Raw genomic sequence first — 72089 nt, forward strand, 5'->3', positions numbered from 1 at the left:
GTTTGTTGTGTTTCGTACATGGAATTGGTATCATATAACATAAACAAGAAAGAAACTACAATAATATGCAAAGTGGAAATGAACGGCTGCTAATAAAATGTTATTTTCAAAATTCATAAAACCAAATACATGGCAGATTTATCAACTCACTAATTACTTCAGCAATATTGTCATAATACTCTAGCCCATGCTTACGTACTTGCTGCTACAATACTTTGTCCTCCAATCAGTCCACTACCTTCATAATACCATTCCCTCCAAGCGGCATAAGCGTCGAACAAGTAGTGAAGAAGATATGAGCAAAATATCAAATCTGCCTGTAGCCGGAAATGCAACTAAATTGCTTGATAATGAAGCCAATAACAAAGAATTCCAAAGGCCAAACCCCAAGGGAATGATGTCTAGAATGTTACAAGAGAGGATAGACGTCCTCAAATGCCAAGAACAAAGCTGCAACTCGCACACCAATTTCTTCTCATATTCAACCTGTCTAATGAAGCCACAAATGCTTCCTTTTATTCTATTCCCACGGGTCCCCTCAACTCTTATGGGAAATGTGGGATAAAAGATGTGTAATATAAAACATATATTAAAATACCCCTTATGTCTCCCTTGGGTACACATCACCATAAAATAAATATTAAAGTAACACTTTAATATTTTACAATTAAATTAGACGTTACTTTAATAAAACTTCAGGCATTAAAATGTATTAGCAATTGGACTCCGAATAATGCGAGTGATAGCTCATCGAAAAGCTCTCACCGAGGAGTATCGAATCCAATCACCAAAATTGATCTGCACTGTGTCCTGCCGACTTACTAAAAATAGTAAGTATGCCTGAAACTAAGTAAATCAACTTCGTTTTGGCCCAAACTGGAAATGACTAGGCCAAAACACTCCAAGATCCCATTAAACCCTTCGTTAGCCCTCGAGACCATGTAGAACAAGGCTAACGCGCACACACTTGGTCAACTGCTAAAATGGGGACATTACAGTCCGCCCCCCTTGAAATTGCTTGTCCTCAAGCAATCTCAGTCTAGCCTGCTGAATAACCTGCTCACTCTCCCATGTAGAATCTTCCTCCGGCAGGTCTTTCCATTTGACCAAATACTCCTTCACTATCCTGTTTCTAAGCTTCCTCTCTCTGGTATCCACAATAGCCTCAAGTACTAACACAAGCTTCCCCTCTTCATCCAAAGGGGGTAAATCTGCAGAAGGCACTACACTCTGACCAATGGCTTTCTTAAGCCTAGACACATGAAACACATTGTGCACTCGATTGCCCTCTGGAAGCTCAAGCTCATAGGCGACTTTTCCCACTTTGCGAATCACCCTGTAGGGACCATAAAATCTAGGTTTCAACTTTTCAGCTCCGCTCTTCTTGAGCGATGACTCTCTATATGGTTGTAGCCTCAAGTAAACCATATCCCCTACCTCGAAGCTACGCTCTATTTGGTACTGATCAGCATACAATTTCTGTTGATTCTGGGCCTGTTGTATATTCTCTTTGAGCACTTTCAGGATGTCCTGACTATCCTGTAATAAGTTTTTGGCTTTGGGCACTCTACTGTCCCCCAAAACTAAATCCATGAAGCTAGGTGCTTCATAACCATAGAGTGCCATGAAAGGAGTCATCTTGATGGACATATGATAAGTGGTGTTATAACAATACTCTCCCATATGCAACCATCTGATCCAAGCCTTTTGTTGTGTAGTTACATAGTTCCTCAAATATCCTTCCGCCCATTTATTCACAATCTCTGTTTGCCCATCTATTTGCGGATGATAACTAGTGCTAGGTGTAAGATCTGTACCACACAACCTAAACAACTCTTGCCAAAAAACACTCATAAACTTACTATCCCGGTTGCTGACAATGAATCTGGGCAGCCCATGTAACCTGAATATCTCTTTAAAGAAAAGATCTGCCACCTGTTCTGCTGTGTAAGTGGATGGAATAGCAAAGAAGTGAGCAAACTTCGTCAAGCGGTCCACCACCACATAGATGCAATCCCTTCCCTGCACTCGTGGTAAACCAGTGATGAAGTCCATCGAAATACTTTCCCATTTCCTATCAAGAATGGGCAAGGGTTGTAATAAACCTGCAGGAAATGTGTGTTCTCCCTTATTCTGTTGACAAACCATACACTCCCTGACATACCTCTGAACATCATCCTTGAGCCCTTTCCATGAAAACCGCTCTCGGATCTGCCTGTAGGTCTTGAAGACCCCCGGATGTCCTGCTGTGGGTGCATCATGAAATGCCTTCAATATCGCCTCTCTCAAATGTGATGACGGAATCAAATAAACCCTATCCTGAACTCTGATCAATCCATCTATCACCTCATAGCGATCATCCTGTATGGTACCTGAAATCAATCCAGAAGCCCAAGCATCTCCGACATACTCTGCTATAATCCGATCTCTCCAATCTCCTGAAATCTCTGCCAGAGCACATAAGTGAGGTCTCCGAGATAAGGCATCAGCCACCACAATTTTCTTACCTTTGACAAACTCTATGTCAAAGTCATAAGCCTGCAATTTAGTCACCCATTTTTGTTGCCGGTCATTAAGATCACGCTGGCTCATGAAGAATTTAATACTGTTGTGATCAGTCTTGATCACAAAACGTCCACCTACCAAATATGATCAAAATTTGGCCAATGCATGCATTATGGCCAACATCTCCCGGTCATAGACAGAATAACTTTTCTCAACTCCTCAGAGCTTCCTACTCTTGAATGCAATGGGATGCTTCTCCTACATCAATACTGCTCCAATCCCATCACCTGATGCATCACAATGAAGCTCAAAAGGCTTTGTGAAATCCGGTAGAGCTAGAACTGGACATGAAGACATTACCTGCTTGAAATGCTCAAAACACCTCTGTGCTGCCCCTGTCCACACGAAGGCTCCTTTCCTGGTAAGATCTGTCAAGGGTGTAGCAATCTGTGAGAATCCCTTAACAAACCTTCTATAAAAACCACATAAACCAAAGAATCCCTTAAGCTGTGTAAGGTTTGTGGGAGTAGGCCACTCTACAATAGCTCTAATCTTTTCGAGATCAACCCGAACGCCATCTGCACTAATGATATGCCCCAGGTAAAGGAGCTCAGTCATGCCAAACTCACATTTAGATTCCTTGGCATACAATGACTCTCTCTCCAGAATAGATAACACCTCCTCCAGATGATGTAAGTGCTCCTCCCAGGTCTTACTGAAGACCAAGATGTCATCAAAGAAGATCAAGACAAATCTCCTCAGCTGCTTCCTGAATACCTGGTTCATACAACTTTGAAATGTAGCAGGTGCATTGGTTAGACCAAATGGCATAACCATGAACTCAAAGTGGCCATAGTGACATCGGAAGGCTATTTTCTCAATGTCCTTTGCTCTCATCCTGATCTGATGGTATCCAGATCGCAAATCAATTTTGGTGAAGAAGCATGCCCCATGCAACTCATCAATCAGCTCATCAATCCTAGGAATGGGATACCTGTTTTTAATTGTTTTCTTATTCAGTGCCCTGTAATCGATGCACATGCGCATTGTCCCATCCTTCTTCTTTACCAATACTACTGCTGAAGCAAAAGGGCTCTTACTGGGCCTGATATGCCCCATCTCCAACAAATCCTTAATCGCCTTCTCTATCTCATCCTTGTGTTTCTTAGGATGACGATAGGGAGTAATCATAACTAGTTTGGCTCCCTCCTCGAGCTCAATAACATGTTCCATCCCTCTGTCAGGAGGAACCCCATGAGGAATATCGCTAAATACTTTAGCGTGTCTATCAAGTATCTTCTGAACATCTAGTGGATGACTCTTTTCTTGTGGCTCTGGTGAAGTTGGCATAATGTGGCACTCTGCTGCCCACTCTATGTCATCATGACAAAAAAGTCTCTGCATTCTCCTCAAGGACACTATTCTGCAACCTCCATCTGAAAGCCCTCTAAGTACCACAGTTCTCCCCTCATGCTGGAATCTCATCTCCAATTTTGCTAGATTGAGTGTGAACTCAACTAGTGAAGCCATCCATGTCATGCCGAGGATGACATCATAATCTCCCATGTCCACAACATAGAACTCATCTTCCAACTCGTAGCCATCTCCAAACCTGATGCGAAGATTAGATATCTTCCGAGTGCATAATAACTTATCACCGTTAGCCACCATGACTCTAAACCCATCATGCTCCTCTATCTGTAACCCTCTCCTGGCTACCAACTGTGCATCTATGAAGTTATGTGTAGCCCCAATGTCAATAAGAGATATAACTTTCTACCCTTGGATAGTACCCCTGACCTTAAATGTGATTGCCTTTTGGGCCCCTGTCAAGCGTGCCAACGATCTATCATCCTTAGGAATGTTGCTCTCCTCTATAGTGTTACCCTCATCTGAATCAAAGTGTTGATCCTCCCCTTCTGACTCTGACTCTTCTGCTGAAAAATACTCCATTTGATTTGCCTTAGCCTTGAGAGAACATTTATGAGATAAGTCCCAAAGCTCTCTACAATGGAAGCACAGCTTCTTCTTTCGAAGTTCATTCAAGGTTTCATTGTCTAGTCCTTTTGATCCTTCTTTGGGTTTGCTATACTCTTTCTGAAATGATTTTTTGTCTTTGTCCTTGCGGTAGGAAGAATCTATTGAATGGTTTTTTCCTTTGTATACCGAAGGGGCTAAATCTCGTGCCTTTTTAGTTGCTTCAGCTAACGTGAGTGGATCATGTCCCTTCACCCAACCTCGTAATGGATCAGCAAGACCATCACAAAATAACACCACCAATCTCCTAGGAGAGATATCAGTAACAAGTACAGACAAGCGCTGAAACTCAGCAATGTAAGCATCCACAGAACCTGACTGTTTTAACTGTGCTAGCTCCTTGAAATGTAACTCGGGATCCTTAGTGTCAAATCTCCCAATCAATGTTTCGGTGAATTCCTCATAGGATGTAATCTGATTATGCCCCAAAGTCACCATGCCATGATGCCACCATTCATGTGCAACGCCATCCAAGTGCATAGCCGCATACTTGATAGCCTCCTCCTCAAGCATAGGATTAAGCTGCAAGTATGTATCTACCTTCTGCACCCAAGCTCGTGCAGTCATCTTCCCTGAAGCATCATAATAAGGTAAAGAAAGTTTTCCAACTTTCTTCCTCAGCACAAAGTTTTGATTCCTCCCTCCTGCTTTAGGCATGTGTCTCATCCTCAAGTTCATATAATCTCTAAGAGAAATATCCGCCTAAAACTCTGGTCCACTAGCCTCCCAGTCCCTCCTGAACTGATCCTATAACTCGGTAATCTGCGGTTCGTTTATTGGATGAACCGGATCTCTGGGTGGAAAAGTGGGTAGAAGAGGTCTCGAGCTCACAGTCCGTGTTGGGCGTGCAACGTGTCTAAAGTTATCAGCCTCATTCCCATTATTGCCATGTCCATTATTACCATTAATGTTATTCTTAGGACCATTGTTGTTGCCTTGGCCTTCATGGTTATTGTTTCCCCCGTTGTTATTGTTTCCCTTGTTGTTATTGTTTCTGTTGTTGGCATCACCTGGATTAATATTGACACCCATCTGTCTAGCCATGAGCTGCAACATCATGTCCATTCGCCTATTCTGCTCCTGCTACATACGCTGCCCCTACTCTAATGTATCCAGTAACTGTCAGAACAGTACCTCCTCCTGATCTGGACCAGCATTTCTGCCTCCGCCTAATCCTGTATTCCTATCATCTCGATCACCCATATTATTGTCCTGATCACAGAATATCTCCTCTGTGTCTATATGGTTGAATTCAATGTCCCCCTACACGGATGTACTAGACTATTTGCTTTGCAAGTCTGAAATCCTATTTTGTCTTGCTCTGGTATCGCAGAAATTATAAGACCCCTGTCGCATGCTCAAACATAAATGCTTAGCCTGTGTTTTTTTTACTTACTTTTTCCCTCTATCCGGCTGTTCCAAATTCCCTATAAGACCTCCACAGGATGGCAGGACTTATAGCTCTGATACCACTGTAATGGACACCCTTGGATGTCCCAAAAAACTAAACCAAATTGCTGAAAGGAATTATGTCAAACAGTTTGCATTCAACTTCTTAAAACCCCTTATAACTCCAGAAATCAAACGATTATTTTTTTGTTGTGTTTCATGCATGGAATTGGTATCATATAACATAAACAAGAAAGAAACTACAATAATATGCAAAGTGGAAATGAACGGCTGCTAATAAAATGTTATTTTCAAAATTCATAAAACCAAATACATGGCAGATTTATCAACTCACTAATTACTTTAGCAATATTGTCATAATACTCTAGCCCATGCTTACGTACTTGCTGCTACAATACTTTGTCCTCCAATCAGTCCACTACCTTCATAATACCATTCCCTCCAAGCGGCATAAGCATCGGACAAGTAGTGAAGAAGATATGAGCAAAATATCAAATCTGCCTGTAGCCGGAAATGCAACTAAACTGCTTGATAATGAAGCCAATAAGAAAGAATTCCAAAGGCCAAACCCCAAGGGAATGACGTCTAGAATGTTACAAAAGAGGATAGACATCCTCAAATGCCAAGAACAAAGCTGCAACTCGCACACCAATTTCTTCTCATATTCAACCTGTCTAATGAAGCCACAAATGCTTCCTTTTATTCTATTCCCACGGGTCCCCTCAACTCTTATGGGCAATGTGGGATAAAAGATGTGTAATATAAAACATATATTAAAATACCCCTTATGTCTCCCTTGGGTACACATCACCATAAAATAAATATTAAAGTAACACTTTAATATTTTACAATTAAATTAGACGTTACTTTAATAAAACTTTAGGCATTAAAATGTATTAGCAATCGGACTCCGAATAATGCGAGTGATAGCTCATCGAAAAGCTCTCACCAAGCAGTATCGAATCCAATCACCAAAATTGATCTGCACTGTGTCCTGCCGACTTACTAAAAATAGTAAGTATGCCTGAAACTAAGTAAATCAACTTCGTTTTGGCCCAAACTGGAAATGACTAGGCGAAAACACTCCAAGATCCCATTAAACCCTTTGTTAGCCCTCGGGACCATGTAGAACAAGGCTAACGCGCACACACTTGGTCAACTGCTAAAATGGGGACATTACAGTTAAATTGAAAACGTACATGTTTTCTAAAATTGACAAGTTAAATGAAATAAAAAGTTCAATATAATAAAAAGTTAAATGAATTCAAGACATTGAGTTAAAAATAAAAGAGTAAAAGTTCAATTTAGAAAATTAGTTATTGGACACCAAATTTCAAATTGAACAAATAATTGTTCAACCAAATTTGAAATAGGTTGAACCAAATTTCAAATTGTTCTGGAGTTACATTTCAAATTTTCATCATAGTGAAGTTTTAATTTGTACACATATTCTAGAATTTTATCGATGTTCTAATTCAAGTCCAACTTAAAACATGTACATGTTCAAAATTTAGTTAAAGAAATCCCAATTTGAACTTGAAAGCTCACATGTCCTAAAATTGAAAGTTCTCATGTTAGGTAATTAGTTAAATTGAAAGCTCACATGTCCTAAAATTGAAAGCACATGTCCTAATTAGTTAAATTGAAAGCGTACATGTGTTCTAAAATTGACAAGTTAAATGAAATAGAAAGTTCAATATAATAGAAAGTTAAATAAATTCAAGACATTGAGTTAAAAATGAAAGAGTAAAAGTTCAATTTAGAAAATTAGTTATTGGACACCAAATTTCAAATTGATCAAATAATTGTTCAACCAAATTTGAAATAGTTTGAACCAAATTTCAAATTGTTCTTGAGTTACATTTCAAATTTTCATCATAGTGAAGTTTTAATTTGTACACATATTCTAGAATTTTATCGATGTTCTAATTCAAGTCATACTTAAAACATGTACATGTTCAAAATTTAGTTAAAGAAATCGCAATTTGAACTTGAAAGCTCACATGTCCTAAAATTGAAAGCTCTCATGTTAGGTAATTAGTTAAATTGAAAGCTCACATGTGCTGAAATTGAAAGAACATGTCCTAATTAGTTAAATTGAAAGCACACATGTGTTCTAAAATTGACAATTTAGATGAAATAGAAAATTCAATATAGTAGAGAGTTAAATGAATTCAAGACATTGAGTTAAATATGAAAGAGTAAAAGTTCAATTTAGAAAATTAGTTATTGAACAAAAAATTTGAAATTGATCAAATAATTGCTCAACCAAATTTGAAATAGTTTGAACCAAATTTCAAATTGTTCTTGAGTTACATTTCAAATTTTAATCATAGTGAAATTTTAATTTGTACACATATTCTAGAATTTTATCGTGCCCTTAAGCCCAATGTTCTAATTCAAGTCCAACTTAAAACATGTACATGTTCAAAATTTAGTTTAAAAAATCACAATTTGAACTTGAAAGCTCACATGTCCTAAAATTGAAAGCTCACATGTCAGGTAATTAGTTAAATTGAAAGCTCAGATGTCCCAAAATTGAAAGCACATGTCCTAATTAGTTAAATTGAAAGCGTACATGTGTTCCAGAATTGAAAAGTTAAATGAAATAGAAAGTTCAATATAATTGAAAGTTAAATGCATTCAAGACATTGAGTTAAAAATGAAAGAGTAAAAGTTCAATTTAGAAAATTAGTTATTGGGCACCAAATTTCAAATTGATCAAATAATTGTTCAACCAAATTTGAAATAGTTTGAACCAAATTTCAAATTGTTTTTGAGTTACATTTCAAATTTTAATCATAGTGAAATTTTAATTTGTGCACATATTCTAGAATTTTATCGAGCCCTGAAGCCCAATGTTCTAATTCAAGTCCAACTTAAAATATGTACATGTTCAAAATTTAGTCAAACAAATCACAATTTGAACTTGAAAGATCAAATGTCCTAGAATTCAAAGCTCACATGTCAGGTAATTAGTTAAATTGAAAGCTCACATGTCCTAATTAGTTAAATTGAAACTGTACATGTGTTCTAAAATTGAAAGTTAAATGAAATAGAAAGTTCAATATAATAGAAAGTTAAATGAATTCAAGACATTGAGTTAAAAATGAAAGAGTAAAAGTTCAATTTAGAAAATTAATTATTGGACACCAAATTTCAAATTGATCAAATAATTGTTCAACCAAATTTGAAATAGTTTGAACCAAATTTCAGATTGCTCTTGAGTTACATTTCAAATTTTAATCATAATGAAATTTTAATTTGTACACATATTCTAGAATTTTATTGGGCCCTTAAGCGCAATGCTCTAATTCAAGTCCAACTTAAAACATGTACATGTTCAAAATTTAGTTAAACAAATCGCAATTTGAACTTGAAAGCTCACATGTCCTAAAGTTGAAAACTCACATGTGAGGTAATTAGTTAAATTGAAAGCTCACATGTGCTGAAATTGAAAGCACATGTCCTAATTAGTTAAATTGAAAGCGTACATGTGTTCTAAAATTGACGAGTTAAATGAAATAGAAAGTTCAATATAATAGAAAGTTAAATGAATTCAAGACATTGAGTTAAAAATTAAAGAGTAAAAGTTCAATTTAGAAAATTAGTTATTGGACACCAAATTTCAAATTGATAAAATAATTGTTCAACAAAATTTAAAATAGTTTGAACGAAATTTCAAATTTTTCTTGAGTTACATTTCAAATTTTAATCATAGTGAAATTTTAATTTGCACACATATTCTAGAATTTTATCAGGCCCTTAAGCCCAATGTTCTAATTCAAGTCCAACTTAAAACATGTATATGTCAAAAATTTAGTTAAACAAATCACAATTTGAACTTGAAAGCTCACATGTCCTAAAATTGAAAGCTCACATGTCAGGTAATTAGATAAATTAAAAGCGTGCATGTGCCCTAAAATTGACAAGTTAAGTGAAATAGAAAGTTCAATATAATTAATTTTACACACTCCTAATTTCATCCCCTTATGACAATTTGAATTCAAGACATCGAGATAAAAATGAAAGAGTAAAAGTTCAATTTAGAAAATTAGTTATTCCGCCAAATTTCAAATTGATCAAATGATTGTTCAACCAAATTTTAAATTTTTCTTGAGTTACATTTCAAATTAGGAGTTGTCTCTATCTCATATCAACTGGATCAACTCGTTCTTGGATAACATTTAATATTTTCTCATGATAATCAATATGGAGCTTCCACTTACGTATTCTAGGTCCTTTGACTGGATGAGGAGTTAGACCAGTGGCAATAACATGGTTACTATATTGATATACCTTATTGTTAGGTTGATAATCAGTGAAATGGATCCCATTTTTTAGTACTTTTATTTGCTTCAAATATGTTCCTTGTACAACAACAGTACCTGCACATGTACATATTTAAAAAATACATCAATCTTGAATTTAAGTCAAAGAATTTGAACTCATTAAAAACATAGATACTTGACATGTGGATATATACATAATTCAACTATATACTAACCTGTGGGAAAAATAATTTCATCACTTATTTCAGTCTTTGTTATCTTCTCTCTTTCCATGGTGCAACATGATAAATAATAGCTAGCAGCTTCTACATTTTTTGATTCTACCATGACTACAAAAACATTTCCTACAGAAACTTATATATGTCAAAATTTTGGATACACATCATGTACATAAGTACATATATATAATAAAAATTAACCAAAATTATGAAAAATGTATACATGTACATGGTCCAGGTATATATATAGTTCATACATACCAACTCTGATCAATCCTCAAATATAGTCATAATCACTAGAAATCAATGGTATATCATCATAGTTTTTATCCTCAAACTCATTCATAATAATAACAACTAGTGGCACCAAAGTCCATTCACCCACATATCCATGTTCTTGATTAATGCAACCATCATCGTCTTCATCAATACAATTAGGAAAAAAAAATGAGTATTCTCTTGTGTACAATGACCACACATTACTATTTGTACTCATAACTGAATGCAAAGATCGTGTCTTCTCTACCCTCTTGCATGCATGCATTGATCTTCTATCAACACTTGAATGTACACAAGGTCCATAATTTAGTTAGAGATCATCTAAGGTAACATATTAAATATAAATTTAAGATTCAATTTAAAAATATGAACAAATTAATTTATATATACCTGACACCTCTCAAAACACGCTAAATGGTATGCCTTGATCCACTTGTGATGATGTGTTATCTATATTTGTTGGCACTGAAAATTGTGTTTTGTGCCACTCAACGACATCATGAGCATTATTAATGTGATATCCTTTATAGTCCATTTGACACTTTCTTAAAGCACATTTGATACAAGCTCCTGCACCATCATGCTCACCCTTTCCATGTCCACTCTCAAAAAAACTCCAAATGTGTGGTATATTAAGGTATCAATGATATCTACATAATGTATAAAATGGTCTAGCTGATTTAAATTGTGCTGTACATCCATCTGACCATACAAAATGTTTTTCTATTTTCCTATTTTTGTTTTTTAAATATTCAAAAAATGTCTTAAAACAATGTTCCACAAAATGTGTGGCATGTTCTTTGTCATCACTAATATAAAAGTGATACTCTTTTTTAATGACTCGTGCTTGATCTATACTTTCCACACCATCGAGATCAATTTGTGCATGTCGATTAGACACTTGAATTGAAGTTGTTTTTGAGATACAAAAGTGTAATTCTCTGCAAAGTCAACAACATATAGAATTGTTCCAAGTGGGAAAGTTTCTCTTAGTGTCTGAAATTGTTCTACTTGCCACTTAGCAAAAAATGCATGGTGTATATATGGTTGACTCAATTTACGAAAATTTGACATAAATTCTCCAGCCGATATCTCATCCTCTACATATTCTAACCTTGTTGATTCTTTTCCAGCTTTTGTTTCTGACTTTATGTACTTATATCTCTTACATTTTACCATCCTTGTCGTATTAGTATCTTCTTCTCTCAAAGGAACTTTAGTCAAGTTACCACATGTTTCACAAGTTCCTCTTATGCAATCTATTTCACCTATTCCATAATCATTTGGTTTGTCACATAAGATTGAAGTTATGAATTGACTTGATCATTTAGGAAAAGTATTTTGAGAAGTTCCACAACTTTCTTCTATCATCTTTTGAAACCCTTCATAGTACAGATCAAATTCAACATGATATCAACAAAACAATGTTTCAAAAGATTTATTTATCTTCACAAAATAGGGCTTCAATATTTCAAACATTGTTTGTCCAATCTTTACGTTAGGAGTTAAATTACAAAATGAGAGATACAATTCATGTTGAGTGACATCCAACCAATATTTTGTGTGTTGAATATATTCCTTAGGCCCAATCCTCTGCTTGATGATATCTCTTCTATTTGGTGAAGGATGACTATTATCAATCCAAAATTAAATAACTAAGTTCTTAGCTATTTCCCCAATCATGTCAGATCAAGGAGCTCTACACATTAGTGCCCAATTGCCTTCTAATGTACTATCATTCAAATTGTTTCTCCTTTTCAGATAGTGTAGTACTGTCTTCCGACTATACCCGAAATGAGATGATAATGAAGAGATCTGTCTATTTTGGGATGTTTTCTTATTTAAAATAGATGTCAGTATCACTCTTCATGCAATGGATTTATCTGCAGATCTAGTTTTTTTCCCAATAGAATGTAACCCTTCCTCAACACTTTCAATAATATCTTTTTCTAGTTTAGAAGTCCTCCTCTTTTTTATACTTGTATCTATACCCAATACTCTCAGTGGCTCTTTTAATTCATCTTTAAGAAGTGAAATTGATAATAGTTGAGTTTTCTCCACTGTTGATAGATTCTCAAATTGTGCAATTATGTCTTTAGACTTTTTATTCAATTTCCTCTTCATAGTATGTGTAGGTTGATTAGCATATTCTCTCAATTTTTTCACATCGATTTCAATTAAATGATCTATGTTTCTATGATTAATTTTTCTCTTCAATCTTTGAGCTAAATTAACATTCTCATTTGTTGTTTGATCTCGGGCTGCACAAGAAAAAATGAAACAAAGTCTTAAGATACAATCTCTTTAGGGGACATATATTTATACATATATACATGTTTAACTTGAGTGAAATATTATGTACTTGATTAAATTATCTAACCTTCAGATGGTCCTTCTTCAATATCCATTGCTTCATCTTCAATTTCCTCATGTCCAACATTTTCATCATCTACTAGAGTTGTACGTGCACGATATAACAAATAAAATCAAGTAAGTTTATAAGGGGAAATATCACTCACTAAATTTTAAAATTAAAGATATAAAGTTTGATAGAGACCTAGAAATCTAGAGAGATCTATATTATATACTTGCAAGAGATGCACATGTACCTGTTTGAATTTGGGATGAAACTTCTACAATGTCAGTATGTTGGTTGACTACGTCCTAAATAAATTCATTTATTTAAATTTAATCATAATCTAATAAACTTTAATGGACTATAAATTATTAACATAATTGAATAAACAAGGTAATTCACATGCTAAATAAATTCATAATTTTTACTTGATATTGGTGAAAAGGAGAACTTAAGTATCGTGGAAATACAATGAGCACTTGATAAGTTAGTCATTGACACGATAATGTATTATTTATTAAGTACATGAAGATAAGAAGACAAGTGAATAATGTATGAGTGAAATGACAAGCGCTGAGTTAAACTCTAAGATTGACCGAGTATCAGTATTGGTTGGTCAATGAAGCAACTGAAGTAAAAGATTAAGAAACTTAATTAGAAATCAAAAAAATAGTTTAAGATGCGTGATAGTTATTGCCGAGCAAGTTGATGAAGTAAATGTTAGTAGCAACCAAATGTAGTAATGCTTGAGAAAGAAAGATGATGTCAAGCGAGATAGAATATTAATTGATGAGCTATACAATGATGACCAAACAAAAGAACATAGTGATTTTCAAGTAACAACAAAAGTTATAATTTGTAAAAGAACCAAATTTGAGGTTGACATAGTTAAAATTTTGGATTATTCAAAGCATGTGGATGATAAGGATTGATGAGTTGGTGTATTTAATGTATGAAGAGAGTTTGTTATGCAATCAAAGGAAATGATTTAATCAGAAGTTTCTAGAAGGAGAAGCAAAACAAAATGATGGAAGGATTTGATGAATCAAACGTAACCCTAAGATCTACTGTAATGTTTAAGTGGCAAAAGATCAAAATTACCTATTTAAGGAGGCATAAGAGATGTTTTATAAGATTGGTTCATTGTTGATTGGCAATCTTAATGAGAAGCTATGAAGAAAAGAGCACCAGAAGAGAAGTGTGAAGAGATTAGTGAAGTGTGATTGCTTCAAGGGATGCCAAGCAGATCAATGATGGAGATGATAATGAAGGCCAATCAATGAACTTGTAGATGAGTGGATAGAGATATGAATTAACCCAAAAGCAACCCCTTCGTCGAAAAGGATCGGATGACCCAAAATTCATATAATTTTTAAAACTATTTTCGAACAAGGAGCATAGTAAATTCTTGGGACACGATATTTCTAGACTATATTATATGTCACGTGTACAACAAACCAAGCTACTGTTTTCCAAGACTACTTTTTTAAATGGCACTTATTGTTGTCTAGGTGTTGTAACGAATTTGGGATCTGAGTTGGAAAATCAACCATAACATAGCGGGAAACACTCAATTTTATCCAAATAAATTCTTGCAATAATAATATCAGAACATGCATACTCAATTATTTCCTACAAGGAATGAAAATGATAATTTAAATGCTCTAAGCTGGGGCTCCTAAACAAGGGCATTTCTTCTTAGAAAGTGATACATTTTCTTACTCCGACACACATCTGTTGTCTCCATATTGATCTGCTCTACATATTTTACAGTTTGTGAATCACATGCATTCAGATCTTCGGCTAGTTTATAAACAAAGTGCAAAATAAATAAATGTGATCAAAACTTATAAACTAAATGCCAACAACTAATCGTCAAACTAAAGGAAAGGAAAGGAAAGGAGGCTTGATAGTCCACAACACTATGCCATAGTTTTTGGGTTTGCATATGGTGACAGTGATATGGGACTACCTCGTACTCTTTTTTGAGAGGCGCTTGGTGCTACAAACGAAGTGTACATACCCTATCCCCCAGTGAGATTTGAACTTGTGAGGAGGTGCCATTAATGCCGAAATAAGAGAAAACTAGAATAATCATCAATACAGCAAAAGTAATCATTGAACTTAAAAACAAAATGAAAACGTCATCATTAGCTCTACAATCAAGGAATGAGCATTAAATACTTCTGATCCACAAATTGGCAGAAAGAAATTTGGCGATTCTTACCAATACATCGACAGTGATCACAGTGAGGATGAATCGAATTATGAAATGACTCTTCAATAACAAAAAGAGGAATCTGATTGAATTGAGAATCCTCACGAAGCATGATCGACCATAGAGGCATTCCCTCTACATCGGTATCTATTTTCTCTGCAAAATCCTCCAAAAACTTTCGAACATTGTTCCTATAAGCAGCATAATAATCAGCTGGGAATGCTGGATCTCCGAAGGAATTAAACCCAAAAACCCTCTCTCCTCGTTTCCTCTTCTTACAATGATCCAAATCCACAATGTGCATTGCTTCAGCTTCAAAACAAAAACTTCAAAACACCAACCAAACAAAATGCAAATTCCAAATCAATATTAACAAATATGAACAGTATGTTTACTGCAAGCTAGCCTTTGATTGACATATCATAAACTCTTCTATGGCTGCCGCAGCCTCTTGTGGAGATGATCATCAACGAATTCAGAGCTCCAACAAGTTCAGAAGATTTCAAGGAGCCCTATATAGAATTCCCCTACACATTCACCCCAATTTCAAAATCATTCGTCTACCCATCTAAAAATTTAAAAATAGATGTCATGATTATATTATGATTTGGGAATACATTTGGACTGGAATCGAAAAGGGGATTGAAAACAGCATGCAATGGAAATTGAAATGTTTTGGTTAACTGTCTCCAGCTAACAATCCGTTCCATAATCACCACGTCTAGCAGGCCGCATATGAAGCGGTTTGGGCAGTAAAAACAGCAGCCCTAGTTCATGCCCAGTGTTATACTGTCATTGGAACCACATTAGCAATCGGTTAATTTGACATGTTTTTACGACAAAATTTATATTTATTTCACAGCACACCCACTATATTCCCTCCATTTCTACTCTGGACAAATTTATTAGTGCTGCTTCAGATATTTTTTAGATTAACTGAATTCGCATTTGTTTATTTGTGCTGTTGCATTGCCTATTGTCGGTTGATATTGGTGAAAAGGAGAAGTTAAGTATCGTGGAAATACAATGAGCACTTGATAAGTTAGTCATTGACAAGATAATGTATTATTTATTAAGTACATGAAGATAAGAAGACAAGTGAATAAATGTATGAGTGAAATAACAAGAGTTGAGTTAAACTCTAAGATTGACTGAGTATCAGTCTTGGTTTCTCAATGAAGCAACTGAAGTAAAAGATTAAGAAACTTAAGTAGAAGTCAAAAAAATAGATTAAGATGAGTGATAGTTATTGCAGAGCAATTTTATGAAGTAAATATTAGTAGTGATCAAATGTAGTAATGCTTGAGAAAGAAAGATGATGTCAAGCGAGATAGAATATGAATTGATGAGCTATATAGTGATGACCAAACAAAAGAACATAGTGATTTCCAAGTAACAACAAAAGTTATAATTTGTAAAAGAACCAAATTCGAGGCTAACATAGTTAAAATTTTGGATTATTCAAAGCGTGTGGATGATAAGGATTGATGAGTTGGCGTATTTAATGTATGAAGAGAGTTTGTTATGCAATCAAAGGAAAGGATTTAATCTGAAGTTTCTAGAAGGAGAAGCAAAATAACATGATGGAAGGATTTGATGAATCTAACCTAACCCTAACATCTAATATAATGTTTAAGTGGCAAAAAATCAAAGTTACCTATTTAAGGAGGCATAAGAGATGTTTTCTAATATTGGTTCATTGTTGATTGGAAATCTTAAGGAGAAGCTATGAAGAAAAGAGTAGCAGAAGAGAAGTGTGAAGAGAGTAGTGAAGTGTGATTGCTTGAAGGGATGCCAAGCAGATCAATGATGGAGATGATAATGAAGGCCAATCAATGAACTTGTAGATGAGTGGATAGAGATATGAATTTTCAAAGTGAGATGTATTTTACAGATCAAACCTATAGTTACATTCTAACCATTGTGACAGTCAAAATCCTTTAATCAACATCGACCTAACAGTCATTTTATAAATCCTTCAATCAAGGTGATATTCTAATGGAATGATCCAAAGTCCTCTAACAAGGCCACTGCTAATAGGGTGATTAAATCTTTTTAAATGGTCACATTTAACAATGTGTTATATAACCTTTAATAGGGTTGGCTCTTAACCAAGCTCACTTGAGAAGAGTAAAAAATTGGTAGCATGTTACTTTGTGGTTTTTCCCAAATTAGGTTTCCACATTAATTCCGAGTGTCAAAGTTTCATTTACTCATGTGAATGTTACTTTATGCATGTTATTTTTACATCTATTTATTTTACTATTAGTCAAAACAAATATATAGAGCAAAGAGACATAGAATGTTAAATTACAGATGATATGCTATATAGACTGAGTTGTTTAATGAGATTGCTTAAGTTCTTTGAAGCTATTAAAATTTGAATTGGGAGATCTGAACCTGAGGATAATTGTTTCACTATGTCTCAGTTATTCTAAATCATTCTAACAATTGGTATCAAAGTTGTGGTGTTAGGAAGGAAAGCTTGAAGGACTTATAGCTAAAGATCAAGATGTACAAGAGAGAGATGCCCAAGCTAAACAAGGAGAACTTCCTTGCATGGAAAAGATTAATGAGATTGCTCTTATCTGGTATTGGAGATTCCACATCATAATACTTGGACAATGAATACATTAAGGTGCCTAGACCTATGATAATTAAACAAATGAAAGAGAAGCAAGAACACAATCAAATTTGATGATTGAACTTGTAGCAACCCTAAATTATATTGAATTTGATGATGTGAAAGATTGCACCACTACAAAGAAAATGTGGCACAAGTTGGCACAAATGCATGGAGGAGACAAAAATTTATTGAGAGCTAAGGCAAAAGTCTTGAGAGTTAAGTTTGATGATATGAGAATGAAAGAAGGTGAGACTATTGGACAATATTATGGCCAAATCAAAGAGGTAGTAAATTCTTTTAAATGATATGGAGGAATTATATGTAAAGAGAATGTGATAAGAAGTGTATTGAGAACTTTACTTCCTATTTATTCTATTAGAGTTTCTACAATACAAGAGTTGAGGTGTACACTTGGTAATAATCTAAATTTAAATAGTCTAGTTAGTAGACTTACTACATTTGAATTATCAAATTTTGATAAATATTCACCTGCTAGTATTGAATCTTCATTTAAACTACAGCTAACCCTTGAAGGATCAAAGAGAAAGATGAAGAGAAAGTATGTAGAAAGTGACAATGAATCTGATAATGGCCTTGATGAACTTGAAGCATTATTAGGCAGAAGAATACCAAGAGGAAAAAGAAAATACAAAGGTGAACTCCCTATAATCTATTTTATATGTAACAAAGTTGGTCATATTGTTACAAGGTTTCCTAATAGAGATGAGACAAAGAAAAGAAAAGACTTCAAGAATTGATGGAAGAAGAGATAATAGAGATAACTGAGGTAATAAACACTACAAAGATAAAGGTAAGAAATCTTACTATATTGCGGAAGAAGATGGTTTATAATAGTAATTATGATAATCATGATGAAGAAGTTGTTTATGTTGTAATGAAAGACCATTTAATATGATGAAGATGAGAAAATGCATTGACTTCATAAGTGAGTAAAAATGATAAATTGATAAATTATAGTGGTTTCCCACACCATATGACTAGTGATACAAGTAAGTTTGAGAAGCTAGAACATTATAGTGGAAGTAGTGTTAAGTTTTGTAATGATGGACCATGTTGTGTGAAAGGTAAATGATTAATTATAAAGAAAGATTTAAGATCATATGTGACAATCTATATTGGGATTATGGTTTAAAATATAACTTGTTGAGTGTGGAATAGTTGAATAGTTCGGGCTACCAAATTAAATTCCAAAATAAGACAGAAAAGATCTATGATGCTACTAGTGAACTAATTGGAAGTGGAAAGAAAAAAAGAGGTAACTTGTTCTATCTAGACCTATCTAAAGATACTTGTATATTTCCACAATTTGAAGATGTTTGGTTATGGAATGTGAACTTTGATAACTTGGTAAGCATTAGTAAGATGAAAAGAGTCAAAGTGTTATCAAGATTAAGAAAACATGATAAACTAATGTGCAAACAATGTTAAATGGGTAAAATGAAAAAGTCTAGTTTCAAGAACAATACCTATTCTTCTAATGATATTTTGGAATTGGTTCATACTAATTTATATGGTCCTATTGAAGTGCAAAGCTATTATGGTAATAAATATTTCATTCTATTTGTTGATACCTTTTCTAGAATGATGATTGTGATGTTTCTTAAAGAAAAATCTGATGCATTTCAAATATTTAAGTGAAAATTTTTCTAGAGTTTAAAAGGAATCATGAAAGAGTCTAAAGTGCTTGAGATCAGGTAGAGAAGGTAAATTCATATCAAATAAGTTCAACATATTCTCCAATGAAAAAGGAATCAAGAGACAAATGAGTGTATCAAGGACTCCACCACAAAATGGTATAGCTAAAAGAAGGAATAGATAAACTATGTATTGTGAAAGAAAATTGATGATGCATAAAACATTGAGTGCTCTTCATACATCTATGTGCTTCAAATATGAATTAAATAATTAAGGAAATACACATTTTTTATTAGGGGAACCACAATGGCTAGAAAAATATCGGATGTCATGGAAGTGTTTAATTTTGGGAATAAATTGTACTTTTTCAACAACATTCTTTTCTAGACAAATAAGAAACATCAATAGGTTATTGAGCATTAAATGCATGAAGGGTGTCCCTAAAAAAGGGAAACTGTAGTTACCCACTGAACATTAATCAGGGGATTGAGCAATAGGACACACAAAATTTGGGATTGTTGAAAACTAAAACTATGAGACATTGTCAAATCTACTGGAGAGACATTTACTAACAATGTAGAGTGTCATATCTTTCGATTGGTGAAGAGGATTTGAAAAGACGAGACATAAAGGTGAGGTAGTGGGGTGAATCCACAATAGTGGGTTACACTTTTTTGGAGGAAGAAATTCCTCCAAAAAAGCGTGGAGGCCAAAAATTGTCCAAGAAGTTTTGATCGAAACTGATTTTAAAATTTTCGATCGAAAAACTCGACTTTCGATTGAAACTAACATAAAACCAAAGTTTCGATCGAAACTATGGTCAAGTTTTGATCGAAACTTGACCATATTTTCGATCGAAACCCTAATCCACTTGAATAAATAGGGGCGCAGCCAGTTGTCTTCTCATTATTTTGATCAAAAGTTAGAGAGAGACCGGAATCCGCCTCATCAACCGTCCAGAAAAGATATGAAACTCTTGTTTTTTTCCCTTCCTATGTTGTTTTAGTTAAAATTTATATGTTTTTAGTATTTAAATATATGTTTCTTTGTATATTTTATTTTACTATTCATGCTTAAGCCTCTATTGTCATTGTGGATCTTTTAATGCACAAATAAGATAATTTTCAAGGATAAATCCATATTAGATCTAAATATATTATATTATCTTTTAATTTAAAGTTTATTTAAGTACACTCTAACTATTTTACCTAATCTAAACTCTAAAACTAGCCATAGTTCCATGACCTTTGAAAAAATTTCTAACTTCAACTATAAACTTTAGTCCAATTTTAATCATAAGTAAAATGCTAACCCTAATTTTTTTAAACCCCAATATTATTTTTTCTCTAACCTAAGACGATGCTAAAATTAACTATATATCACTAATCCAAACCCTTACCATGTGATGTAAAACCTCAACTATAAAGCCTAATGTTGACTCTAGCCATAACCCAAACATAAAACCTAGGTATGTCATTTAAACCCAAACCCTATTTGTGACCAACCATGATATAAACCCTAACCTTAACCTCAAATAATATTTTCAAACTATATCTAAACCTCAACCCAACTAAATTCTAATTCTCTCCCTAACTAAGAGATAATATAAACACTAATCGTAACCCTATCCCTAATCAAAGCCATAACTCTAACCCTACATGGCACTGCATTATATGAATCCTAACACTAGCCTTTATTATAGCCTTAACCATAAACCATGACCTTAACTACAATCTTAATCATAACCAAAGTTACGCTAGCAATAATCCTAAGAAAAGTATTTCTCTAACCTAAGAATAATTCTAAACCTAACTATATCACTAATACAATTTAACCTAACCCAAACCTTAATCATGATGTTAAACCTGACCTGGACCCTAAAGCCTAATATTAGTAGTAACACTTACACTAGCCATTCCCAAACCTAACTATATTTTTATTCCAACTTTTAACTCTAATTTGCTAACCATGATATAAACAACCACACCATTTAACCTCAATGCAAAACCCTAAACCTAAACTTTATCCTAGAGTGTGTGTGTGTGTGTGTGTGTGTGTGTGTGTGTGTGTATGTGTGTGTGTGTGTGTGTGTATCTATGTATGTATGTATGTATGTATGTATATAGATCTATATATGCATATGTGTCATGATATGTATGTTTGCACATATTATGTGAACGTGTGGCTATATATATGCACACATATGCACATGCACACACAGACACACATGATAGATTTATGTGCCAATTATATACATATCATGTACATATACACCTATATCTATATATACATATATATGCACATATTTACTTCATACGTGGACCTAAATTACCCTTGAAAAGTTTATGTGCACACATATGTCTAAAACCTTTGAACATTCAATCTAACTTAGATAGAAATATAACTTGCACACATGGAGTTCCTAAAAAGTCCTTGAGTTACAAACATGATATATAACAACATGTGTGTTTTAAAATATAGTTATTTTAAGGTATATGTTCATTTATGTTTTAGGACTTCTATATATATGTACACATGAACACATGTTTAATTTTATTAAAAGAATTTAGATACAATTTTTTTTAATTTTGTCAAATTGTACATACATATGTTAATATAAATTTCAAGTTTATTAAATGGAATACATTTTAATTTTAATATTTAGGTTTACACATTATACACGCACCTACATACATTGATATGGCTGATCAACAGCCTTCTATCCCCCTTGAGAAGCCTATACCTGGGCCCGAGCAGCCTATCCTGAGTCCTGAGTAGTAGCCTATACCCGGGCCTAAGCAACCTATCTCGAGCCCTGAGCAGCAGCCTATCCCCCTTGAGTAGCATCATGTTCCCTGTGATCAACTACCTATCCCACCTCAGGAGCTCTATGATCACACTAACTAGGAGATTCATAGACTTCAGGAATCCCTGACTAGTGGCTCATGTTCTAGTGTTTATAGTGGTACATGATAGAGTATCTTATGCAGCCTGGCATTTATTCAAAATGAGATTCATGGTGTTGCCCCATGTTCTACACATACTATACAAACTGTCCTTGACAGTAAGAGACAAGAGGTCTCCTCTGGTCTTTCACTCTAGGAGTTGCAGGGCTTGGTGCCCAAAGATGTCCTAAATAGGGACTGTTTCCCTCATTATCTTTCACAAAAGTATGTGAAGGGGTATTCTCCCCTTAAGTGTATAGATCCATAGATGGCTGCATTGATATACCCATGCTTCCTTTCTGCCCATGGTCATTATCCAAATAATGACCAAATTCCACTCTATTTTTCCCAATAGCTTCATCCAGAGGTTCGCTTACGCAGGGTGGTGAAATACACAGATTTACTAGGACATTTAGGACAAGGGCATGGTAGATTGGCACATAGAATGATTGTCGGAGAGAGGGCACCTGCTATTTCCCCTGTGTTAGGTCCATCAGCTGATGAGGCCATGCGTAGCACTGAGTTACGTGGGGTCATTCAGGGTTTTGAAGAGATTGCAGCAGCTATTAGATCTATTTCAAGTGATGAGGCTGGTTAGTATTAGATGTATCGTCAACATTCCAGATCATCATCCTATGCTTCATCTTCAGGAGACTTGTACAATGCAACAGGCATCCCTTCAGTGGCTAGCTCAGAGGGTCTTACTAGAGTGTTGGCACGAGATACTATGATTGGTCTGGCTAAGGATCTTTTAGATACATATAGATTTGTATCAGAGCATCTTGGCATACCCATATCAAATGTTTGAGGTCATGTCCATGGTAGTGTTAAGACACATCCTCAGCTATATTCCTCTCATCGATCAGGTAGTGGTCATGGTGGTAGTGCACATGATGATCCACCTACTCACCACTCTTTTTCTCCAGAGAGACATATACATACCACATACCCTTCAGCTAGTGTTAGAGTGCAGGCTCAGAGTTCAAATGTGGGCCTTAATGATGTTGATTTGAGATTTTTGACCACAGGATTGATAGACTTGTTGACATGTGATGATTCTACATCTATGCCATCTCATTCACATAGTCGACTTGGCTCGTCATTATTAGGACATGTGCCAGTCACTAGTCATGGGGCCAACGTAGATGTAGAGATTGACCTTGGTGCGATGCAACAAAATCTAGATGCGTTAGTGGACACGATCGATGCTAGGTAGTCCGAGTATTATTGGATGCCACCATCTACACAAGTAAAAAAAAATTTGTTCATGTTAAAATTTCAATCATTTGAAACTAATTTAATTTAGACATGTGCGTGTGTGTACATGTATGTATATCATGCACATACATTCAAATGTAATCATGTAGAGAAATTTAATTTGATGTGTTGCACGTGCACATGTAAAATGTAGGGGGACATGCCTCTTTTTACTCCAGCTTTGATGCCAGATCGTGTATGTCACCGAGACTCATTGGATGATGTCAGTAATGGACAGGTAATGTTTATTTATGTTTTTATTATGCGTACATGTATTTTAATATCACTTTATCTTGATTAAATGTATGTATGTATTGATATCACTTTCTCTTCAATTTATATATAGGGGTCAACACATCCTAGTGAGCACCTTGATGCTAGTCAATCTTCAGACCGCATTGTGAGGAGGAGTGGTGATGATAGTCCTACACCTGATGATCTATAGTTTTTTTATCTTGATGATTTGTTCTAGACTTTCATCCAGAGAGACATTCATATATTAGATAGGCAATTTATATACACACATGATGCATGTTATATTTATATTTGATTTGATATAGATTTACCTGGACGTACATGTCTACATGTGTGCACACTATTTATATTTGGTATTATCTTCTATAGATCTCTAGATAGATACATGTTTTTGTTATTTGTTCTCGAGATGAATGATACATGTTACATTATGTTGTGGAATCTAATGAACATTATAGATTTAGATCTAGTATATTATAAATTGTTTCTATCTAAGATATGTAAATAATTTATTTAGATATGTACACATGTTTAATATATTGATTAAATTTAGAAATATATATATAAATATTTCATGTAATTTAAATGTCTGGTAATATATAATGTATTAACTGTTCAAGTATCAGGTAATTAGTTGTACACAATTCCTAACTCGAGTAAATCTATAGAACTCATTCCTTTTATTTGTACACATATCCTAGAATTTGATCCCTTTAAGCCCAATGTTCTAAAATTCAAGTCCAACTTAAAACATGTACATGTTAAAAATTTAATTTAAACCAATTGTAATTTAAACTTGAAAGCTCACATGTCAAGTAGTTAGTTAAATTGAAAGCTCACATTTCCTAAAATTGAAAGCACATGTCCTAATTAGTTAAATTGAAAGTGTACATGTGTTCTAAAATTGACAAGTTAAATGAAATAGAAAGTTCAATATAATAGAAAGTTAAATGAATTCAAGACATTGAGTTAAAAATAAAAGAGTAAAAGTTCAATTTAGAAAATTAGTTATTGGACACCAAATTTCAAATTGATCAAATAATTGTTCAACCAAATTTGAAATAGTTTGAAACAAATTTCAAATTGTTCTTGAGTTACATTTCAAATTTTAATCATAGTGAAATTTTAATTTGTACACATATTCTATAATTTAATCAGCCCCTTAAGCCCAATGTTCTAATTCAAGTCCAACTTAAAACATGTACATGTTCAAAATTTAGTTAAACAAATCGCAATTTGAACTTGGAAGCTTGCATGTCTTAAAATTGAAGGCTCACATGTTAGGTAATTAGTTAAATTGAAAGCGTACATGTGTTCTAAAATTGACAAGTTAAATGAAATAGAAAGTTCAATATAATAGAAACTTAAATGAATTCAAGACATTCAGTTAAAAATGGAAGAGTAAAAGTTCAATTTAGAAAATTAGTTATTGGACACATAATTTCAAATTGATCAAATAATTGTTCAAACAAATTTGAAATAGTTTGAACCAAATTTTAAATTGTTCTTGAGTTACATTTCAAATTTTAATCATAGTGAAATTTTAATTTGTACACATATTCTATAATTTTATCAGGCCCTTAAGCCCAATGTTCTAATTCAAGTCCAACTTATAACATGTACATGTTCAAAATTTAGTTAAACAAATCACAATTTGAACTTGAAAGCTCACATGTCCTAAAATTGAAAGCTCACATGTCAGGTAATTAGTTAAATTTAAAGCTCACATGTTCTGAAATTGAAAACACATGTCCGAATTAGTTAAATTGAAAGCGTACATGTGTTCTAAAATTGACAAGTTAAATGAAATAGAAAGTTCAATATAAAAGAAAGTTAAATAAATTCAAAACATTGAGTTAAAAACGAAAGAGTAAAAGTTTAATTTAGAAAATTAGTTATTGGACACCAAATTTCAAATTGATCAAATAATTGTTCAACCAAATTTGAAATAGTTTGAACCAAATTTCAAATTGTTCTTGAGTTACATTTCAAATTTTAATCATAGTGAAATTTTAATTTGTACACATATTCGAGAATTTTATTGGACACTTAAGCCCAATGTTCTAATTAAAGTCCAACTTAAAACATGTACATGTTCAAAATTTAGTTTAAAAAAATGCAATTTGAACTTGAAAGCTCACATGTCCTAAAACCGAAAGCTCACATGTTAGGTAATTAGTTAAATTGAAAGCTCACATGTCCTGAAATTGAAAGCACATGTCCTAATTAGTTAAATTGAAAGCGTACATGTGTTCTAAAATTGACAAGTTAAATGAAATAGAAAGATCAATATAATAGAAACTTAAATTAATTCAAGACATTCAGTTAAAACTGAAAGAGTACAAGTTCAATTTAGAAAATTAGTTATTGGATACCAAATTTCAAATTGATCAAATAATTTTTCAACCAAATTTGAAATAGTTTGAACCAAATTTCAAATTGTTCTTGAGTTACATTTCAAATTTTAATCATTGTGAAATTTTAATTTGTAAACATATTCTAGAATTTTATCGAGCCCTTAAGCCCAATGTTCTAATTCAAGTCCAACTTAAAACATGTACATGTTCAAAATTTACTTAAACAAATCACAATTTGAACTTGAAAGATCACATGTCCTAAAATTGAAAGCTCGCATGTCAAGTAATTAGTTAAATTGAAAGCTCACATGTCCTAAAATTGAAAGCACATGTCCTAATTAGTTAAATTCAAAACCGTACACGTGTTCTAAAATTGACAAGTTAAATGAAATAGAAAGTTCAATATAATAGAAAGTTAAATGAATGCAAGACATTGAGTTAAAAATGAAAGAGTAAAAGTTCAATTTAGAAAATTAGTTATTGGACACCAAATTTCAAATTGATCAAATAATTGTTCAACCAAATTTGAAATAGTTTGAACCAAAGTTCAAATTGTTCTTGAGTTACATTTCAAATTTTAATCATAGTAAAATTTTAATTTGTACACATATTCTAAAATTTTATCGGGCCCTTAAGCCCAATGTTTTAATTCAAGTCCAACTTAAAACATGTACATGTTCAAAATTTAGTTAAACAAATTGCAATTTGAACTTGAAAGCTGAAGTCCTAAAATTGAAAGCTCGAGTGTGAGATAATTAGTTAAATTGAAAGCTCACATGTCCTGAAATTGAAAGTACATGTCCTAATTAGTTAAATTGAAAGCGTACATTTGTTCTAAAATTGACAAGTTAAATGAAATAGAAAGTTCAATATAATAGAAAGTTAAATGAATTCAAGACATTGAGTTAAAAATGAAAGAGTAAATGTTCAATTTAGAAAATTAGTTATTGGACACCAAATTTCAAATTGTTCAAATAATTGTTCAACAAAATTTGAAATAGTTTGAACGAAATTTCAAATTTTTCTTGAGTTACATTTCAAATTTTAATCATAGTGAAATTTTAATTTGCACCCATATTTTAGAATTTTATTAGACCCTTAAGCCTAATGTTCTAGTTCAAGTCCAACTTAAAACATGTACATGTTCAAAATTTAGTTAAACAAATCACAATTTGAGCTTGAAAGCTCACATGTCCTAAAATTGACAAGTTAAGTGAAATAGAAAGTTCAATATAATTAATTTTACATACTCCTAATTTCATCCCCTTATGACAATTTGAATTCAAGACATCGAGTTGAAAATGAAAGAGTAAAAGTTCAATTTAGAAACTTAGTTATTCCACCAAATTTCAAATTGATCAAATGATTATTCAACCAAATTTGAAATTGTTCTTGAGTTACATTTCAAATTAGGAGTTGTTTCTATCTCATATCAAGTAGATCAACTCGTTCTTGGATAACATTTAATATTTGCTCATGATCATCAATATGGAGCTTCCACTTACGTATTCTAGGTCCTTTGACTAGATGAAGAGTTAGACCAGTGGCAATAACATGGTTACTATATTGATATACCTTATTGTTAGGTTGATAATGGGTGAAATGAATCCCATTTTTAAGTACTTTTATTTGCTTCAAATATGTTCCTTGTACAACAACAGAAGCTACACATGTACACATTTAAAAAATACATCAATCTTGAATTTAAGTCAAAGAATTTGAATTCATTAAAAACATAGATACTTGACATGTGCATATATACATAATTCAACTATATACTAACCTGTGGGAAAAATAATTTCATCACTTATTTTAGTCTTTGTTAGATTCTCTCTTTCCATGGTAAAACATAATAAATAATAGCTAGCACCTTCTACATTTTTTGATTCTACCATGACTGCAAAAACATTTCCTACACAAACTTATATATGTCAAAATTTTGGATACACATCATCTACATAAGTACATATATATAATAAAAATTAACCAAAATTATGAAAAATGTATAAATGTACATGGTCCAGGTATATATATAGTTCATACATACCAACTCTGATCAATCCTGAAATATGGTTATAATCACTAGAAATCAATGGAATATCGTGATAGTTTTCATCCTCAAACTCATTTGTATTAATAACAGCTAGTGGCACCAAAGTCCATTCACCCACATATCCATGTTCTTGATTAATGCAACCATTATAGTCTTCATCAATACAATTAGGACAAAAACATGAGTATTCTCTTGTGTACAATGACCACAGATTACTATTTGTACTCATAACTAAATGCAAAGATCGTGTCTTCTCTACCCTCTTGCATGCATGCATTGATCTTCTATCAACACCTGAATGTACACAAGGTCCATAATTTAGTTAGAGATCATCTAAAGTAACATATTAAATATAAATTTAAGATTCAATTTAAAAATATGAACAAATTAATTTATATATACCTGACACCTCCCAAAACACGCTAAATGGTATGACTTGATCCACTTGTGATGATGTGTTATCTATATTTGTTGGCACCGAAAAATGTGTTTTGCACCACTCAATCACATCATGAGCATTATTAATCTGATATTCTTTATAGTCCATTTGATACTTTCTTAAAGCACATTTGATACAAGCTCCTGCACCATCATGCTCACCCTTTCCATGTCCACCCTCAAAAAAACTCCAAATGTGTGGTATATTAAGGTATCAATGATATCTACATAATGTATAAAATGGTCTAGCTGATTTAAATTGTGTTGCACATCCATCTGACCATACAAAATGTTTTTCTATTTTAATATTTTTTTTTTCAAATATTCAAAAAATGGCTTAAAACAATGTTCCACAAAATGTGTGTCATGTTCTTTTTCATCATTAATATAAAAGTGATATTCTTTTTTAATGACTCATGCTTGATCTATACTTTCCACACCGTCCAGATCAATTTGTGCATGTCGATAAGAAACTTGAACCATAATAGTAACCTGCTCTGTATAGTAGTATTCTACTTGAAGTTGTTTTTGAGATACGAAAGAGTAATTCTCTGCAAAGTCAACAACATATAGAATTGTTCCAAGTGGGAAAGTTTCTCTTAGTCTTTGAAATTGTTCTGCTTGCCACTTAGCAAAAAATGCATGGTGTATATATGGTTGAATCAATTTATGAAAATTTGACATAAATTCTACAGCCAATATCTCATCCTCTACATATTCTAACGTTGTTGATTCTTTTCTAGCTTTTGTTTATGACTTTATGTACTTATATCTCTTACATTTTACCATCCTTGTCGTATTAGTATCTTCTTCTCTCAAAGGAAATTTAGTCAAGTTTCCACATGTTTCACAAGTTCCTCTTATGCAATCTATTTCACCTATTCCATAATCATTTGGTTAAGATTGAAGTTATGAATTGACTCGGTCATTTAGGAAAAGTATTTTGAGAAGTTCCACTACTTTCTTCTATCATTTTTTTAAACCCTTCATAGTACAAATCAAATTCAACATCATATCGACAACAACATGTTTCAAAAGATTTATTTATCTTCACAAAATAGGGCTTCAATATTTCAAACATTGTTTGTCCAATCTTTATGTTAGGAGTTAAATTACAAAATGAGATACAATTCATGTTGAGTGACATCCAACCAATGTTTTGTGTGTTGAATATATTCCTTAGGCCCAATCCTCTGCTTGATGATATCTCTTCTATTTGGTGAAGGATGACTATTATCAATCCAAAATTGAATAACTAAGTTCTTAGCTATTTCCCCAATCATGTCAGGTCAATGAGCTCTACACATTAGTGCCCAATTGCCTTCTAATGTACTATCATTTGAATTGTTTCCCCTTTTCAGATAGTGTAGTACTGTCTTCCAACTATACCCGAAATGAGATGATAATGAAGAGATCTGTCTATTTTGGGATGTTTTCTTATTTAAAATAGATGTCAATATCACTCTTCGTGCAATGAATTTATCTACAGATCTAGTTTTTTTCCCAATATAATGTAACCCTTTCTTAACACTTTCAATAATATCTTTTTCTAGTTTAGAAGTCTTCCTCTTTTTTATACTTGTATCTATACCCAATACTCTCAGTGGCTCTTTTAATTCATCTTTAATAAGTGAAATTGATAATAGTTGAGTTTTCTCCACTGTTGATAGATTCCCAATTTGTGCAATTATGTCTTTAGACTTTTTATTCAATTTTCTCTTCATAGTATGTGTAGGTTGATTAGCATATTCTCTCAATTTTTCCATATCCATTTCAATTAAATGATCTATGTTTCTATGATTAATTTTTTTTTTCAATCTTTGAGCTAAATTAACATTCTCATTTGTTGTTTGATCTCGCGCTGCACAAGAAAAAATGAAACAAAGTCTTAAGATACAATGTCTTTAGGGGACATATATGTATACATATATACATGTTTAACTTGAGTGAAATATTATGTACTTGATTAAATTATCTATCCTTCAGATGGTCCTTCTTCAATATCCATTGCTTCATCTTCAATTTTCTCATGTCCAACATTTTCATCATCTTTTAAAGTTGTACGTGCAAGATATAAGAAATAAAATCAAGTAAGTTTATAAGGAGAAATATCACTCACTATATTTAAAAATTAAAGATATAAAGTTTGATAGAGACCTAGAAATCTAGAGAGATCTATATTATATACTTGCAAGAGATGCACATGTACCTATTTGAACTTGCGATGAACCTTCTCCAATGTCAATATGTTGGTTGAGTACGTCCTAAATAAATTCATTTATTTAAATTTAATCATAATCTAATAAACTTTAATGGACTATAAATTATTAACATAATTGAATAAACAAGGTAATTCACATGCTAAATAAATTCATAATTTTTACTTGATATTGGTGAAAAGGAGAAGTTAAGTATCATGGAAATACAATGAGCACTTGATAAGTTAGTCATTGACAAGATAATTTATTATTTATTAAGTACATGAAGATAAGAAGACAAGTGAATAAATGTATGAGTGAAATGACAAGAGTTGAGTTAAACTCTAAGATTGACTGAGTATTAGTGTTGGTTGGTCAATGAAGCAACTGAAGTAAAAGATTAAGAAATTTAAGTAGAAATCAAAAAAATAGTTTAAGATGCGTGATAGTTATTGCCGAGCAAGTTGATGAAGTAAATGTTAGTAGCAACCAAATGTAGTAATGCTTGAGAAAGAAAGATGATGTCAAGCGAGATAGAATATTAATTGATGAGCTATACAATGATGACCAAACAAAAGAACATAGTGATTTTCAAGTAACAACAAAAGTTATAATTTGTAAAAGAACCAAATTTGAGGCTGACATAGTTAAAATTTTGGATTATTCAAAGCATGTGGATGATAAGGATTGATGAGTTGGTGTATTTAATGTATGAAGAGAGTTTGTTATGCAATCAAAGGAAATGATTTAATCAGAAGTTTCTAGAAGGAGAAGCAAAACAAAATGATGGAAGGATTTGATGAATCTAACCTATCTACTGTAATGTTGAAGTGGCAAAAGATCAAAATTACCTATTTAAGGAGGCATAAGAAATGTTTTATAAGATTGGTTCATTGTTGATTGGCAATCTTAAGGAGAAGCTATGAAGAAAAGAGTAGCAGAAGAAAAGTGTGAAGAGATTAGTGAAGTGTGATTGTTTGAAGGAATGCCAAGCACATCAATGATGGAGATGATAATGAAGGCCAATCAATGAACTTGTAGATGAGTGGATAGAGATATGAATTAACCCAAAAGCAACCCCTTAGTCGAAAAGGATCGGATGACCCAAAATTCATATAATTTTTAAAACTATTTTCGAACAAAGAGCATAGTAAATTCTTGGGACAGGATATTTTTTAAATGGCACTTATTGCTGTCCAGGTGCTGTAACGAGTTTGGGATCTGAGTTGGAAAATCAACCGTAACATGGCGGGAAACACTCAATTTTATCCAAATAAATTCTTGCTACACACAAGGGCTGCAATAATAATATCAGAACATGCATACTCAATTATTTCCTCCAAGGAATGAAAATGATAATTTAAATGCTCTGAGCTGGGGCTCCTAAACAAGGGCATTGCTTCTTAGAAAGCGATACATTTTCTTACTCGGACACACATTTGTTGTCTCCATATTGATCTGCTCTACATATTTTACAGTTTGTGAATCACATGCATTCAGATCTTCGGCTAGTTTATAAACAAAGTGCAAAATAAATAAATGCGATCAAAACTTATAAACTAAATGCCATTAATGCCGAAATGAGAGAAAACTGGAATAGTCATCAATGCAGCAAAATTAATCATTGAACTTAAAAACAAAATGAAAACGTCATCATTAGCTCTACAATCAAGGAATGGGCATTAAATACTTCTGATCCACAAATTGGCAGAAAGAAATTTGGCGATTCTTACCAATACATCGACAGTGATCACAGTGAGGATGAATCGAATTATGAAATGACTCTTCAATAACAAAAAGGGGAATCTGATTGAATTGAGAATCCTCACGAATCTACATCGGTATCCTTTTTCTCTGCAAAATCCTCCAAAAACTTTCGAACATTGTTCCTAAAAGCAGCATAATAATCAGCTGGGCATGCTGGATCTCCGAAGGAATTAAACCCAAAAACCCTCTCTCCTCGTTTCCTCTTCTTACAATGATCCAAATCCACAATGTGCATTGCTTCAGCTTCAAAACAAAAACTTCAAAACACCAACCAAACAAAATGCAAATTCCAAATCAATATTAACAAATATGAACAGTATGTTTACTGCAAGCTAGCCTTTGATTGACATAAACTCAATAATTAATAGAACATATCATAAACTCTTCTATGGCTGCCGCAGCCTCTTGTGGAGATGATCATCAACGAATTCAGAGCTCCAACAAGTTCAGAAGATTTCAAGGAGCTCTATATAGAATTCCCCTACACATTCACCCCAATTTCAAAATCATTCGTCTACCCATCTAAAAATTTAAAAATAGATGTCATGATTATATTATGATTTGGGAATACATCTGGACTGGAATCGAAAAGGGGATTGAAAACAGCATGCAATGGAAATTGAAATGTTTTGATTAACTGTCTCCAGCTAACAATCCGTTCATGCCCTTGTTCATGCCCAGTGTTATACTGTCATTGGCACCACATTAGCAGTCGGTTAATTTGACATGTTTTTACGACAAAATTTATATTTATTTCAGAGCACACCCACTATATTCCCTCCATTTCTACTCTGGACAAATTTATTAGTGCTGCTTCAGATATTTTTTAGATTAACTGAATTCGCATTTGTTTATTTGTGCTGTTGCGTTGCCTATTGTCGGTTGATATAGAGGGGTATAACTTACAATGGTAGCCCAATAGTTTATCCTGCGACTCAAATCACATTGCCGTTGACGGCATTGTTCTTCTCTGCAAATTATAATAGATATTATCTGTACAATTTAAATTGATGATACATAATAAGGATTTGAGATAAATAGGATTACTAGATTAAGTTCTATTAATTTTAAAAATTGTTCAATCTTCTAATTGTAATTTTAATATTTGTTTTAGTTAACTTAATTAAAATATGAAGTTAAATATTATTCATTTTAGTTGATATATAAATTAGACTAATAAAATATTATTTGTATAATTTGATTTAAAGCTTATTGCATTAACAATGTTAAATATATTTTATCTAGAATTTATCAATTTTCTTTAGATGATGCAAAAAAAAAATTAGCATTAGATAAATTATTAAGATATATCACTATTTTTAAAATTTGAAAAGTATTTTAATTGATTGTAAATAATTGTCTTTTTAATCTATTTAATATTCTAGTTGTCTATTAATGTCTTTCTTCTAAAAAGACCTTCTATTAAATAACAAAACCCTATTTCATTATGATTCCCTTTGTCTAAATATTTGCACCCTTATTGAACAAATCACTTATACCAAAAGAGTTATGTAGAAGGAATTGTTTTTATTGGTGCAAGACCTTAGTGAAAAAAGATGGTATTTTTTTCTCAAACATGGATAACTAAGAATAGAGTTAACAAACTACTAATCAAACAAAAAAAGGCCTAACAAGAAAAATAGATCTCAAGTTAATATTATTTAAACATTGTTAAAAGTAGAGAAAAACTAAAAAACTCAACAAAAATGTATCTAAAACTATTTATAAGGTAGCTCATCCTATACAAAAAATTTACTTAAGCAAGTTGTAAAGCATATTTTTTATTGAAACAAACAAATATCATATCCAAACAAAGCAGGAGGAAAGATGAGTACTAGTGTCTCTCAAGAGCCATAGAAGATATCACGTGCCCAAATTTCTACCAAGAGGAAGGTTCCCCAATGGCTTTGAAAGAAAGGATCATTTACAATAGCTATGATTCCTTCTTCTTCTTTGTCCTCTTTCTCTACTTAAGATGAACTCTTACTTCCCAAACCATCTACACCATCATCATGTTTGAATTAATAGACACATTCCTTAGACTCATCTAGTTTGTCCCCAATAATTTCTCCCAATATATTATAGATCCCCAAGACCTTTTTAAGAAAGTTCAAGTTCCTTTGAATGGAGAACCTTCCAATGTACAAAAAAGTACAAGGAATTATTATTCTCTAACTAATTGAAGAAATAAACTAGCATATAAAATTATTAAAATAAATCATGTGCATAAAACATTCAGTTCTCTTCATATAGCTATGTGCTTGAAATATGAATTAAATAATTAAGCAAATACACGTTTTTTATTAGGGGAACCACAATGGCTAGAAAAATATTGGATGTCATTAAAGTGTTTAATATTGGGAATAAATTGTACTTTTTCAACAACATTCTTTTCTAGACAAATAAGAAACATCAATAGGTTATTGAGCATTAAATGCGTGAACGGTGCCCCTAAAAAAAGGGAAACTATAGTTACCCACCAAACATCGATCAGAGGATTGGGCGATAGGACACACAAAATTTGGAATTGTTGAAAACTACAACTGTGAGACATTGTCAAATGTATTGGAGAGACCTTTACTGACAATGTAGAGTGTCATATCATTCGATTGGTGAAGGGGATTTGAAAAGAGGAGACATCAAGGTGAGGTAGTGATATTGGTCAAAAGGAGAAGTTAAGTATCGTGGAAATACAATGAGCACTTGATAAGTTAGTCATTGACAAGATAATGTATTATTTATTAAGTACACGAAGATAAGAAGACAAGTGAATAAATGTATGAGTGAAATGACAAGAGTTGAGTTAAACTCTAAGATTGACTGAGTATCAGTGTTGGTTGCTCAATGAAGCAACTGAAGTAAAAGATTAAGAAACTTAAGTACAAGTCAAAAAAATAGATTAAGATGAGTGATAGTTATTGCTGAGCAATTTGATGAAGTAAATGTTAGTAGTGACCAAATGTACTAATTCTTAAGAAAGAAAGATGATGTCAAGCAAGATAGAATATTAATTGATGAGCTATACAGTAATGACCAAACAAAAGAACATAGTGATTTCCAAGTAACAACAAAAGTTATAATTTGTAAAAGAACCAAATTTGAGGCTAACATAGTTAAAATTATGGATTATTCAAAGCGTGTAGATGATAAGGATTGATGATTTGGCATATTTAATGTATGAAGAGAGTTTGTTATGCAATGAAAGGAAAGGATTTAATCACAAGTTTCTAGAAGGAGAATAAAAACAAAATGATGGAAGGATTTGATGAATCTAACCTAACCCTAAGATCTACTGTAATGTTTAAGTGGCAAAAGATCAAAATTACCTATTTAACGAGGCATAAGAATTGTTTTCTAAGATTGGTTCATTGTTGATTTGAAATCTTAAGGAGAAGCTATGAAGAAAAGAGTAGCAGAAGAGAAGTATGAAGAGAGTAGTGAAGTGTGATTTCTTGAAGGGATGCCAAACAGATCAATGATGGAGATGATAATGAAGGCCAATCAATGAACTTGTAGATGAGTAGATAGAGATATAAATTTTCAAAGTGAGATGTATTTTACAGATCAAACCTATAGTTAGATTCTAACCATTGTGACAGTCAAAATCCTTTAATCAAGATTGACCTAACAGTCATTTTATAAATCCCTCAATCAAGGTGGTATTCTAACGGAATGATCCAAAGTCCTCTAACAAGGCCACTCCTAACAGGGTGATTAAATCTTTTTAAATGGTCACATTTACCAATGTGTTGTATAACCTTTAATAGGGTTGGCTCTTAACCAAGCTCACTTGAGAAGAGTGAAAAATTGGTAGCATGTGTGGTTTTTCCCAAATTAGGTTTCAACATTAATTTCGAGTGTCAAAGTTTTATTTACTCATGTGAATGTTACATTATGCATGTTATTTTTACATCTATTTACTTTACTATTAGTCAAAACAAATATATAGAGCAAAGAGACATAGAATGTTAAATTATAGATGATATGCTATATAGACCGAGTTGTTTAATGAGATTACTTAAGTTCTTTGAAGCTATTAAAATTTGAATTGGGAGATCTGAACCTAAGGATAATTGTTTAAATCCCTCTCAATAATTCTAAATCATTCTACCAATTGGTATCAAAGTTGTGGTGTTAGTAAGGAAAGCTTGAAGGATTTATAGCTAAAGATCAAGATGTACAAGAGAGAGATGCCCAAGCTGAACAAGGAGAACTTCCTTTCATGGAAAAAATTAATGAGATTTCTCTTATCAAGTATTGGAGATTCCACATCATAATACTTGGACAATGAATACATTAAGGTGCCTAGACCTATGATAGTTAAACAAATGAAAGAGAAGCAGGAACACAACCAAATTTGATGATTGAACTTGTAGCAACCCTAAATTATATTGAATTTGATGATGTGAAGGATTGCACCACTACGAAAAAAATGTGGGACAAGTTGGCACAAATGCATGGAGGAGACAAAAATTTATTGAGAGCTAAGGCAGAAGTCTTGAGAGGTAAGTTTGATGATATGAGAATGAAAGAAGGTGAGACTTTTGGACAATATTGTGGCCAAATCAAAGAGGTAGTAAATTCTTTTAAAGGATATGAAGGAATTATATGTAAAGAGAATGTGATAAGAAGTGTATTGAGAACTTTACTTCCTATTTATGCTATTAGAGTTTCTACAATACAAGAGTTGAGGTGTACACTTGGTAATAATCTAAATTTAAATAGTCTAGCTAGTAGACTTACTACATTTGAATTATCAAATTTTGATAAATATTCACTTGCTAGTATTGAATCTTCATTTAAACTACAGCTAACCCTTGAAGGATCTAAGAGAAAGATGAAGAGAAAGTATGTATAAAGTGACAATGAATCTGATAATGGCCTTGATGAACTTGAAGCATTATTAGGCAGCAGACTACCAAGAGGAAAAAGAAAATACAAAGGTGAACTCCCTATAATCTATTTTATATGTAATAAAGTTGGTCATATTGTTACAAGGTGTCCTAACAGAGATGAGACAAAGAAAAGAAAAGACTTCAATAATCGATGGAAGAAGATACAATAGAGACAACTGAGGTAATAAACACTACAAAGATAAAGGTAAGAAATCTTACTATATTGCTGAAGAAGATGGTTTCTAATAGTAATTCTGATGATCATGATGAAGATGAGAAAATGCATTGACTTCATATGTGAGTAAAAAAGATAAATTGATAAATGATAGTGGTTTCACACACCATATGACTAGTGATACAAGTAAGTTTGAGAAGCTAGAACATTATAGTGGAAGTAGTGTTAAGTTTCTTAATGATGGACCATGTTGTGTGAAAGGTAAAGGATTAAGTATAAAGAAAGATTTAAGATCATATGTGACAATGTATATTGGGATTATGGTTTAAAATATAACTTGTTGAGTGTGGAATAGTTGAATAGTTCGGGCTACTGAATTAAATTCCAAAATAAGACGAAAAAGATCTATGATGCTACTAGTGAACTAATTGGAAGTGGAGAGAAAAAAAGAGGTAACTTGTTCTATCTAGACCTATCTAAAGATACTTGTCTATTTTCACAATTTGAAGATGTTTGGTTATGGAATGTGAACTTTGATAACTTGGTAAGCATTAGTAAGATGAAAAGAGTCAGATTGTTATCAAGATTAAGAAAACATGATAAACTAATGTGCTTACAATGTTAAATGGGTAAAATGACAAAGTCTAGTTTCAAGAACAATACCTATTCTTCTAATGATATTTTGGAATTGGTTCATACTAATTTATATGGTCCTATTGGAGTGCAAAGCTATTATGGTAATAAATATTTCATTCTATTTGTTGATGCCTTTTCTAGAATGATGATTGTGATGTTTCTTAAAGAAAAATCTGATGCATTTCAAATATTTAAGTGAAAAAATTTCTAGAGTTTAAAAGGAATCATGAAAGAATCTAAAGTGCTTGAGATCAGGTAGAGAAGGTAAATTCATATCAAATAAGTTCAACATATTCTCCAATGAAAAAGGAATCAAGAGACAAATGAGTGTAGCAAGGACTCCACCACAAAATGGTATAGCTAAAAGAAGGAATAGATAAACTATGTACTGTGAAATAAAATTGATGATGCATAAAACATTCAGTGCTCTTCATATAGCTATGTGCTTGAAATATGAATTAAATAATTAAGCAAATACACATTTTTTTAGGGGAACCACAATGGCTAGAAAAATATTGGATGTCACGAAAGTGTTTAATATTGCGAATAAATTGTACTTTTTCAACAACATTCTTTTCTAGAAAAATAAGAAACATCAATAGGTTATTGAGCATTAAATGCATGAAGGGTGTTCGTAAAAAAGGGAAACTGTAGTTACTCACTGAACATTGATCAGGGGATTGGGCAATAGGACACACAAAATTTGGGATTGTTGAAAACTACAACTGTGAGACATTGTCAAATCTACTAGAGAGACATTTACTAACAATGTAGAGTGTCATATCTTTTAATTGTGGAAGAGGATTTGAAAAGAGGAGACATCAAGTTGAGGTAGTGGGGTGAACCCACAATAGTGGGTTACACTTTTTTGGAGAAAGAAATTCCTCCAAAAAAACTTGGAGGCCAAAAATTTTCCAAGAAGTTTTGATCGAAATTGATTTTAAAATTTTTGATTGAAAAACTCGACTTTCGATCGAAACTATGGTCAAGTTTGGATCAAAACTTGGTGATGCAGGTTTCTGTGCGAGTTTCAAGTTTTGATCGAAACTTGACCATATTTTTGATCAAAACCCTAATCCACTTAAATAAATAGGGGCACAGCCAGTTGTCTTCTCATTATTTCGATCAAAAGTTAGAGAGAGACTGGCATCCGCCTCATCAACCATCCAGAAAAGATATGAAACATTATTTTTTTCCCTTGCTATGTTGTTTTAGTTAAAATTTATATGTTTTTAGTATTTAAATATATGTTTCTTTGTATATTTTATTTTACTATTCATGCTTAAGCCTCTAATGTCATTGTGGATCTCTTAATGCACAAATAAGATATTTTTTAAGGATAATTTTTCATCCATATTAGATCTAAATATATTATATTATCTTTTAATTTAAAGTTTATTTAAGTACACTCTAACTATTTTACCTAATCTAAACTCTAAAACTAGCCATAGTTCCACGACCTTTAAAAAAATTTCTAACATTAATTCTAACTTCAACTATAAACTTTAGTACAATTTTAATCATAACTAAAATGCTAACACTAATTTTTTAAAACCCTAATATAATTATTTCTCTAACCTAAGAAGACACTAAAATTAACTATATATCACTAATCCAAACCCTTACCATGTGATGTAAAACCTCAACTATAAAGCCTAATGTTGACTCTAGCCATAACCCAAACATAAAACGTAGGTATGTCATTTAAACCCAAACCCTATTTGTGACCAACCATGATATGAACCCTAACCTTAACCTCAAATAATATTTTCATACTATATCTAAACCTCAACCCAACCAAATTCTAATTCTCTCCCTAACTAAGAGATAATATAAACACTAATCGTAACCCTATCCCTAATCAAAGCCATAACTCTAACCCTACATGGCACTACATTATATGAATCCTAACACTGGCCTTTATTATAGCCTTAACCATAAACCATGACCTTAACTACAATCTTAATCATAACCAAAGTTATGCTAACAATAATCCTAAGAAAAGTATTTATCTAACCTAAGAATAATTCTAAACCTAACTATATCACTAATACAATTTAACCTAACCCAAACCTTAATCATGATGTTAAACCTGACCTTGACCCCAAAGCTTAATATTAGTAGTAACACTTATGCTAGCCATCCCCAAACCTAACTATATTTTTATTCCAACTTTTAACACTAATTTGCTAACCATGATTTAAACAACCACACCATTTAACCTCAATGCAAAACCCTAAACCTAAACTTTATCCTAGAGTGTGTGTGTGTGTGTGTGTGTGTGTGTGTGTGTGTGTGTGTGTGTGTGTGTGTGTGTGTCATGATATGTATATTTGCACATATTATGTGCACGTGTGTCTATATATATGCACACATATGCACATACACACACACACATGATAGATATATGTGAAAATTATATACATATCATGTACATATACACATATATCTATATATACATATATATGCACATATTTACTTCGTGGACCTAAATTACACTTGACAAGTTTATGTGCACACATGTCTAAAACCTTTGAACATTCAATCTAACTTAGATAGAAATATAACTTGCACACATGTAGTTCCTAAAAAGTCCTTGAGTTACAAACATTATATATAACAACATGTGTGTTTTAAAATATAGTTATTTTAAGGTATATGTTCATTTATGTTTTAGGACATCTATATATATGTACACATGTACACATGTTTAATTTTATTAAAACAATTTAGATACAAGTTTTTTAATTTTGTCAAATTGTACATAAATATGTTAATATAAATTTCAAGTTTATTAAATGGCATACATTTTAATTTTAATATTTAGGTTTACACATTATACACGCACCTACATACATTGATATGGCTGATCAACAACCTTCTATCCCCCTCGAGTAGCCTGTCCCCCTCGAACAGCCTATACCTAGGCCCAAGTAGCCTATCTTGAGCCCTGAGTAGTAGCCTATACCTGGGCCTAAGCAGCCTATCACAAGCCCTAAGAAGCAACCTATCCCCCCTGAGTAGCATCATATCCCCTGTGATCAGCTACCTATCCCACCTCAAGAGCTCTATGATCACACTAACCAGGAGATTCAGAGACTTTAGGAATCCCTGACTAGTGGCTCATGCTCTAGTGTTTATAGTGGTACATGCCAGAGTATCTTATGTAGCCCGAAATTTATTCAAAATGAGATTCATGGCACTGCCTCATATTCTAAACATACTATACAGACTGTCCTTGACAGTAAGAGACAAGAGGTCTCCTCTGGTCTTTCACTCCAGGAGGTGCACGGCTTGGTGCCCAAAGATGTCCTAAAGAGGGAATGTTTCCCTCATTATCTTTCACAAAAGTATGTGAAGGGGTATTCTCCCCTTAAGTGTATAGATCCGCAGATGGCTACATTGATATACCCATGCTTCCTTGCTACCCATGGTCATTATCCAAATAATGACCAAATTCCTCTCTACTTTTCCCGAAAGCTTTATGTAGAGGTTTGCTTACGTAGGGTGGTGAACTACACAGATTTACTAGGACATTTAGGACAACGGCATGGTAGATTGGCTGATAGGCAGCCAGGTCGTCCCCTAATGGCACATAGATCAATTGTCGAAGAGAGGGCACCTGTTATTTCCCCAGTGTTAGGTCCATCAGCTGATGAGGCCATGCGTAGCACTCAGTTATGTGGGGTCATTCAAGGAGTTGGAGAGATTGCAGTAGCTATTAGATCTATTTCAAGTGATGAGGTTGGTTAGTATTAGATGTATCGTCGACGTTCCAGATCATGATCCTATGCTTCATCTTTAGGAGACTTGTACAGTGCAGTAGGCATCCCTTCAGTGGCTAGCTTAGAGGGTCTCACTAGAGTGCTGGCATGTGATACTATGATTGGTCTGGCTAAGGATCTATTAGATACATATTGATTTGTATCAGATCATCTTGGCATACCCATATCAAATGTTTGAGGTCATGTCCATGGTGGTATTAGGACACATCCTCAACCATATTCCTCTCATCGATCAGGCAGTGGTCATGGTGGTTGTGCACATGATGATCCACCTACTGACCAATCTTTTGCTCCAGAGAGACATATACATACCACATACCCTTTAGCTAGTGTTACAATGTAAGCTCAAAGTTCAAATGTGGGCCTTAATGATGTTGATTTGAGCTTGTCGACCACAAGATGGATGGACTTTTTGACACGTGATGATTCTACATCTATGCCATCTGATTCACATAGTCCACTTGGCTCGTCATTATTAGGACATGTGCCAGTCACTAGTCATGGGGCCAACGTAGATGTAGAGATTGACCTTGATGCGATGCAAAAAAAGCTAGATGCGTTAGTGGACATGATCGATGCTAGGTAGTCTGAGTATTATCAGATGCCACCATCTACACAAGTAAAAAAAAAATTGTTCATGTTAAAATTTCAATCATTTGAAACTAATTTAATTTAGACATGTGCATATGTGTACATGTATTTATATCATGCACATACATTCAAATGTAATAATGTAGAGAAATTTTAATTTGATGTGTTGCACGTGCACATGTACAATGTAGGGGGACATGCCTCTTTTTACTCCAGCTTTGATGCCAGATCGCGTATGTCATCGAGACTCATTGGATGATGTCAGTAGTGGACAGGTAATGTTTATTTATGTTTTGATGATGTGTACATGTATTTCAATATCACTTTCTCTTGATTAAATGTATGTATGTATTGATATTACTTTCTCTTGAATTTATATATAGGGGTCAACACATTCTAGTGAGCACCTTGATGCTAGTCAATCTTCAGACCGCATTGTGAGGAGGAGTGGTGATGATAGTCCTGCACTTGATGATCTATAGTTTTTTTTATCTAGATGATTTGTTCTAGACTTTCATCCAGAGAGACATTCATATATTAGATAGGCACTTTATACACACACACGATGCATGTTATATTTATATTTTATTTGATATAGATGTACCTAGATCTACATGTCTACATGTGTGCACACTATTTATATTTGATATTATCTTCTGATAGATCTCTACATAGATACATGTTTTTGTTATTTGTTCTCGAGATGAATGATACATGTTACATTATGTTACAAGTTTATGTGCACACATATGTCTAAAACCTTTGAACATTCAATCTAACTTAGATAGAAATATAACTTGCACACATGTAGTTCCTAAAAAGTCCTTGAGTTAGAAACATTATATATAACAACATGTGTGTTTTAAAATATAGTTATTTTAAGGTATATGTTCATTTGTGTTTTAGGACTTCTATATATATGTACACATGTACACATGTTTAATTTTATTAAAACAATTTAGGTACAAGTTTTTTAATTTTGTCATATTGTACATACATATGTTAATATAAATTTCAAGTTTGTTAAATGGCATACATTTTAATTTTAATATTTAGGTTTACACATTATAAATGCACCTACATACATTGATATGGCTGATCAACAGCCTTCTATCCCCCTCGAGCAACCTATCCCCCTCGAGCAGGCTATCCCTTGGCTCGAGCAGCCTATCTTGAGCCCTGAGTAGTAGCCTATACCCGGGCCTAAGCAACCTATCTCGAGCCCTAAGCAGTAGCTTATCCCCCCTAAGAAACATCATGTCCCCTGTGATCAGCTACCTATCCCACCTCAGGAGCTCTATGATCGTACTAACCAGGCGATTCATAGACTTTAGGAATCCCTGACTAGTGGCTCATGCTCTAGTGTTTATAGTGGTACATGCCAGAGTATCTTATGCAGCCTGACATTTATTCAAAATGAGATTCATGGCACTGCCCCATATTCTACACATACTATACAAACTATCCTTGACAGTAAGAGACAAGAGGTCTCCTCTGGTCTTTCACTCTAGGAGGTGCAGGGCTTCATGCCCAAAAATGTCCTGAAGAGTGAATGTTTCCCTCCTTAACTTTCACAAAAGTATGTGAAGGGGTATTCTCCCCTTAAGTGTATAGATCCACAAATGGCTGCATTGATATACCCATGCTTCCTTGCTGCCCATGGTCATTATCCAAATAATGACTAAATTCCACTCTATTTTTCCCGATAGCTTTATGTAGAGGTTCGCTTACGCAGGGTGGTGAACTACACAGATTTACTAGGACATTTAGGACAAGGGCATGGTAGATTGGCTGATAGGCAGCCAAGTCATCCCCCACTGGCACATAGATCAATTTTTAGAGAGAGGGCACCTTCTATTTCCCCTGTGTTAGGTCCATCAGCTGATGAGGCCATGCCTAGCAGTCAGTTACATGGGGTCATTCAGGGAGTTGGAGAGATTGCAGCAGCTATTAGATCTATTTCAAGTGATGAGGTTGGTTAGTATTAGATGTATCGTCGACGTTCCAGATCATCATCCTATGCTTCATCTTTAGGAGACTTGTATAGTGCAGCAGGCATCCCTTCAGTGTCCAGCTTAGAGGGTCTCACTAGAGTGTTGGCACGAGATAGTATGATTGGTCTAGCTAAGGATCTATTAGATACATATAGATTTGTATCAGAGAATCTTGGCATACCCATATCAGATGTTTGAGGTCATGTCCATGGTAGTATTAGGACACATCCTCAGCCATATTCCTCTCATCGATCAGGTAGTGGTCATGGTGGTAGTGCACATGATGATCCACCTACTGACCACTCTTTTGCTCCAGAGAGACATATATATACCACATACCATTCAACTAGTGTTACAGTCCAGGCTCAGAGTTCAAATGTGGGCCTTGATGATGTTGATTTGAGCTTGTTGACCACAGGATGGATGGACTTGTTGACACGTGATGATTCTACATCTATGCCATCTCATTCACATAGTCCACTTGGCTCGTCATTATTAGGACATGTGCTAGTCACTAGTCATGGGGCCAATGTAGATGTAGAGATTGACCTTGATGTGATGCAAAAAAATCTAGATGCGTTAGTGGACATGATCAACGCTAGGTAGTTCGAGTATTATCAGATGCCACCATCTACACAGGTAAAAAAACAAAAATTCATGTTAAAATTTCAATCATTTGAAACTAATTTAATATAGACATGTGCATGTGTGTACATATATGTATATCATGCACATACATTAAAATGTAATCATGTAGAGAAATTTTAATTTGATGTGTTGCACATGCACATGTACAATGTAGGGGTACATGCCTCTTTTTACTCCAGCTTTGATGCCAGATCGTGTATGTCATTGAGACTCATTGGATGATGTCAGTAGTGGACAGGTAATATTTATTTATGTTTTGATTATGTGTAAATGTATTTCAATATCACTTTCTCTTGATTAAATGTATGTATGTATTGATATCACTTTCTCTTGAATTTATATATAGGGGTCAACACATCCTAGTGAGCACCTTGATGCTACTCAGTCTTCAGACCGCATTGTGAGGAGTGGTGATGATAGTCCTGCACCTGATGATCTATAGTTTTTTTTATCTATATGATTTGTTCTAGACTTTCATCCAGAGAGACATTCATATATTAGATAGGCACTTTATATACACACATGATGCATGTTATATTTATATTTGATTTGATATAGATGTACCTGGATCTACATGTCTACATGTGTGCACACTATTTATATTTGATATTATCTTCTAATAGATCTCTAGATAGATACATGTTTTTGTTATTTGTTCTCGAGATGAGTGATACATGCTACATTATGTTGTGGAATCTAATGTACATCATAGATTTAGATCTAGTATATTATAAATTGTTTCTATCTAAGATATGTAAGTAATTTATTTAGATATGTACACATGTTTAATATATTAAATAAATTTAGAAATATATATATAAATAGTTCATGTAATTTAAATGTCTGGTAATATATAATGTATTAAATGTTCAAGTATCAGGTAATTAGTTGTACACAATTCCTAACTCGAGTAAATCTATAGAACTCATCCCTTTTATTTGTACACATATCCTAGAATTTCATCCCCTTAAGCCCAATGTTCTAAAATTCAAGTCCAACTTAAAACATGTACATGTTAAAAATTTAGTTTAAACAAATTGTAATTTAAACTTGAAAGCTCACATGTCAAGTAATTAGTTAAATCAAAATATCTCATGTCCTAAAATTGAAAGCACGTGTCCTCATTAGTTAAATTGAAAGTGTACATGTGTTCTAAAATTGACAAGTTAAATGAAATAGAAAGTTCAATATAATAGAAAATTAAATGAATTCAAGACATTGAGTTAAAAATGAAAGAGTAAAAGTTCAATTTAGAAAATTAGTTATTGGACACCAAATTTCAAATAATTGTTCAACCAAATTTGAAATAGTTTAAAACAAATTTCAAATTGTTCTTGAGTTACATTTCAAATTTTGATCATAGTGAAATTTTCATTTATATACATATTCTAGAATTTTATTGGGCCATTAAGCCCAATGTTCTAATTCAAGTCCAACTTAAAACATGTACATGTTAAAAATTTAGTTAAATAAATCGCAATTTGAACTTGAAAGCTCACATGCCCTAAAATTCAAGGCTCACATGTCAGGTAATTAGTTAAATTGAAAGCGTACATGTGTTCTATAATTGACAAGTTAAATGAAATAGAAAGTTCAATATAATAGAAACTTAAATGAATTCAAGACATTGAGTTAAAAATGAAAGAGTAAAAGTTTAATTTAGAAAATTAGTTATTGGACACCAAATTTCAAATTGATCAAATAATTGTTCAACCAAATTTGAAATAGTTTGAACGAAATTTCAAATTGTTCTTGAGTTACATTTCAAATTTTAATCATAGTGAAATTTTACTTTGTACACATATTCTAGAATTTTATACGGCCCTTAAGCCCAATGTTCTAATTCAAGTCCAACTTAAAACATGTACATTCTCAAAATTTAGTTAAACAAATTGCAATTTGAACTTCAAAGCTCACATGTGCTAAAATTGAAAGCTCACATGTTAGGTAATTAGTTAAATTTAAAGCTCACATATTCTGAAATTGAAAACACATGTCCTAATTAGTTAAATTGAAAGCGTACATCTGTTCTAAAATTGACAAGTTAAATGAAATAGAAAGTTCAATATAAAAGAAAGTTAAATAAATTCAAGACACTGAGTTAAAAATGAAAGAGTAAAAGTTCAATTTAGAAAATTAGTTATTGCACACCAAATTTCAAATTGATCAAATAATTGTTCAATAAAATTTGAAATAGTTTGAACCAAATTTCAAATTTTTCTTGAGTTACATTTCAAATTTTAACCATAGTGAAATTTTAATTTGTACAAATATTCTAGAATTTTATCGAGCCCTTAAGCCCAATGTTCTAATTCAAGTCCAACTTAAAACATGTACATGTTCAAAATTTAGTTAAACAAATCACAATTTGAACTTGAAAGCTCACATGTCCTAAAATTGAAAGCTCACATGTTAGGTAATTAGTTAAATTGAAAGCTCACATGTCCTAATTAATTAAATTGAAAGCATACATGTGTTCTAAAATTGACAAGTTTAATGAAATAGAAAGTTAAATGAATTCAAGACATTGAGTATAAAATGAAAGAGTACAAGTTCAATTTAGAAAATTAGTTATTGGACACCAAATTTCAAATTGATCAAATAATTGTTCAACCAAATTTGAAATAGGTTGAACCAAATTTCAAATTGTTCTTGAGTTACATTTCAAATTTTAATCATAGTGAAATTTTAATTTGTACACATATTTGAGAATTTTATCGGGCCCTTAAGCCCAATGTTCTAAATCAAGTCCAACTTAAAACATGTACATGTTCAAAATTTAGTTTAAAAAAATGCAACTTGAACTTGAAAGCTCACATGTTAGGTAATTAGTTAAATTGAAAGCTCACATGTGCTAAAATTGAAAGCACATGTCCTAATTAGTTAAATTGAAAGCGTACATGTGTTCTAAAATTGAAAAGTTAAATGAAATAGAAAGTTCAATATAATAGAAAGTTAAATGAATTCAAGACATTGAGTTAAAACTGAAAGAGTAAAAGTACAATTTAGAAAATTAGTTATTGGATACCAAATTTGAAATTGATCAAATAATTGTTCAACCAAATTTGAAATAGTTTGAACCAAATTTCAAATTGTTCTTGCGTTACATTTCAAATTTTAATCATAGTAAATTTTAATTTGTACACATATTCTAGAATTTTATCAGGCCCTTAAGCCCAATGTTCTAATTCAATTCCAACTTAAAACAAGTACATGTTCAAAATTTAGTTTAAAAAATCACAATTTGAACTTGAAAGCTCACATGTCCTAAAATTGAAAGCTCAAATGTTAGGTAATTAGTTAAATTGCAAGTTCACATGCCCTAAAATAGAAAGTTCAATATAATAGAAAGTTAAATGAATTCAAGACATTGAGCTAAAAATAAAAGAGTAAAAGTTCAATTTAGAAAATTAGTTATTGGACACCAAATTTCAAATTGAACAAATAATTGTTCAACCAAATTTGAAATAGTTTGAACCAAATTTCAAACTGTTCTTGAGTTACATTTCAAATTTTAATCATAGTGAAGTTTTAATTTGTACACATATTCTAGAATTTTATCGATGTTTTAATTCAAGTCCACCTTAAAACATGTACATGTTAAAAATTTAGTTAAACAAATCGCAATTTGAACTTGAAAGCTCACATGTCCTTAAATTGAAAGCTCACATGTCAGGTAATTAGTTAAATTGAAAGCTCGCATATCCTAATATTGAAAGCACATGTCCTAATTAGTTAAATTGAAAGCGTACATGTGTTCTAAAATTGAGAAGTTAAATGAAATAGAAAGTTCAATATAATAGAAAGTTAAATAAATTCAAGATATTGAGTTAAAAATGAAAGAGTAAAAGCTCAATTTAGAAAATTAGTTATTGGACACCAAATTTCAAATTGATCAAATAATTGGTCAACCAAATTTGAAATAGTTTCAACCAAATTTCAAATTGTTCTTGACTTACATTTCAAATTTTAATGATAGTAAAATTTTAATTTGTACACATATTCTAGAATTTCAATTGGCGGTTAAGCCCAATGTTCTAATTCAAGTCCAACTTAAAACATGTACATGTTCAAAATTTAGTTAAACAAATCACAATTTGAACTCAAAAGCTCACATGTGAGGTAATTAGTTAAATTGAAAGCTCACATGTGCTGAAATTGAAAGCACATGTCCTAATTAGTTAAATTGAAAGCGTACATGTGTTCTGAAATTGACAATTTAAATGAAATAGAAAATTCAATATAATAGAAAGCTAAATGAATTCAAGACATTGAGTTAAAAATGAAAGAGTAAAAGGTCAATTTAGAAAATTAATTATTGGACACAAAATTTGAAATTGATCAAATAATTATTCAACCAAATTTGAAATAGTTTGAACCAAATTTCAAATTGTTCTTGCGTTACATTTCAAATTTTAATCATAGTGAAATTTTAATTTGTACACATATTCTAGAATTTTATCGTGCCCTTAAGCCCAATGTTCTAATTCAAGTGCAACTTAAAACAAGTACATATTCAAAATTTAGTTAAACAAATCACAATTTGAACTTGAAAGATCACATGTCCTAAAATTGAAAGCTCACATGTCAGGTAATTAGTTAAATAGAAAGCTCACATGTCTTGAAATTTAAATCACATGTCCTAATTAGTTAAATTTAAACCGTACATGTGTTCTAAAATTGACAAGTTAAATGAATTCAAGACATTGAGTTAAAAATGAAAGAGTAAAAGTTGAATTTAGAAAATTTGTTATTGGACACCAAATTTCAAATTCATCAAATAATTGTTCAACCAAATTTGAAATAGTTTGAACCAAATTTCAAATTTTTCTTGATTTACATTTCAAATTTTAATCATAATGAAATTTTAATTTGTAAACATATTCTAGAATTTTATCGGGCCCTTAAGCCCAATGCTCTAATTCAAGTCCAACTTAAAACATGTACATGTTCAAAATTTAGTTAAACAAATCACAATTTGAACTTGAAAACTCACATGTCCTAAAATTGAAAGCACATGTCCTAATTAGTTAAATTGAAAGCATACATGTGTTCTAAAATTGACAAGTTAAATGAAATAGAAAGTTCAATATAATAGAAAGTTTAATGAATTCAAGACATTGAGTTAAAAATGAAAGAGTAAAAGTTCAATTTAGAAAATTTGTTATTGGACACCAAATTTCAAATTGATCAAATAATTGTTCAACCAAATTTGAAATAGTTTGAACCAAAGTTCAAATTGTTCTTGAGTTACATTTCAAATTTTAATCATAGTGAAAGTTTAATTTGTACACATATTCTAAAATTTTATCGGGCCCTTAAGCCCAATTTTTTAATTCAAGTCCAACTTAAAACATGTACATATTCAAAATTTAGTTAAACAAATCGCAATTTAAACTTGAAAGCTCACATGTCAAGTAATTAGTTAAATCAAAATCTCACATGACCTGAAATTGAAAGCACATGTCGTAATTAGTTAAATTGAAAGCGTACATGTGTTCTAAAATTGACAAGTTAAATGAAATAGAAAGTTCAAAATAATAGAAAGTTAAATGAATTCAAGACATTGAGTTAAAAATGAAAGAATAAAAATTCAATTTAGAAAATTAGTTATTGGACACCAAATTTCAAATTGATCAAATAATTGTTCAACCAAATTTGAAATAGTTTGAACGAAATTTCAAATTTTTCTTGAGTTACATTTCAAATTTTAATCATAGTGAAATTTTAATTTGCACCCATATTCTAGAATTTTATCAGGCCCTTAAGCCCAATGTTCTAATTCAAGTCCAACTTAAAACATGTACATGTTCAAAATTTAGTTAAACAAATCACAATTTGAACTTGAAAGCTCACATGTCCTAAAATTGAAAGCTCACATGTCAAGTAATTAGTTAAATTGAAAGCGTACATGTGCCCTAAAATTGACAAGTTAAGTGAAATAGAAAGTTCAATATAATTAATTTTACAGACTCCTAATTTCATCCCCTTATGACAATTTGAATTCAAGACATCGAGTTAAAAATGAAAGAGTAAAAGTTCAATTAAGAAAATTAGTTATTCCACCAAATTTCAAATTGATCAAATGATTGTTCAACCAAATTTCAAATTTTTCTTGAGTTACATTTCAAATTAGGAGTTGTTTCTATCTCATATCAAGTGGATCAACTCATTCTTGGATAACATTTAATATTTTCTCATGATCATCAATATGGAGCCTCCACTTACGTATTCTAGGTCCTTTGATTGGAAGAAGAGTTAGACTAGTGGCAATAACATGGTTACTATATTGATATACCTTATTGTTAGGTTGATAATCGGTGAAATGAATCCCATTTTTAAGTACTTTTATTTGCTTCAAATATGTTCCTTGTACAACAACAGAACCTGCACATGTACACATTTAAAAAATACATCAATCTTGAATTTAAGTCAAAGAATTTGAATTCATTAAAAAAATAGATACTTGACATGTGCATATATACATAATTCAACTATATACTAACCTGTGGGAAAAATAATTGCATCACTTATTTCAGTCTTTGTTAGCTTCTCTCTTTCCATGGTACAACATAATAAATAATAGCTAGCACCTTCTACATTTTTTGATTCTACCATGACTGCAAAAACATTTCCTACACAAACTTATATATGTCAAAATTTTGGATACACGTCATGTACATAAGTACATATATATAATAAAAATTAACCAAAATTATGAAAAATGTATACATGTACATGGTCCAGGTATATATATAGTTCATACATACCAACTCTGATCAATCCTGAAATATGGTTATAATCACTAGAAATCAATGGAATATCATCATATTTTTCATCCTCAAACTCATCCGTATTAATAACAGCTAGTGGCACCAAAGTCCATTCACCCACATATCCATGTTCTTGATTAATGCAACCATCATAGTCTTCATCAATACAATTAGGACAAAAACATGAGTATTCTCTTGTGTACAATGACCACATATTACTATTTGTACTCATAACTGAATGCAAAGATTGTGTCTTCTCTACCCTCTTACATGCATGCATTGATCTTCTATCAACACCTGAATGTACACAAGGTCCATAATTTAGTTAGAGATCATCTAAGGTAACATATTAAATATAAATTTAACATTCAATTTAAAAATATGAACAAATTAATTTATATATACCTGACACCTCCCAAAACACACTAAATGGTATGACTTGATCCACGTGTGATGATGTGTTATCTATATTTGTTGGCACCGAAAAATGTGTTTTGCACCACTCAACCACATCATGAGAATTATTAATGTGATATCCTTTATAGTCCATTTGATACTTTCTTAAAGCACATTTGATACAAGCTCCTGCACCATAATACTCACCCTTTCCATGTCCGCTCTAAAAAAAACTCCAAATGTGTGGTATATTAAGGTATCAATGATATCTACATAATGTATAAAATGGCCTAGCTGATTTAAATTGTGATGCACATCCATCTGACCATACAAAATATTTTTCTATTTTTCTATTTTTGCTTTTCAAATATTCAAAAAATGTATTAAAACAATGTTCCACAAAATGTGTGTCATGTTCTTTGTCATCACTAATATAAAAGTGATACTCTTTTTTAATGACTCGTGCTTGATCTATACTTTCCACACCATCCAGATCAATTTGTGCATGTCGATAAGACACTTGAACCATAATAGTAACTTGCTCTATGTAGTAGTATTCTACTTGAAGTTGTTTTTGAGCCACGAAAGAGTAATTCTCTGCAAAGTTAACAACATATAGAATTTTTCCAAGTGGGAAAGTTTCTGTTAGTATTTGAAATTGTTCTGCTTGCCACTTAGCAAAAAATGCATGGTGTATATATGGTTGAATCAATTTACAAAAATTTGACATAAATTCTCCAGCTGATGTTTCTGACTTTATGTACTTATATCTCTTACATTTTACCATCCTTGTCATATTAGTATCTTCTTCTCTCAAATGAAATTTAGTGAAGTTACCACATGTTTCACAAGTTCCTCTTATGCAATCTATTTCAGCTATTCCATAATCATTTGGTTTGTCACATAAGATTGATGTTATGAATTGACTCAGTCATTTAGGAAAAGCATTTTGAGAAGTTCCACCACTTTCTTCTATCATCTTTTGACACCCTTCATAGTACAGATCAAATTCAACATGATATCGACAACAACATGTTTCAAAAGATTTATTTATCTTCACAAAATAGGGCTTCAATCTTTCAAACATTGTTTGTCCAATCTTTATGTTAGGGGTTAAATTACAAAATGAGAGATACAATTCATGTTGCGTGACATCCAACCAATGCTTTGTGTGTTGAATATATTCCTTAGGCCCAATCCTCTGCTTGATGATATCTCTTCTATTTGGTGAAGGATGAGTATTATCAATCCAAAATTGAATAACTAAGTTCTTAGCTATTTCCCCAATCATATCAGATCAAGCAGCTCTACACATTAGTGCCCAATTGCCTTCTAATGTACTATCATTCAAATTGTTTCTCCTTTTCAAATAGTGTAGTACTGTCTTCCAACTATACCCAAAATGAGATGATAATGAAGAGATCTATCTATTTTGGGATGTTTTCTTATTTAAAATAGATGTCAGTATCACTCTTCGTGCAATGGATTTATCTGCAGATCTAGTTTTTTTCCCAACAGAATGTAACCCTTCCTTAACACTTTCAATAATATCTTTTTCTAGTTTAGAAGTCCTCCTCTTTTTAATACTTGTATCTATACCCAATACTCTCAGTGGCTCTTTTAATTCATCTTTAAGAAGTGAAATTGATAATAGTTGAGTTTTCTCCATTTTTGATAGATTCTCAAATTGTGCAATTATGTCTTTAGACTTTTTATTCAATTTCCTCTTCATAGTATGTGTAGGTTGATTAGTATATTCTCTCAATTTTTTCACGTCCATTTTAATTAAATGATCTATGTTTCTATGATTAATTTTTCTCTTCAATCTTTGAGCTAAATTAACATTCTCATTTGTTGTTGTTATTGCCGAGCAAGTTGATGAAGTAAATTTTAGTAGCGACCAAATGTAGTAATCTTTGAGAAAGAAAGATGATGTCCAGTGAGATAGAATATTAATTGATGAGCTATACAATGATGATCAAACAAAACAACATAGTGATTTCCAAGTAACAACAAAAGTTATAATTTGTAAAAGAACTAAATTTGAGGCTGACATAGTTAAAATTTTGGATTATTCAAAGTGTGTGGATGATAAGGATTGATGAGTTGGCGTATTTAATGTATGAAGAGAGTTTGTTATGCAATCAAAGGAAAGGGTTTAATCAGAAGTTTCTAGAAGGAGAAGCAAAACAAAATGATGGAAGGATTTGATGAATCTAACCTAACCCTAAGATCTACTGTAATGTTTAAGTGAAAAAAGATCAAAATTACCTATTTAAGGAGGCATAAGAGATGTTTTCTAAGATTGGTTCATTGTTGATTGGAAATCTTAAGGAGAAGCTATGAATAAAAGAGTAGCAGAAGAGAAGTGTGAAGAGAGTAGTGAAGTGTGATTGCTTGAAGGGATGCCAAACAGATCAATGATGGAGATGATAATGAAGGCCAATCAATGAACTTTTAGATGAGTGGATAGAGATATGAATTTTCAAAGTGAGATGTATTTTATAGATCAAACCTACAGTTACAGTTTAACCATTGTGACAGTCAAAATCCTTTAATCAAGATTGACCTAATATTCATTTTATAAATCCTTCAATCAAGGTGATATTCTAATGGAATGATCCAAAGTCCTCTAACAAGGCCACTCCTAACAAGGTGATTAAATCTTTTTAAATGGTCAAATTTAACAATGTGTTGTATAACCTTTAATAGGGTTGGCTCTTAACCAAGCTCACTTGAGAAGAGTGAAAAATTGGTAGCATGTGTGGTTTTTCCTGAATTAGGTTTCTACATTAATTTCGAGTGTCAAAGTTTCATTTACTCATGTGAATGTTACTTTATGCATGTTATTTTTACATCTATTTACTTTACTATTAGTCAAAACAAATATATAGAGCAAAGAGACATAGAATGTTAAATTATAGATTATATGTTATATTTACTGAGTTGTTTAATGAGATTACTTAAGTTCTTTGAAGCTATTAAAATTTGAATTGGGAGATTTGAACCTGAGGATAATTTTTTCACTCCCTCTCAGTTATTCTAAATCATTCTACCAATTGGTATCAAAGTTGTGGTGTTAGTAAGGAAAGCTTGAAGGACTTATAGCTAAAGATCAAGATGTACAAGAGAGAGATGCCCAAGCTAAACAAGGAGAACTTCCTTGCACGGAAAAAAATGATGAGATTGCTCTTATCAAGTATTGGAGATTCCACATCATAATAGTTGGACAATGAATACATTAAGGTGCCTAGACCTATGATAGTTAAACAAATGAAAGAGAATCAAGAACACAACCAAATTTGATGATTGAACTTGTAGAAACCCTAAATTATATTGAATTTGATGATGTGAAGGATTGCACCACTACAACGAAAATGTGGGACAAGTTGGCACAAATGCATGGAGGAGACAAAAATTTATTGAGAGCTAAGGGAGAAGTCTTGAGAGGTAAGTTTGATGATATGAGAATGAAAGAAGGTGAGACTATTGGACAATATTGTGGCCAAATCAAAGAGGTAGTAAATTCTTTTAAAGGATATGGAGGAATTATATCTAAAGAGAATGTGATAAGAAGTGTATTGAGAACTTTACTTCCTATTTATGCTATTAGAGTTTCTGCAATACAAGAGTTGAGGTGTACACTTGGTAATAATCTAAATTTAAATAGTCCAGTTAGTAGACTTACTACATTTCAATTATCAAATTTTGATAAATATTCACCTACTAGTATTGAATCTTCATTTAAACTATAGCTAACCCTTGAAGGATCTAAGAGAAAGAGGAAGAGAAAGTATGTAGAAAGTGACAATGAATCTGATAATGGCCTTGATGAACTTGAAGCATTATTAGGCAGAAGACTACCAAGAGGAAAAACAAAATACAAAGGTGAACTCCATATAATCTATTTTGTATGTAACAAAGTTGGTCATATTGTTACAAGGTGTCCTAACAGAGATGAGACAAAGAAAAGAAAAGACTTCGAGAATCGATAGAAGAAGAGACAATAGAGATAACCGAGGTAACAAACACTACAAAGATAAAAGTAAGAAATCTTACTATATTGCTAAAGAAGATGGTGTCTAATAGTAATTCTGATGATCATGATGAAAAAGTTGTTTATGTTGTAATGAAAAACGATTTAATATGATTAAGATGAGAAAATGCATTGACTTCATATGTGAGTAAAAATGATAAATCGATAATTGATAGTGGTTTCCCACACCATATGACTAGTGATAAAAGTAAGTTTGAGAAGCTAGAAAATTATAGTGGAAGTAGTGTTAAGTTTTGTAATGATGGACCATGTTGTGTGAAAGGTAAAGGATTAATTATAAAGAAAGATTTAAGATCATATGTGACAATGTATATTGGGATTATGGTTTAAAATATAACTTGTTGAGTGTGGAATAGTTGAATAGTTTGGGCTACCAAATTCAATTCCAAATTAAGACAAAAAAGATCTATGCCACTACTAGTGAACTAATTGGAAGTGGAGAGAAAAAAAGAGGTAACTTGTTCTATCTATACCTATCTAAAGCGGTTTAATACTTTTATAAAAGGGCTGAGGGTTGGGTATTTTTCATAATGTTGTGATACAAAATTGGTTCCTGCGGTGGTATTGAGCTGTAAGGGATTACAGATTGTAATCAGGTTGTAATCACTGGATTGTAATAAGATCGGACTTGCTGTTTGGTGGACGTAGCCCAGGGATTGGGTGAACCACGTTAAATCTTGGTGCCTTGTGTTCATTTCTGTGTGATCTATTATTTTTCTTATTATTGGTTATATTTGCATGTAGTTTTTTATTTCTGTCCATAGTTTATCCTAACACCTATTGGAGTGCAAAGCTATTATGGTAATAAATATTTCATTCTATTTGTTGATGCCTTTTCTAGAATAATGATTGTGATGTTTCTTAAAGAAAAATATGATGCATTTCAAATATTTAAGTGAACAATTTTCTAGAGTTTAAAAGGAATCATGAAAGAGTCTAAAGTGCTTGAGATCAGGTAGAGAAGGTAAATTCATATCAAATAAGTTCAACATATTCTCCAATGAAAAAGGAATCAAGAGACAAATGAGTGTACCCAGGACTCCACCACAAAATGGTATAGCTAAAAGAAGGAATAGATAAACTATGTACTGTGAAAGAAAATTGATGATGCATAAAACATTCAGTGCTCTTCATATAGCTATGTGCTTGAAATATGAATTAAATAATTAAGCAAATACACATTTTGTATTAGGGGAACCACAACGGCTAGAAAAATATTGGATGTCATGGAAGTGTTTAATATTGAGAATAAATTATACTTTTTCAACAACATTATTTTCTAGACAAATAAGAAACATCAATAGGTTATTGAGCATTAAATGCATGAAGGGTGTCCCTAAAAAAGGGAAACTGTAGTTACCCACTGAACATTGATCAGGGGATTGGGCGATAGGACACACAAAATTTGGGATTGTTGAAAACTACAACTGTGAGACATTGTCAAATCTACTGGAGAGACATTTACTACCAATGTAGAGTGTCATATCATTCGATTGGTGAAGAGGATTTGAAAAGAGGAGACATCAAGGTGAGATAGCGAGGTGAACCCACAATAGTGGGTTACACTTTTTTGGAGGAAGAAATTCCTCCAAAAAAGCGTGGAGGCCAAAAATTGTCCGAGAAGTTTCGATCAAAACTGATTTTAAAAGTTTCAATCGAAAAACTCAACTTTAAATTGAATGTTAGTTTCAATCGAAACTAACATAAAACCAGAGTTTCGATTGAAACTATGGTCAAGTTTTGATCAAAACTTGGTGATGCAGGTTTCTATGCAAGTTTCAAGTTTCGATCGAAACTTCACCATAGTTTCGACTGAAACCCTAATATTCTTGAATAAATAGGTGCGCAGCTATTTGTCTTCTCATTATTTCGATCGAAAGTTAGAGAGAGACTGACATTCGCCTCATGAACCATCCAGAAAAGATATGAAACACTTGTTTTTTTCCTTCCTATGTTGTTTTAGTTAAAATTTATATGTTTTTAGTATTTAAATATATGTTTCTTTGTATATTTTATTTTACTATTCATGCTTAAGCCTCTAATGTCATTGTGGATCTCTTAATGCACAAATAAGATATTTTTTAAGGATAATTTTTCATCCATATTAGATCTAAATATATAATATTATCTTTTAATTTAAAGATTATTTAAGTACACTCTAACTATTTTACCTAATCCAAACTCTAAAACTAGCCATAATTCCATGACCTTTAAAAAAATTTCTAACATTAATTCTAACTTCAACTATAAACTTTAGTCCAATTTTAATCATAACTGAAATGCTAACCCTAATTTTTTAAAACCCTAATATAATTATTTCTCTAACCTAAGATGATGCTACAATTAACTATATATCACTAATCCAAACCCTTACCATGTGATGTAAAACCTCAACTATAAAGCCTAAAGTTTACTCTAGCCATAACCCAAACATAAAACCTAGGTATGTCATTTAAACCCAAACCCTATTTGTGACCAACCGTGATATAAACCCTAATGTTAACCTCAAATAATATTTTCAAACTATATCTAAACCTCAACCCAACCAAATTATAATTCTCTCCCTAACTAAGAGATAATATAAACACTAATCGTAACCCTATCCCTAATCAAAGCCATAACTCTAACCCTACATGGCACTGCATTATATGAATCCTAACACTAGCCTTTATTATAGCCTTAACCATAAACCATGACCTTAACTACAATCTTAATCATAACCAAAGTTATGCTAACAAAAGAAAAGTATTTCTCTAACCTAAGAATAATTCTAAACCTAACTATATCACTAATACAATTTAACCTAACCCAAACCTTAATCATGATGTTAAACCTAACCTTGACCCTAAAGCTTAATATTAGTAGTAACACTTACACTAGCCATTCCCAAACCTAACTATATTTTTATTGCAACTTTTATCTCTAATTTACTAACCATGATTTAAACAACCACACCATTTAACCTCAATGCAAAACCCTAAACCTAAACTTTATCCTAGAGTGTGTGTGTGTGTGTGTGTGTGTGTGTGTGTGTGTGTGTGTGTGTGTGTGTGTGTGTGTGTGTGTGTGTGTGTGTGTGTGTGTGTGTGTGTGTGTGTGTGTATGTATGTATGTATGTATGTACATATATAGATCTATATATGCATATGTGTCATGATATGTATATTTGCACATATTATGTGCACGTGTGTCTATATATATGCACACATATGTACATATACACACACACACATGATAGATATATGTGCAAATTATATACATATCATGTACATATATGCATATATCTATATATACATATATATGCACATATTTACTTCGTGGACCTAAATTACACTTGACAAGTTTATGTGCACACATATGTCTAAAACCTTTGAACATTCAATCTAACATGGATAGAAATATAACTTGCACACATGTAGTTCCTAAAAAGTCCTTGAGTTACAAACATTATATATAACAACATGTGTGTTTTAAAATTTAGTTCTTTTAAGGTATATGTTCATTTATGTTTTAGGACATCTATATATATGTACACATGTACACATGTTTAATTTTATTGAAACAATTTAGATAAAAGTTTTTTAATTTTGTGAAATTGTACATACATATGTTAATATAAATTTCAAGTTTATTAAATGTCATACATTTTAATTTAAAATTTTAGGTTTACACATTATACACGCACCTACATACATTGACATGGCTGATCAATAGCCTTCTATCCCCCTCAAGCAACCTGTCCCCCTCGAGCAGGCTATACTTGGGCCCGAGCAGCCTAACCCAAGCCCTGAGCAGCAGCCTATACTTGGGCCTGAGCAACCTATCTCAGGCCCTGAGTAGTAGCCTATCCCCCTTGAGCAGCATCCTGTCCCCCATGATCAGCTACCTATCCCACCTCAGGAGCTCTATGATCGCACTAACCAAGAGATTCATAGACTTCAAGAATCCTTGACAGTGGCTCACGCTCCAGTGTTTATAGTGGTACATGCCAGAGTATCTTATGCAGCTTGACATTTATTCGATATGAGATTCATGGCACTACCCCATATTCTACACATTCTATACAGACTGTTCTTGATAGTAAGAGATGAGAGGTCTCCTCTGGTCTTTCTCTCTAGAAGGTGCAGGGCTTGGTGCCCAAAGATGTCCTGAAGAGGGAATGTTTCCCTCATTATCTTTCACAAAAGTATGTGAAGGGGTATTCTCCCCTTAAGTGTACAGATCCACATATGGCTGCATTGATATACCCACGCTTCCTTGTTTCCCATGGTCATTATCCAAATAATGACCAAATTCCACTTTATTTTTCCCAATAGCTTTATGCAGAGGTTCGCTTATACAAGGTGGTGAACTACACAGATTTACTAGGACATTTAGGATAGGGGCGTGGTAGACTAGCTTATAGGCAGCCAGGTCATCCCCCATTGGCACATAGATCGATTGTCGGAGAGAGGGCACCAGCTATTTCCCCTATGTTAGGTCCATCGGCTGATGAGGCCATGCGTAGCACTCAGTTATGTGGGGTCATTCAGGGAGTTGGAGAGATTCCAGTAGCTGTCAAATCTATTTCAAGTAATGAGGTTTGTTAGTATGAGATGTCTCATCGGCGTTCCAAATCATCATCCTATGCTTCATCTTTAGAAGACTTGTACAGTGCAGTAGGCATCCCTTTAGTGGCTAGCTTAGAGGGTCTCACTGGAGTGTTGGCACGAGATACTATGATTGGTCTAGTTGAGGATCTATTAGATACATATAGATTTGTATCAGAGCATCTTGGCATACCCATATCAGATGTTCGAGGTCATGTCCATGGTAGTATTAGGACACATCCTCAGCCATATTCCTCTCATCGATCAGGTAGTGGTCATGGTGGTAGTGCACATGATGATCCACCTACTCACCACTCTTTTGCTCTAGAGAGACATATACATACCACACACCCTTTAGCTAGTGTTACAATGCAGGCTCAGAGTTTAGATGTGGGCCTTAATGATGGTGATTTGAGCTTTTCGACCACAGGATGGATAGACATGCTAATACGTGATGATTCTACTTCTATGCCATCTCATTCACATAGTCCACTTGGCTCATCATTATTAGGACATGTGCCAGTTACCAGTCATGGGGTCGGCGTAGATGCAGAGATTGACCTTGATGCAACGCAACAAAATCTAGATGCATTAGTGGACACGATCGATGCTAGGTAGTCTGAGTAAATTATCAGATGCCACCATCTACACACGTAAAAAAAATTTTGTTCATGTTAAAATTTCAATCATTTGAAACTAATTTAATTTAGACATGTGCATGTGTGCACATGTATGTATATCATGCACATACATTCAAATGTAATCATGTAGAGAAATTTTAATTTGATGTGTTAGATGTGCACATGTACAATTTAGGGGGACATGCCTCTTTTTACTCCAACTTTCATGCTAGATCATGTACGTCGTCGAGACTCATTGGATGATGTCAGTAGTGGACAGGTAATGTTTATTTATGTTTTGATTATGTGTACATGTATTTCAATATCACTTTCTCTTGATTAAATGTATGTATGTATTGATATCACTTTCTCTTGAATTTAAATAAAGGGGTCAGCACATCCTAGTGAGCACATTGATACTAGTCAGTCTTCAGACCACATTGTGAGGAGGCATGGTGATGATAGTCCTACACCTGATGATCTATAGTTTTTTTTTTATCTACATGATTTATTCTAGACTTTCATCCAGAGAGACATTCATATATTAGATAGGCACTTTATATACACACATGATGCATGCTATATTTATATTTGATTTGATATAGATGTACCTAGATCTACATGTCTACATGTGTACACACTATTTATATTTGATATTATCTTCTGATAGATCTCTAGATAAATACATGCTTTTGTTATTTGTTCTCGAGATGAATGATACATGTTACATTATGTTGTGGAATCTAATGTACATTATAGATTTAGATCTAGTTTATTATAAATTGTTTCTATCTAAGATATGTAAGTAATTTATTTACATATCTACACATGTTTAATATATTTATTAAATTTAGATATGTTTATAAATATTTCATGTAATTTAAATGTTTGGTAATATATCATGTATTAAAAGTTCAAGTATCAGGTAATTAGTTGTACATAATTCCTAACTTGAGTAAATCTATAGAACTCATCCCTTTTATTTGCACTCATATCCTAGAATTTCATCCCCTTAAGCCCAATGTTCTAAAATTCAAGTTCAACTTAAAACATGTCAATGTTCAAAATTTAGTTTAAACAAATTGCAATTTCAACTTGAAATCTCCCATGTCAAGTAATTAGTTAAATCGAAAGCTCACATGTCCTAAAACTGAAAGCACATGTCCTAATTAGTTAAATTGAAAGTGTAAATGTCTTCCAAAATTGACAAGTTAAATGAAATAGAAAGTTAAATATAATAGAAGGTTAAATGAATTCAAGACATTGAGTTAAAAATTAAAGAGTAAAAGCTCAATTTAGAAAATTAGTTATTGGACACCAAATTTCAAATTGATCAAATAATTGTTCAACCAAATTTAAAATAGCTTGATCCAAATTTCAAATTTTTCTTGAGTTACATTTCAAATTTTAATCATAGTGAAATTTTAATTTGTACACATATTCTAGAATTTTATTGGGCCCTTAAGCCCAATGTTCTCATTCAAGTCCGACTTAAAACATGTATATGTTCAAAATTTACTTAAACAAATGACAATTTGAACTTCAAAGCTCACATGTCCTAAAATTGAAAGCTCACATGTCCTGAAATTGAAAGCACATGTCCTAATTAGTTAAATTGAAAGCATACATGTGTTCTAAAATTGACAAGTTAAATAAAATAGAAAGTTCAATATAGTAGAAAGTTAAATGAATTCAAGGCATTAAGTTAAAAATAAAAGAGTAAAAGATTAATTTAGAATATTAGTTATTCGACACCAAATTTTAAATTTAGCAAATAATTGTTCAACCAAATTTGTAATAGTTTGAACCAAATTTCAAATTGTTCTTGAGTTACATTTCAAATATTAATTAGAGTAAAATTTTAATTTCTACACATATTCTAGAATTTTATCAGGCCCTTAAGCCCAATGTTCTAATTCAAGTCCAACTTAAAACATGTACATGTTCAAAATTTAGTTAAACAAATTGCAATTTGAACTTGAAAGCTCACATGTCCTAAAATTGAAAGCTCACATGTCAGGTAATTAGTTAAATTGAAAGCTCACATGTCCCTAAATTGAAAGCACATGTCCGAATTAGTTAAATTCAAAGCGTACATGTGTTCTAAAATTGACAAGTTAAATGAAATAGAAAGTTAAATGAATTCAAGACATCGAGTTAAAAATGAAAGAGTAAAAGTTGAATTTAGAAAATTAGTTATTGGACACCAAGTTTCAAATTGATCAAATAATTGTTCAACCAAATTTGAAATAGTTTGAACCAAATTTCAAATTGTTCTTGAGTTACATTTCAAATTTTAATCATAGTCAAATTTTAATTTGTACGCATATTCTAGAACTTTATTGGGCCCTTAAGCCCAATGTTCAAATTAAGGTCCAACTTAAAACATGTACATGTTCAAAATTTAGTTAAACAAATCACAATTTGAACTTGAAAGCTCACATGTCCTAAAATTGAAAGCTCATATGTCAGGTAATTAGTTAAATTGAAAGCTCACATGTCATGAAATTGAAAGCACATGTCCTAATTAGTTAAATTGAAAGCGTAGATGTGTTCTAAAATTGACAAGTTAAATGAAATAGAAACTTTAATATAATGGAAAGTTAAATGAATTCAAGACATTGAGTTAAAAATGAAAGAGTAAAAGTTGAATTTATAAAATTAGTTATTGGACACCAAATTTCAAATTGATCAAATAATTGTTCAACCAAATTGATGGGGACACAACCCAACAACCAGAATAGACACAATAGAAAGGGGAAATTATATTAACTGAGAAAATAAGCTGGTACAAACAGTGCAGAGAAAATAAACTGAAAACATGCCCTGCAGGCTTACAATAGCATAAATCTGGAGAATATTTCTCCTTTTAACACCTCCTCTCAAGCTCCAATCCGAACTGCCTTTTACAATGCCAGAAATCTCCTTAAATAGACCCCGGAGGGTTAAGGACTAGGAGTACATTCTAGAAAGTGCTAGTAGGCATCCACCGACAAAATAGAAGGTTCCGGAAGCCGCGTTAGAAGTCGGTGCAATTTTAGAAGAATCCAGAAACGGTAGCCGAACTTCCGGGAGGCATAACTTTTGAACCGTAACTCCGATTGATGAACCGTTTACATTTTCGAAAAGCTCTCGAAGCGCTCTATAGATCTATGGACAAGCTTTGCTCGTCCCCCATTTTTCGACCCTTTTCGAGGTCATTTAATGCCCCAAACCTGACTTTGAAGCATTCTTAGGGGGTCTCCAAAACCCGAAAAACTGCAATAACTTTCAAACCGTGGGGCCTTTTGACCTGATTCTTTTTCTGGAATGCTCTAAATCTTGATTACATTCATCTGGCCAAGCCACACCTTCTAGGTTACCAAAATGATGGTCAACTTGCATGCTCCTATTTTTTTGGGATTTTTAAATGTACTGATAGTTGAACTATGAGAGTTGGAACCTTTATTTGAGCCAAATGGGTATCCAAAAATGCAAAGACATAAAATAGAAACTAAGTCTAAGTACATTTTTTTGGGTGACACAGGATTGCCCTTATACCTCTGGATGCTCCTACATCAGACACCCAGGGTAGATTGAAAAGTGACCCTGTCACTTTATGGATGGTAGAGGAAATCCCAAATGGGAAACCTCAGCTGCTGAAATCCAAGTCGAGTCCTCAATTGGCCGTCCTTTCCATTTGACCAAATACTCTTCATACTGCCTGTTTCTGGTACTCCTACCCACATGATGATCTAGAATGTCTTCTATCTCCTCCTTCTTAGAAGCAGGAATTGGACATGGCTCTAAAACCAACTCCTCATCAGTACCATCATCATGATACTCTATCAAATCTGCAATGTTGAAAATGGGAGAAATGTGAATACCATCTGGCAGCTCAACCTCATATGCATTTCCTGAGTTATGTTTCTTCAAAATTTTGCAGGGACCAAATTTCTTCATTTTCAGCTTGTTGTAAGTACCAACTGGAAATCTTTCTTTTCGTAAGTGCACCATGACAAGATCCCCTACTTGGAATTCCTTATGTCTTCTCCTTTGATCAGCCCTAGCTTTATACTCTTGATTCATCTTGATAATGTGTGCTTGGACCTCCTCATGTAGACGCTTGATGTGTTCAGCAAAATCCTCAGCTTCAGCACTTGTTCTCTCCCCTTGTTCTATCTTCCTCAATTCTGGTGCAGTCCTTGGGCTATTTCCATATACAATTTGAAATGGTGATTTTCTAGTACTCCTATTTACAGAATTATTATAAGCAAACTCTGCCTGTGGTAGAATCAAATCCCATCCCTTGGGCTTATCTCCAACTAAACATCTCAGCAAATTGCCCAGACTTCTATTTACCACTTCTGTTTGGCCATCAGTCTGTGGGTGATGCGTAGAACTGAATTTCAAGTCTGTTCTCAACTTCTTCCACAATGTCCTCCAGAAATACCCCACAAATTTAGTATCTCGGTCAGAAACTATACTTCTTGGAAGACCATGTAGTCTTACCACCTCTTTGAAAAACAAGTCTGCAATATGGACAGCATCATCAGTTTTGTGGCATGGAATGAAATGTGCCATTTTGGAGAACCTATCAACCACCACAAATACTGAGTCATTACCCCTTTGTGTCCTTGGCAATCCAAGAACAAAATCCATACTTATGTCCTCCCATGGCCTTGATGGAACAGGCAATGGCTGATATAGGCCAGTATTTTGACTAAACCCCTTGGCAACTTGACAAACCTGGCAACTCTGTACAAACTTCTTCACATCCTGTGTAATTTGAGGCAAAAAATAATGTTCTCTAAGAATGGAAATGGTCTTATCCCGACCAAAATGTCCTGCCATCCCTCCGCTGTGTTTCTCCTTAATCAGATTTTCCCTCATGGAACTCCTTGGAATGCACAATTGACTACCTTTGAACAACATGCCATCCTGAATCAAATAGTCTAACCACTTGGTTCTATCTACAGCCATAGGTTCTTTACAAGCTTTCCATGCTTCAGCAAAATCAGGATCCTCAGGGTACAAATTCTTGAGTTCATCAAACCCAACTACTTCCAACCTGCATTGTTGTAAGCAACAATTGTCTCCTACTTAATGCATCTGCAACCCTGTTAGATTTTCCACTTCTATGCTTTAACACAAATGTATAACTCTGCAAGAATTCTACCCACTTCATATGCCTCTGATTCAATTTACCTTGGCTATTTAGGTACTGTAATTCCTGATGATCAGTATACAAAACAAATTCCTTTGGCAATAAATAATGCCTCCATTTCTTTAAGGCCTGAACTATCACATAGAACTCTTGATCATAAACAGAATACTTCTTCTTTGCATCATTCAATTTTTCACTAAAATATGCAATAGGCTTACCTTCTTGGCTTAATACAGCCCCAATAGCACTACCACTGGCATCACAATCCACCTGGAATACTTTTTTGAAATCTGGAAGTGCCAACACAGGCTGTTCAGTCACCTTCTTCTTCAGCAATTCAAAACTTCTCGCAGCTGCTGCAGTCCATTTGAACTCTTTTCTATCCCGTCTTATTGTATCAGTTAGGGGTGCACATATGCCACTGAAATTCTTAATAAATTTTTTGTAAAAACTAACCAGACCATGAAATGATCTTACCTCAGTAGCAGACCTTGGAGTAGGCCATTCCAAGATGGCTTTTACCTTCTCTGGATCCATTTTGAGACCTTCAGGTGATATAACAAATCCCAAATAGACTAACTCCCTTTTTGCAAAGACACACTTCTTTAGATTAATTAACAGTTTCTCTTCCCTTAGCCTTTCAAGGACACTACGAATATGCAGTAAATGTTCTTCCAAAGTCTTGCTGAAAATTAAAATATCATCCAAATAGACAATAACAAATTTTCCCAAGAACTTCTTAAGTACCTCATTCATGAGCTGCATGAAGGTGCTTGGGGCGTTCGTCAACCCAAAGGGCATGACTAACCACTCATAAAGACCCTCCTTGGTCTTGAAGGCTGTTTTCCACTCATCTCCTTCTCGAATCCGTATCTGATGATAGCCACTCTTCAGATCTATCTTTGTGAAGTACTGAACTCCACTCAAGCAGTCCATAAGATCATCCATCCTTGGTAAAGGAAACCGGTACTTGATGGTTATCCTATTTATAGCTCGAGAATCTGTACACATCCTCCACTCTCCATCCTTCTTTGGTGCAAGTACTGCAGGTACTGCACATGGACTCAGGCTCTCTCGAATCAGGCCCTTCCTCAACAGCTCCTGAACCTGTCTATTTAGCTCCTCTGTTTCAGTAGGAGTCATCCTGTGAGCAGCCTTGTTAGGCAAACTAGCTCCTGGAATTAGATCTATCTGATGACTGATTTGCCTTATTGGTGGCAATCCATCTGGAACATTATCAGAGATAATATCTCCAAATTCCCCTAGTAAATTTGAAACTTCAAATGGTATTTCACTACTACCTTCTTTATCTTTCCTAGGAATCAAAGCTTAGCACATACGCTGATGTTTCATGCCATCTAAAAACTTCCTTCCATCAACAAGAAAAATCCTAGCACTGCTACATACCTTTTCACCTTCCTTTTTCATGGGCTTCAATTTGTGGCGAACTCCATCCTTTGTCAGAGAGTATGTGTTTGCATGTCCATCATGTATTGCATGTCTATCAAACTGCCATGGTCTACCCAACAATAGATGGCAAACATCCATCGAAATAACATCACAGAGAACTTCATCATGGTAACTTCCAATTTTGAATTTTACTAAACATTGTTCACTTACCAGGACCTTATGATCATCTTTTACCCAAGAAATCCGATAGGGCTGGGGATGTTTCTCCCTCTTGAGAGCTTCAGCTTAGAGACCATCTCTTCGGATACCAAGTTATCAGTGCTACCACCATCAATGATCACATCACAACATTTATCCTCACACTTGCATCTGGTACAGAACAAACTCCTTCGTTGTCCTGGTTCATTTTCACCACTTAGTAGGACTCTTTCATTTACCAAGGTCTCTCCTCTTTTTGCATCCTCTGAATGTGATGATTGTGCATCCTCATCCACATGAGCAATCCTAGCTTGGCCCTCAGCTCTCCTATCTGTCCTTCCTTGTCGTTGAGGGCATTCAAAGGCACGATGACCTTCTTCATTGCAATGGAAATAGGTACCACGGAAGCCTCCTCTTCCTTGCCCACGTCCTCTACCTCTTCCTCTTTGATTTCCAAAATCTTGATCACGGGAGCAGTTGAAACCCTCATTCCTCTGGTTCCTACTAGTACCCTCATCTTCATTTTTCTTTTGAGTTTCATTGCGGCCTCCAGATGATCTACCGCTTCCCCTTCCTCCTTGACCGTGCCCTCTTTGTCTTCCTTCAAACCTTTTACTCAGCTTCTCTTCAACTCGTAGGGCAAACTGGTATGCTTCTTCAACGCTGGTCATTCTTACCAGACTTAATTCCTCCTGGATGCTAGGTCGTAACCCACTGATATAACGAGCAACCTTCTCCTTATTTGCTTCTGCATGCCCTGCTCTGATCAAGAGTCGGTAAAACTCCTCTGTATATTCTTGGACTGATCTTCCTGCTTGCTTTAACCCATGCATCTTCTTAAACAGATCAAGCTCGTAGTCCACAGGAATGAACTGCTTCTTCAATTTGTCCACCATGCGATCCCATCTTGTGATCTTCTCCTTTCCTCTTCTAAGTCTTTCCAGTTGAACCTCTTGCCACCAGATTTTGGCATGGCCTTTTAGTTTGGCCTTTGCAAACTTAACCCTATCTGGGTCCCTTATATCTTCATACTCAAAGTATTCGTCCAGTTCATTGATCCAATCGATCAACTCATCTGGTTTCAAATTTCCCGAAAATATACCCACTTCAATTTTAGGTCTTTTCCCAAACCTAGAAATGGCCCTAAAAAGCCTTTCCTCTACAGGATTCAGAACTTCCCGGTCAACCTCCATTACTTCCTCTTCATTGTCATCCTCACTATTGTCATCTGCGGCAATATTTGCTCCTCTTGCAATGCTTGTACCTGTCTCTGGAGGGCTCTAACCTCCTCAGGATCAACAGCTCTGGCCTTTCCACCACGCTCTCTTTGTGGAGGCATCTTCTAACTCGAACCCACAACCACACAGTCCTGGTGCAAACTGCCTCACAGTCGGCGCTCTGTCTACACACTCAGGAAAACCGGCTCTGATACCACTTGATGGGGACACAACCCAACAACCAGAATAGACACAATAGAAAGGGGAAATTATATTAACTGAGAAAATAAGCTGGTACAAATAGTGCAGAGAAAATAAACTCAAAACATGCCCTGCGGGCTTACAATAGCATAAATCTGGAGAATATTTCTCCTTTTAACACATCCTCTCAAGCTCCAATCCGAACTGCCTTTTACAATGCCAGAAATCTCCTTAAATAGACCCCGGAGGGTTAAGGACTAGGAGTACATTCTAGAAAGTGCTAGTAGGCATCCACCGACAAAATAGAACGTTCCGGAAGCCGCGTTAGAAGTCGGTGCAATTCTAGAAGAATCCAGAAATGGTAGCCGAACTTCCGGGAGGCATAACTTTTGAACCGTAACTCCGATTGACGAACTGTTTACATTTTCGAAAAGCTCTCGAAGCGCTCTATAGCCCTATGGACAAGCTTTGCTCATCCCCCATTTTTCAACCCTTTTCGAGGTCATTTAATGCCCCAAACCTGACTTTGAAGCATTCTTAGGGGGTCTCCAAAACCTGAAAAACTGCAATAACTTTCAAACCGTGGGGCCTTTTGACCTGATTCTTTTTTTGGAATGCTCTAAATCTTGATTACATTCATCTGGCCAAGACACACCTTCTAGGTTACCAAAATGATGGTCAAATTGCATGCTCCTATTTTTTCGGGATTTTTAAATGTACTGATAGTTGAACTATGAGAGTTGGAACCTTTATTTGAGCCAAATGGGTATCCAAAAATGCAAAGACATAAAATAGAAACTAAGTCTAAGTACATTTTTTTGGGTGACACAAGATTGCCCTTATACCTCTGGATGCTCCTGCATCACAATTTTGAAATAGTCTGAACCAAATTTCAAATTGTTCTTGAGTTACATTTCAAATTTTAATCATAGTGAAATTTTAATTTTTACACATATTCGAGAATTTTATCGGGCTCTTAAGCCCAATGTTCTAATTCAAGTCCAACTTAAAACATGTACATGTTCAAAATTTAGTTAAACAAATCGCAATTTGAACTTGAAAGACCAAATTTCCTAAAATTGAAAGCTCACATGTCAGGTAATTAGTTAAATGGAAAGCTCACATGTCATGAAATTGAAAGCACATGTCCTAATTAGTTAAATTGAAAGCGTACATGTGTTCTAAAATTGACAAGTTAAATGAAATAGAAAGTTCAATATAATAGAAATTTAAATGAATTCAAGACATTAAGTTAAAAATGAAAGAGTAAAAGTTCAATTTAGAAAATTAGTTATTGGACACCAAATTTCAAATTGATCAAATAATTGTTCAAACAAATTTGAAATAGTTTGAACCAAATTTCAAATTGTTCTTGAGTTACATTTCAAATTTTAATCATAGTGAAATTTTAATTTGTACACATATTCTAGAATTTTATCCGGCCCTTAAGCCCAATTTTCTAATTCAAGTCCAACTTAAAACATGTACATGTTCAAAATTTAATTAAAAAAATTGTAATTTGAACTTGAAAGCTCACATGTCCTAAAATTGAAAGCTCACATGTCCTGAGATTGAAAGCACATGTCCTAATTAGTTAAATTGAAAGTTCACATGTCCTAAAATTCAAAGCACATGTCCTCATTAGTTAATTTTGAAAGTGTACATGTAATCTAAATTTGAAAAGTTAAATGAAATAGAAAGTTCAATATAATAGAAATTTAAATGAATTCAAGACATTGAGTTAATAATGAAAGAGTAAAAGTTGAATTTAGAAAATTAGTTACTAGTCACCAAATTTCAAATTGATCAAATAATTGTTCAACCAAATTTGAAATAGTTTGAAGCAAATTTCAAATTGTTCTTGAGTTACATTTCAAGTTTTAATCATAGT

This window comes from Cupressus sempervirens, chromosome 3 (assembly GCF_028749045.1).
Source record: "Cupressus sempervirens isolate cs-2001-9-10 chromosome 3, ASM2874904v1, whole genome shotgun sequence".
Classification (NCBI taxonomy): Eukaryota; Viridiplantae; Streptophyta; class Pinopsida; order Cupressales; family Cupressaceae; genus Cupressus; species Cupressus sempervirens.